Below are 72,089 nucleotides of genomic sequence, written 5' to 3' on the forward strand. Positions count from 1 at the left end.
TTAACGATAGCCTTAGATTTTCGCAACAGACGCTGATGAGCAGCGTCTGTTGCGAAAATCGCGTTTGTTTGTTTTTCAATTCATTAATTTGCATTTGAATTGGGATGTCAGCGCACGCATGACAGAGTGCCGACTAATATTTGGTTTTCTCGCGCATACAGGTGACGTGCAAGGGGTGTTTTCGGTATCGTACACGCTTGCTGGTGATATCAACTTCGAAGCAGAGGTCTAAAATCCTCGCTCGCTCAATGAGTGCTTTAAAGTCACCTTTCTGTGGTTTTTTCGGGACCTTTTTTCTATTCAGGTAACACGAGCTCATTTTACAGCATCGATGAGTTGGGTGACAAAGATCTAGCAGTCAGTTACGGCTATAATTTTTGCGCAATAATTCAGAGAAGTTCTGTACTAATGATGTTTAGCACTGCAGTGTGTTAGTAGTCACTTGTCATTTTGTAAACAATTATACATCGTGTCTGAGTGATCAGCTGCTTTCTATACGTTGTTGCTATATCCATTGAATACTAATCTGAGCCGCCTATTTTGAACGAATTGAAGAAATAAACTTGAAACCCGATGCAGTTGAACCATTATTTTTCCACCACCACAGGAAGCCCCCTCGATGGAGACATGAACATCGAGCTGATAGCAATGAGTGGTTGCTGCTACCTACTCCTTTTCGCGTCTGTAGCAGTTGCCACAAGCAAAACTATATATGAAGCGAACGTAAAGCATGTTATCATCTGAAAAAAAAAAACCTGCATCATTGAACTCTCCATGAATCTGCTTTTAAAATAGCACGCTTTCAAAAGAAACTAATCTTCTAATAAATGTTCATTGCAGTGTTCTCTACTTTGTGATCATCATTTTTCCGAATATGCTAAAGTACCGGGGTGTGCGCAAGTGCCACGAAATCACGCGCCTCCATTGAATTCGGCGGCACCTCCGTGGGAGCCCCAGCGAAAAATGGCGTCGGGTGCAGCACGCGCTGAAGGCTGGAGAAGAGAAGCGAGGAGGAAATGCGCACGCGGAGGAGAGTGTCGTTACTCTCCTATATGAAGGGGTTTTAAATTTGAAATTCACACGAGAGAGAGCTCTCCTGAGGAGATGCGAGGATGGCGCATCACATGACAACGACGATAGTTATAGCGCGAGAACAAAGCGACGACACAGAGACAAGAAGGACACGAAAGACATCGTCGTTTTATTCTCGCGCTATAACTATCGTCACGCCATACCACTAGCCCAAGCTGCCACACTTCTAATTGACAACGACGTCACGAGTTAGTGTGTCGACGCGACCTCACGGATCCTTGGGTACCGCGGAGGCGGGGATCGTTTCTACGACCGGTCAAACGATCTCCGTGCTGCGGGGTATGTAGTGGAATTTCCGGTGGGTCTCTGGCCACATTGTAGTGCCCCGCCGCGGTGGTATATGGCTAAGGTACTCGTCTGCTGACCCGCAGGTCACGGGATCGAATCACGGCTGCGGCGGCTGCATTTCTGATGGAGGAAATTAATCCAGACTTGCATGCACCATGATGGCGAAAATGAATCATGAAGTTACTTTTTTTTTTCTCTCGTGGAAGAATATCCTCGCTTGTGGGATATCTCTTCCGATGACTAGTAAAACTAACCTAAAGAATGGAGTGTGGAAGACGATAGCCAAGCAGATGATGGAGTGCTACCATCTTTATGGAGTGATGTTTAGTTTTGTTTTAAAGTGGTTATTCTTATGAGAATTATGACATCGCCTTCTTTTGTTGCCGCTGCGGTTGCTTATCTGCTTGTTCAGCCTGATAGAGATGTCTTACTTTCTAAACATTTTTTAATGGGCCTCTTTATTGAAGGTTAGACGCTTAAAATATAGATGGTTTTAAGGTTGCAAGCATTGTACCACAAAAAACTTCTGGTCACCTCAATTACCAGCTCCTAATGTTGAAACTAAAAGCACATTTTCAAGTTCTTTTCAAGGGTAAGAAAAGTCTCCCTTTCGTTTTTCACATAAAAGAAACATGCGTAAACTAAAATGGAATGTTTTATGATTTTATGTAGCTGAAAAGAACATTTGTTTTAATATATTTTGCTAAATAAGGGAAGAAAACTGGAAAAATCAGCGGGTTATTTTCTAAGGCTCTTGAGATGCACCGATGCTATTAAGGCACATCGGTGGACAAAACCGGATTTCTTCAAGAACCTGTGTTTGTAAACATTTAGAGGGTATGTAGGCAGTCGTAGCAGAGTGTGCTAGAACACTCTAATAGAATCCGAGAGCTGCTTTTTATTTTCAGAAACATGACATACTTCATATTTTACTTTCTCGGCTGCACTGATGCAGCAGAATCTTAGGCCGAGTTCGCGTAGTGAAGACAGAAGTGGTCTTCTATTACATTGTGTTTCGAAATTATTATTAAACACTTGTACATATAATTGTCAAATATTAATAGGCTAGATTACTTGCGTTCTTAGTTATTCTCATGATAAAAAATGCTACAATTGCATAATTCCTTCACACAGAGCCAATGTACATCCAAAGATACTTTATTGAAATTCCTATCTACCGACTCAATACTAGTATTTGACATCCCGGCTGTGGCGGCTGCATTTCCGATGGAGGCGGAAATGCTGTAGGCCCGTGTGCTCAGATTTTAGTGAACGTTAAAGAACCCCAGGTGGTCAAAATTTCTGGAGCCCTCCACTACGGCATATCTTATAATCATACGGTGGTTTTGGGACGTTAAACCACACATATCAATCATCATATGAGGGGAAAGTTTAAGAAATATCAAAAATGTTTTAATATTCATAATTTTCTATCGTGTGCTGTTTTCTAGAGTGATTTTATCTCTTTATTGAAGGTGTTATTATTATAAGCTTTGGCAGTTTGATAAATAAGTATGCTGAGAACGTAATGCAGAATTCTCGCCGCTCTGCCATATGCTATTTTTGATATAAAAACCTGCAAAGCAGACAAAAAATGTCTTTTTTATTTGGCCAATTTTGAAATTTTTCATAAAAATATGTACACTACCCAGAGGAGTGAAAAAATATCTGAGCGCAAGCCCAAACTTGCATATATTTATCTAAACAAATTTAAGAAACATAGCTATAATACATTTTGTATAATTCATAACCAAAGTAGAAGAAAACAGAAGACAAGGTAAGCGTGGCACTCCACCTTTTTATCATTAGTGATTTACTGTGCTTCGAAAAATTTTGCCCAGCAGAGCGATTTGCGGATCTCTTCTTTCCACGTAGTGGGCAACAATATATAAAATTGCTAAATAAATTTAAGAGGTCAACTGGCCCTGCTTTGTTTGATCTTATGTGTAATTACCCTGCTATAGACCTTTTTAATCTTTCTGGGCTGCTGCATGGGGGTGCAAAAGCTGAGATCACAGTCTCGGCCCGGCATTTTTGGGGGGGTCACGCATGTTAACAACAGCCAAGAGGGGCTCACTGTGGCACCCAGGGAGCCTTCATTGACAAAGTGCATAGAATAGAATCATTGCCAACAACATACAATACATTGCAACACCACTTGTAAGCCTTTACACACATGGCTACTATTCATGCATACTGTACATAGATGCTGCATCTTGATGAAGTATTTTCAGCTTTAACAATACAGCAACATCGCCCATTTACAATCCAGTAAGTGATGGCGTAAACTCGAAACAAGTCACTGCGGACGCTTGGCTAAGTGTGGGTTGTACTGGGAGTTGTAGCCACGTCGTCTATCATCCATGATGACGTCATGCGACTTGTCCTGAACTGGCAGCTCTCCCCGAGCTCTTCGAAGGAGTTCCTCGGCCTTTGCTCGCTCTGCCTTCTCACGAGCCAACCTCTCAGCACGCAGCTGTTCCAGTGGCTTATCCAGGCGCTTTACTTTCTTCGAATGTAATTCTGTTTTCTGTGCAATTTGCTAAAAATGATTGAGAGAGCAAAACTGTTAGTTTGATTCTACTTTCACGCACAGTGCATTTCTCATGCTAGAGTATAACAATCTGCTATTTCAGCGGCCAGTGTCAGCAAGAACATACGTTTTTCAATACACTTTGCAAGGCACACGAACCTGTTTTCAATGTTCATGTTCTTGCATTACACTCCACTATGAATACCTGCACTAAAGACATCAAAGATGTTTACAGATTACCATAGATAATACTGAATGGAGGTAAATTATAGTGCAGTCCATTAGGAGTTGCTAAATAAGAAACATTGTTAGAATTATAACAGCGGGATTTGTGTTCCAACAGTTCATGTCTCAAAAATACAGCAATCTTGCCGATACACCACCCCAGTAAATTTTCTTGTCGAAAAGTTGGCTAGAGTAACATTTTTTGTTCAATAGATTTCCTATCACTTCAAGGCTCCATGTACCCTTGAACATCAGTATTGCTTGAATACATAACATTTCACCTTTGTTGCGGAAATGTTGTAGGCCCGTGTGCTCAGATTTGGGTGCACGTTAAAGAATCCCAGGTGGTCTAAATTTCCGAAGCCCTCCACTACGGCGTCTCTCGTAATTATATAGTGGTTTTGGGACGTTAAAACCCCACATATCAATCAATTTCACCTTTGTTTTCTGACACTGTGCATCTATCACAAAAAACAACAAGGATACTGCACCACTATGCTTATATTTACGCCTTTCTGAAGCACATGAGAAAATCTCACTTCTAACATTTGAGAGCAAAGGTAAACACATTACCAAGACTGCAATACCGCAGATATCACACAACAACTGCGAACAGTGAACGCGGCTATTGTTGATTGTGGCAAAAGCCGATAAACTATACTTTATATGAACAGCCGCAAATGTCAAGTCGCCTTTAGGCTATAAGCCACTATAGTATTAGTATGTTTCTAAATTTTTCACTGTGCTATTTTAAACTACCGGGTGCTCATTACGACACGAAATAATATAAGCTCATTGATAACTAAAAAAGAGTGAAAATAGAAATTTTTTTGATATTGTTACAGCTGTTTCCATTAGGTCTGTATGGTAGCTAAAGTGGCATGAAAAAAGGAAGTGACAATCACATTTAGCTTCTTGATCTTCTGACCGTTTTCCTTCAAATCATACTTCAAGGAGACATAATGCTTCATGAGATGCAGTGGGTCTATGCGGTCTTTATTCTTGGCATCCCTTGTTTCTCTGGAAAGAAAATCAACAAAATTTTACAAAAAAGAACATCAATATCACAAGCACCACTTAATAAAAAGCAAACAAGCATGCAAAGCTTTACATGTGAGACTCCTGTTGTCTAGTTCTCTCCTTGTGCATCCATGATGCATGCTTTACTTTCCTTCATTATGAAACCTCAATAGCTAGGGTGCCTTGATGTTTTAGGGTGAGGATGTCTTCGGAGTCTACTGCGGTGCAACTTCCATATTTGAGCCAACGGTGTCTTACCGATATCTCAACGCTCCGCTGATAAACACGGGATGCAGGGCAAAACATGGCCCCGCTGCGACACCAGCCCCTTCAAATAATGGCAAGATCCTAAGGGTGTTGCCATTCTTGTGCACACATTAAGGCACACTACCAACAGCTACCTCAACTTTTTTTTTGCTCTTAGTAACTATGTTTGTTTGTTTCTTATTTTAGTTTGTTAAGGCTTAAGTTTGGTCAAATGTATACTCGTGTGAAGTATAGCAACCATAAATGAAAAGAGCTTTGTCCACGAGGACTTATAGATCAGGTGGATATTTCCAAGTTTACTGTTGAATGCTACAGTAATTGCATCCAAGTTCAAGCAGCAAAGTATCTAAAGGTTTTTTTTTTTTTTACATGCACTAGCCAGAAACATTCTGCCACATCTACAATTTATATCCAAGAAATTCTGCATTTTTAACCTGAAACTCATCATTTCAAACAGTGTACAGGTTCAACAACTTTATTTCTTCATTTTAGACTGTAGAGAAATGCTCATAAGGCACATGCTAATTAACCAAAAGTAAATAGGAGGAGGAAATAACTTTAATAAAGGAAAAAAACGACAAAATGTGGAAGAATTGTCTCCTTCCCCTAGGTGGCAGTCATGAGTCCTTGTGCTCTGGCAGCATCCTCGGCTTGCCGAAGGACTTTGAGTTGCACTTCTGGGTCTGCACTTAGCAGTGCGGTCTCTCACTGCTCTCCATTACTGTATATTTTATATTGTCCTGTCACTGAGGGGCAAGCCCACAGTATATGATTGAGATCCGCCCATTGATTACAGAATTTACACAAATCTGAGTATATCTCTGGGTAGATGCATTGATAAGTTACTAGGTTCAAGAAAGTGTTGGTTTGTATGAGGTGCCATGCAGTCGCCTGCTGCTTGTTGAGCGAGGTATGTGCTGGGGGGAATCCGCCCTTCCTAGCCTGTAGTGTTTTGTGATCTCTTCATAACTAACCATGCGGTCCCCCTCTCCGTCCCCGGACTTCATGCTGCACTTGTTCGGCCGGCCAATTCTCGAGCAAGGTCGTGCACAATTTCGTTCCTGGGGAGAGATGACTAAGCAAGTGCCCATATAATATGAACTACCCACTCGTCGCAAAGGTTTGCCAGAATTCTTAGCGCTTCCGGTGAGATCCTTCCTTTGGCATAATTTTTAGCAGCGGTTTTGGAATCGATGATCACGACTTCGGCTTTTGTGGAGGCTAGTGATAGTGCTATAGCTGCCTCCTCCGTCACTTCTGCCCTATCTGTACGTACACTGCCACTGACGTTGGAATCCTATTAAATATTCGTCGCTATGATTACTATGTTTTGGCCATACTCGTATTCTGCTGCACCTACATAGACCATGTCCCGTGCGTCGCTGAACTTTTTATGTAGGGTACTTTTAGGACTTCCACCCAGCTGTGATATTTGCGGCATGTTCATTAAGCCAAAATGTCCGTTTCTCCATTATACTCGCGACAAGTAATGTGGTATAAGATTCCATTGTATGCAATACTCTTCATTATTCACACATTGAAAAGGCACGCATAGTAATTTTGGTCAATCACTTAAGTGGATTCAAGACAAATGAAGGCAAAGACTTGATTTTGCACACAGACATGGTCTTAGGCACATGATGCCAGCAGTAAAAAAATATTTTGTAGACTGGTGAACTCCAATCCAAGCTCTAATAGTCATTGCAAGCTCACAACTCCCTGATGACATAACCAAAAACAGCTGGCTTCAAGCTTTCTACATTACCAAGGTACAAAAAAGATGACTAATTGGTATTGATTGACATGTGGGGTTTAACGACCCAAAACCACCATATGATTATGAGAGACACCGTAGTGAAGGGCTCCGGAAATTTCGACCACCTGGGGTTCTTTAGCGTGCACCCAAATCTGAGCACACCCCTACAACATTTCCGCCTCCATCGGAAATGCAGCCACCGCAGCCGGGATTTGAACCCGCGACATGCGGGTCAGCAGCCGAGTACCTTAGCCACTAGACCACCGCGGCAGGGCGCTTACTAATTGGTATACAAGCTGTGAGCTTGCAAAGGCTGAAATTATTTCTGAGCGCAGTGCAGAAAAGACAAGGGGCCCTTTCAACAGATTTATGGAACCGGTGGAAACCAGGAGTTCTGAGATAAAAAAGTTATTGTATTCAATAAAAAGGCCTAATTAACTTTTAATACCATTACTGAACTACTGCACAGTAAACTTAGGTGGCACAAATCTATAAACTCGCACTATATTCAAAATATACACTTTTAAATTTTTCGAAAAATAGGTTTTAAACAGAATTTCATGTGAAGAAAAACACAGACATGTGAAGCTGTTGCACAAAATAATACACAAAGTACCAATAGCACATCGCGAGGCACAATTTTAAAAGACATAAAACTGTTAGAACAAATGACTAGCTCACAAAAGTGTAGCACAAGCCCAAAAACTATAGTAAATATAGCAGAAAACCAACTTTTCTGACTTCTCATGAAGCTGCAAGCGGTCTTCATGTGACTCGGCAAACCATGGTTTGCTCCCTAAAAGAGAAAATCACAACCAAATGAGCATTAATAAATGCCGAAAACCATCTGTGGCAAAGCACAACTCGCACTCAAAAGCAGCTACACAGAAATGTTCGAACATGCTCATATGTGATGACGCAAAAGACGACAAAGTTTCATACTGAATAAAAGCATTTACTTCACTGCTTTTTGGGAAAGGGCACACACAAACAAATTTAAACAGCCATTATAGATGCTATAAACTAAAATGACAAAGATGTATGAAAGTAAAGAACAAAACACCTGTTTTAGATATCCCCTTATCAAAGTGCAAAGCCTGGATAATGACCAGCTAGGAGTGCATAACAATTATAGTTTTATCTTGAAAAGTCTAATTATATACTTTTTAATGAAAGCTCCAATGATATCCTAGAAAAAAAGATTATGTGGCCAAATTTCCATTTCAAGGTCAGTTATATTGAACTATCTTGGGACCAAGAATACTGGATGGCTTCCAACTGGAACAAACCACGTCCTGTTAAGTTCAAATGAGAGGCACTTGCACGAAAATCATTGCTGCCAAGCTAAGAAGAACTGAGTACTTTGACAAAGACAGTAACACACAATTGTGACGATGTAAAAGGAAGCAAATAGAGCTGGCATGAAGCAGTTAAGGATGACAGGAGCTGTGCATTTTAACAGAAACAGCAGCCCAACCCAGGTAGCCACTGAGCCATGGTTTCAACGACCAACAACAGCTGCGACGGGGCACCCACCTTATCCCTTGAAAAATATGAGAAAGAACAAAATAAAACAGGAGGAAATGGTTGTAGTGGTGTGCGTCTAGCTTTCTGGGAGACATAACCACCATGCGGCCATGAAATTGAAATAAGCTGACCGATGCATGCATCAGCCATTTGTGATACTAAGTAGCCAAGCTTTTTGTGAGACAGAGATGACTTAGTAAACAAGCTCACAGCAAGAAGCTTCACACCATTTGGTGTGCATATAACCAGCGATTTCTTGCACATTAAATGAATTCTGGCATCAACACGGTCAACCAGTGGGCAATGGCCACCTTCTGTAAAATACGATATCTATGTGCAGAGCAGACAAAAAAAATACATAAGAGCAGGACAGTATAGTGGAGGTGACACAGCTAGCATATATAATAAAGGAGGCATCAGAGGAGTTGGGTGGTTGGGCATCCTGGCCACGGCATCTGCATCAGCAATGCACAAAAAACCTCATATGCATTTTTCTGTTACTGCATTGGAATGGGAAAATAGCTTCCCTGCTCATTAAAAGATGCATGTTTTTTTCTTGATTTTTCTAACAGCATAGGTCAGTCACCTGTGCTTGACAAAAAATGCTTTCTTTTTGGATTCACACCACTTGTTTGTATCACCACTACTAAAATGAGGACAAAACAGGCATACACATACCAGAGGCTTCACTTGAGCTCTGTCCCAAATATGTGAGAAGGCCTATTTTTTTCTCATAGTCTTCCTGCTCAGCCTTCTTTTCTTTCTCACGATCTTCATTTTTAGAATGCAGGTTTCGCTGATGCACAAGGAAGAGGACAAACAGAATAGGTGAAGGGAACAGCACACTTTCCATGAAAAAAGCTTCTTGAAAAGTTACATAGTACATACAATGGTGCTCAGTATGACTTGCAACATGGAAGCGTATGGCCTCACGAGCTCTAATATTGCACATAGCTTCAACTTGTGCTCATTTACACAACTAAAGAATATGTTTGTATTCCGGAGAGTTAACCCCTTTTGCATTCTGCCAACAGAAGCTAGTCTATGTATAAGGCTGTCTGCCCAATTACTAGCCAAACCTGCTCAAGTCAGTTACTGGTAGCATTCAAACATGCAGTTTATCAGCCCAGTTTATACAAAACAACATGTATATTTTTATTTTATTTATTTGTAAATACTAAGTGCCACTGTTCATGTACGTTGACGTAGGTACAAATCACAAAGATAAAAATATATGCTGGTTTAGCTTCGTCAAGCTGAGCAAGCTAAGAGTTAACCCCTTTTGCATTCTGGCAACAGAAGCTAGTCTATGTATAAGGCTGTCTGCCCAATTAATAGCCAAACCTGCTCTAGTCAGTTACTGGTAGCATTAAAACATGCAGTTTATCAGCCCAGTTTATACAAAACAACATGTATATTTTTATTTTATTTATTTGTAGATACTGCGATCTTTCTTCAAGATATTGGCAGCGTGGTACATGACAGGTAAACTCAACAGAAAAATAACAATGGGTAACTAACATATGAATGTCTTTATACACGCGCTTTTGAGAAAGAAAAAAAAAAGGCAAGCGACGTTATTCTAACAAATTTCAAACCGAGCAGAAAATACGTTTAGCACAAGTAAAAAACAGAAAAAAAGCAAATGAAACATCTCAGCTAGACAAGGAAACTGATCACTATTAAAGCTGTGACTCAAATTGTGATAGTGAGTCTATGTAACGGTTTTATCAGGCAGTTTGTTCCAATCTACTATCGTACTTGGAAAGAAAGAGTACTTGTAACCAACGTTTTTAGATAAAAACGTTGCTTGTAACAATTGACACGTGTAGTGAATGGAGTAATGGCTAGTGAGTGTGTGTGCCTGGTACCGAAACCCTTCATATATGCACGATGTGACGTGTCTATCTTGTACTGACCATTTCACAATTGAAAAAAGAATTTTTAGACGACACACAATTTCGATTATTTATAACAAGTAGGCCATTTTTATATACAAGGTTAGTGACTGAAGTGCAGCCATACATATTGTAGATACAAGGTTAGTGACTGAAGTGCGGCCAACATATATAGCAGACTTACAGAACAAGGGCACAAAGACAAGAAAGAATACAACCCACTGTGCTGTCTTACAACACTGTTTACTACTGTAGCAGTTTGATGCACTCATATAGATGAGGGCACATACATGGAATAATGAGGGAAAAGAGGATAAAAGGAATAACAGAAGGCATTCTTACAGTACGCATGACCAAGGTATCTACTATCGAACCGTTTTTGCAAGAAATCAATTGCAGTTCACAGCTCACAAGCAATATCATTGAAGCAGATCACGTCATAAAACTGGGTAGTGCTTGCGTCAGCTCACCCTTTATACATCTCACTCCTTGAAAAATTATCTTTCTGAATTGGTCATGATAATTTGTGCCGTTCTATAGTACTCACTTTTGACATGCGTGCTGTATAAATGCCTGATTTCATTCCTTTTGCCTTTCTTCCCTCATTCTTCTGTGCACACATCCCCATGTATATCCTACTCAGAGCCCAGTCAATTTGTGGCCGCACAGGTTAAATAAAAAATGTATTTCGTTATGTACACACAAACAGTATTTCACAAGAAAAACATTTGCACCTTTACAGCAAACAGCTTTCACACACCAGTCTGCGCATTAAAATGCACATTGGGTCTTAATGTGCAGAAAAGGAGCCACACTCGCCTATAACAAAATTTTACATTTGGTCACAGAAAGCACCCTCGTTTGATGGGGAACTGTTTGCAGGAGTTTCATGCAGATGTGATGCCTAGGAAGATGCTGCACCGGAATTCTATTTGCTGAGAACATCCTGAGTTGTGGCAGTTCGAAAAATATACCTGCTTTACAAGCTCTGGCATGTGTCTTGCTCACGCAGTTTTTAGTTCAGGAGGCACCATGGCTTTCAGTAGCTTTCGGGATGGCTCAAGGTCAAATTTTACACCACACCCGTTTTTCGATACGAGGTAATATGCGAAACACAGCCTTGTCATCACACAATTCTCAGAGGTCATTGCAGGTTATCGGCTCGAAAAAATGGTGCACCTTTTTGTTAAAGATTCCGTGATTGAACAAACAACAAAATTTACTGCCAGAAAGCTTAATACCAACCCCATAACACTGGCTTACATGCGCACACAAAAGCACGTATTGAGACCCAGTGTGCATAATATGCACATTTTAAGAAAACGGCCTGTGGTAACAAAAATACTTGCTTCAAAGGTTACATGCTGTACAGAAATGATTCTTAAGCTTTCCCTATGTAAATTTAAACAACTATTAAAAATATGACTACATGATAACTTAGTAATTTGGGTCTTTGTTGGACACCATCACTAGAACGTTGAAGACTAGAATACCGGCATGTTTCAAAGCAGAAAAACATAGCATCTACTGTAGTGAGCAGCCTCAAATGCTCACGAGATGACACCCCATGATCGAGAATGTGATTGCGCCAAAATATTGGCTGTAATAGTTGTGCGAATTTCCAAAACGAGCAAAAAACAAGTGTTATAAGACAGTGCAGTGTGTAGTCTTCTTTTTTTGCCTTTGTGACCTCATTCTTAAACTTACTGTTACAGATATACAACAATCCCAAGCCTCCAACTTTGTGAACTTGTACATGGCTAATGATGCACAGGAATGATGACTATTTTGCACACTGCAAGTAAACATATATTAAATGTAAATATTAAACACCCTTTATAAATATAAAGCTAAATTTAAAGAAATAATGAAATCAACACACAATTAAGCCAAAGAAAGCATAGAGTCGTCTATGCTTTCCTTTGGCTTACTTGTCCGCCAGCTTTATTAGTTATGTATAATACAGAAAATGAGCCCCCCCCCCCCCCCCCCCCCAGATATTTCCCATACTTTCGTAGATTAAGAAAATAACAGCATGCAATAGATTAACAACGAGTTTGCAGAACCCAAAAAGGTACCTCAGCCTTTTCCACATCTTTGAAGAAATTGAAATGGCCACCTGACGTCAAATCTGTCACAACCTCCGCAGTTGCAACTTTCCCAAGGTCTAACTGTTCTTCGCTACCCCCCTTCACTTTTCCACGCAAGAAGTTGATCCGGGCTTCCGATTCCTGCATGAAAAAAGGCATGATGACATATAGAAGTGATTTAAATTTCAGCAAACAATGATTTGTAGCATGTAATTCAAATCTAATACTATCAATGAACAAAAACAAAAGTAAATGGCAAGATGTGCACTCCTTCCCAATACTAGCCTTGCTGCACAAACTTGGTGTTAGTTACATCAAGTTAAACAATCTAAAACTGTACAAAGGTAGCTTCTAATAAGCCAGTAACAACAAAAGTTTTCCAAAATAATGTGTCATCAAATAAGACCCCAAAACTTATTTTGAAATTCTTCGGAGTACCAACAACTTCCCTACTTAGATGCAGACAATAAAATTTACAAAAAGAAAGTCTGCACAGCTTAGAAGCAGAGTATAATACTCAATACTACAGCAAAAAAATGAAAGGCTCAATTAAAAAAAAGAGAAATGTTTTGTGGTAACATGTTTATAAACACACAAGTCCATTGAAAAATTAGCACTGCAGACAGTAAATAATTAAATTATTTGGAACAAGTTATTTCTTGTTCTTATGCCATGATTATGCCAGTAGTACACAGGCTAATTCAGTGAGAAATTACATTCTTCTTCCCTGTATGAATCCACACAATTCATCGTAACTTCATTTCTCAATGTTGGCATTCTGTTGCAGGCTAAGGTGATTTAAGAATTGTTACAAACTGGTCCCAACATTTCTTCTAAAGAAGCATGTCACTGCATGTAAAAAGCTACCAGTTATTTCCAGCCTGATCCACAAAGCTGCAGTTAGCCATTCTGTTTGAAGTATATCTTTTTCAGAGTTGACAGCAGTCTACAAGCATGATTCTGAAAACACTTGAACAAAAAAAAAAAAAAAAACTCCACTTCAGATATTCTATGGTTGTGAGTTTAGTACAAATCAGAGGCAAGTTTTTTTTTTCATCCTTTTTAATTCATTTCCTTTCTAATTCATGATCACTGCACTTGAATTAAAAACTACAAACAACACTTCCCATGCTTTCCCTGGCTTCATACGATCATGTCTAAGAAGAAACTGATATCTCAATTCATTTGCCTTCTTTTATTTAACAATTACTGACATTAAAGCTTCAGTGCACGGAGTTAATCAGACTATGTTTATGTACATTGCACATAAAGTGGCAACACTATCTCAAAAAAAAAAAAACCTCTTTGAAAGTAATGTGCTTGTCAAGCGCCTTTTCATCCATGTCTGGCTCAAATTTTCAAAAGTACCTTATTCACTCAATTGTAATGCGACCACAACTGTAACCTGAGGGGCCACTTTGATTAAGTTCAGGAAAAAAGAAAAAAAGTTATTTTCATATTCAATTGTAACACGAGGTTTGACTTTAAGTAGCAACAATCTGGAAAAACACTTGCATTACATTCGAGTAAATGTGGCGCAGTTAGAGAGGGAGATGTGAGACAATGTCGTGAGGGCAGCCGACGGGGTGCCAGTCTCGCCACCTTATTCATTGACTGAAGCAAATCTGCGGCGGCTGCCGGTGTCCGAGATGCCAGGCGCGTGAACCTGTTATATTCCTCACGCAGCTCCAGCTTGGCATGAGCTGCGCGAGACGCGCGGCGCGGTGGCTTAGAAAAATGATGAAGATGATGAATGGTGGTGATGATGATGCTACCGCCTCACCATCTGCCTTTCAAGATTATATTACTGATCATTTTCAGAACTAAAACTACGTTCACTGAGTTTGTTAACCTACACACAACCCCACCCCTTATATAATGCCCCTCCAAGAAAGAGGGGCCTTTAAGGTAATAAACTGAGCTGAACAGAAGAGAGTTGCCTTGGCTGCCACGAAGGATGGTGGATGTCAATCTCGCTGGCCAAATGTTGCTGCCCGGAAATTATGGCCGCCGGCCGATGTCTTGTCCCTGGGCGGACCTTGCCGTAGCCACATATAGTTAAATAAATTGTTGGTTGTTTTGACCTGAAGTTTCCCTTGCCTGCTTTCACTATGAACAGCACACAGGAAGTCCAATACCCACAGATTTAAAGGGCTCTTGTTTGGTCATACTATTTCCCTGTAGCATGAAGGCAAGCCTGGCACTCATTTTCTTTCTTGTCGAGGCAGAAACCAAAAGTAAACTTTCCATGATTTTGTGCACATGTTTATCATGTCTATGAAACCACACAAGGCACAACTTCCAACTGAATCCTGTGTTTTATTTGCACAGCATGCGTACTACTTCGCCTAACCACGCAGAACGAGAGGGTCGTCTTCTGGCGTGGCAATAAAGTGGTGCACCGTGGCAAGCTAGGGCGGTCGACATGCAAATGTGCGTGAGCCTTGCAGCGCCCCGGTGGCAGTGTACACATGGTTAACTACAAGCCGACAATTTGGCGACAGGACGGAGTAATCCTGCTCCGTATGTGTTCTCTCTCTCGCTTCATACTACAATGCAACACATTGGTTCCACACGCACCCACGGGATGCGGCCCATGTACCATCGCCCATACACTCCCGAGTGTCCTTTTTCAATCCGTGAGTACTGTACTGTATCAAAAGGTGCCAACATTACCGCGTACATGAAATATTAGTGTTAAAGAGAATTGACACCACGGTGGAAAAAGCTAATCCTAGGCTAACGAACTCATGAGTCGACTCCCTCGGACTCGGATCGAGCCTTGAGTCTGAGTGAATTCGGAAGAGTAATTACTTGTGTGAGTTTGAGTCTAAGTGAGTCCAGTTGAAGAAAAATTTCGTGAGAGTGAGTCCTAGTGAGTCCTAGTGAGTTTGGCTCAAGAAAGTTTTGGTGAGTCTCGAGTGAGTTCCACTTTTTCTGCCGACTTATGCTTGTAAGATATTTGTATTGTGCTTGTTAAATTCGCGCTTTCGCAGCCGACAAAAACAATATTTATGGCAATAAAGGAAAAAAAAAAGTTCGTGGCAGTGCTACTCACCGCAAGCTGAATCTTCCTCTGAAGTTCCTTTTCCTCTTGGGCTGCACGCGCTTCATCCTTGCGTACACGGTCAATATTTCGCTTGGTGCGAACATGCCAGCTGTAAACAAAAAAGCAGCACTTTTTAGCAGAATAACACTCTCACTTTTTGCCCCATTCAACCAGATCTTCGAAATCAACCTCTCCATCTATCGAATACGAGTATGAGCCGTCCAACCTAGCCAGGTAGGACCAGTGCCCCTTTCAAAGAAGCAGGTATTGGCAATACGTAAACATCGATTGGAGGCTACAGTTTTCAAAATGGACTACCTAAAAGACGAATTGACACTGAACGAAATTGATATTTTGTTAGTGTTGCAACAATTCACAACAAAAACAAAGCTTCTTTTACTACAATACTTTTATTTTTCTAGCAGCTTTAATTATATACACCTTATTTTTCTCGAACTAATGCTGCCTAGTAGCCCCTCACGTACAAATGAACTTACAGGTAATTTGAACGGCGTAATAGGCAATCTAACAAAGACTGCAAAGCAACTATTTTATCTGAATACGACGTACCTTTTTTTGGGCAAGATATTCATTTTGTCACACCGCTGTAAAACAATGCAGAGCTACAGGCGCTACAAGCTCATTCCTGTCATGTGTCAGCGCTCGTGTCTTTCGTGTCCTTCTTGTCTCTGTGTCGTCGTTTCGTTCTCGCGCTATAACTATCATCATGCCATACCAACTAGCCCAAGCTGCCACACTTCTATGATAATCAACGTCGTATTTGCACAAGCCTTTGGCTTGGCTTTGCCTTGACTCGATGTAAGTAATGTAAAGTACTTTCACGCAAATTATAGATAAAAATTAATATTTCTGAAAACTATGCTAACAAACTCCACTAATAACTAGGTCAACTATTGTTTAGTTATGTTTTATTTTTATTAGTTGTCTTTTAACGTTTACAGCTTTCTCTAAAGTTAGCGCAAATCGAACTGTGCAACGCGCCATTATGAAAGCAGACCGGCACTCGGGTAAAGCGTAAACAAAACGTTAGTCTTGGTAGCTTCGGTGGATTCGTAATCCATCGCAATCATGAAGTTAGTCAGGTAATGTGGGATTTCTATTGTGGATTACATAATGTGTGATTAACCATTGATAATTATGTTGTTAGTTTTATTTTTTACGCCATTAGTATCTCGGAAGATGTCATCGCAACTTTCGGTGTCACTATCGAAGATAGAACTATTCAGGTTTTGTTTATTGGTTTGCTTTTGGCAGATATTATTGCACATGGCAGCTTATGTAACTCGTGCAGTGTTTGACAGTTGGTGCTGATATCCTTTGGAATGACGCCTCTCACACTCTGCAGATTTTTGATGAAACTAAGTCACGAAACAGTGACGATAGAGCTGAAGAATGGTACTCAAGTCCACGGCACAATAATTGGTGTGTATGATCCTTTTTTTTTTATCCTTTTTTTATGATCGGCTGTGCAGTTGCCCGTATTATGCTTGTTGCTACTATTCTTTCGCCTGTTGAACTGTTCATCGTGTTCAAACTTTGCTGAAAGAGTCGTCGAATGCTTTGCTGATATAGGATTGCTTTTTTATTTTTTTATTTGAGTGATTCTTAGTTGGCGTTGTAGTAGTAGCTGCCGTTACTCTGTGTGGTTTTAGTGATCTTTATTCATATCCAGTAGTTTGGCAGCTTCAAATGAACTCCTTGAAATGTGTACTGAAAAAGATTTAGCTATTGCCCTGATGATTTACTAAATGTAGGTGTCAGCTAGCACTTAGTTTGGCTCTATATTCCTGCTTTCTTGATCGCTTTATGGAGAATGTATGGGTCTTCTTGCTTTTACTCCCGAACAGTTGTTTACATGTTAATTTGGTTGCTTCATGTAGCCAAATGGACATGTAATTGGGAAAGGTAATATAGCAAATGTTGTGCTCATTGTGGATGGGCAGAGCTTTATCATGGTTATGTGTAAGTAGTACCTGTGTGTGTGTGCGTGCGTGCGTGTGTGTGTGTGTGTGTGTTTTGGGGGGGGGGTGCACCTGTGTGTGAAAAATGATGACATATTTAATGCATCTGCTGATGACAGCATAGAGGTTTCATTAATAATTTCACTGGTATGTGGCCTTATTTCCACTGTTAGTGAAAACACGCGAGATCGTGGCTAACGGGCCGCTTAGCGCTAACTGGCGCGAAGATTTGTAAATTTGGCGCATGCGCATAGAATCGTAATGGTGGAGCCCGCTCAGTTTCGTCTGCTACTTCGCCTGTGTGCATGAAAGCGTTGGAAGGCACTTCGAGGTTTTTGAGATGCAACTTATCTAGCTGTCACTCTGCGTGCTGGTCTTTGGACTTCCAGCAAGCACAAAAATGTACGGTTTTATTTTTGCTGCAGTTTTTCTCAAGCTATCACCATTCAGTCCATCATATTTTTTCACGTACTGCTCGCTGCAACTAGTGGCTTTTGACAACTTATAAGGCTGTTGAAGTGTTATGCAGTGAACATTCTAAGCTCACATTTGTCATCATGAAATATCGGCTTATTTAAGAAGCCAAAAGCCAAGTTGGTGTCAGTTGATTTACAGTGTGAAAACGAAGGGTCATCGCTTGCTAGCACACGCCGAGTGCATAGGCGGAGAAGTAGCAGACGACATGGGACATGCACCACCTTGATGAACGAATGCGCATGCACCCCATTTCGAAATCTCGCCAGCAGTTGGCGCGATGCGGACCGCCAGCCACGCACTTGCGGGTTCCCTTTAACAGTGGGCTGTACTGTACATGGCGTTTGTGTGATCTCATGGTCCGTAGTGCATGTTCAAGAAGATGTGTTGGTTCAGTTAGTGCAGAGTCTAAAGGGACACTTAAACGCTTTAAAAAAAAAACAAGTTTATGGTGTCATGATACGTAATTTCGTGCGGGGAACTCTAAAATCAATGCAGAATGGTCTCTATTGCACCATCCTGCACCATCCACGTTAGTGATGTGAAACAAGCAGTCTCACCTCAAGGGCGAAGCAGGGACTGCTGTAGCGAAAAATTCTATGGTTATACAAAGTAAGGCTATCAACTAGCGCTTTCGGATCCAATCTCATAACTTTTCAAAATGCTTGGCGTGCATGGGAATACAGCGGCTTCATAGAGCGAAGCAGTTTTGGTACTCTGTAATGTCAACATGAAGTAAGCAGCCCGTTTGCTGATGTCTGCCAAGATTGCATGCGTGTTGGAGCCAAGGACTCTGCCCCTACGGTCAAAGTTAAGTTGCTGTTTTAATGACGCAGCCTCCCCCACGCTACGCTCAGTGATAGACGCACAGGCTGCGCCTTTCCTGTCTGCTTGAGGTGCCATCAGTAGTATGCCTCTCACACAAGGCGATGTTACCGCATGCACCTTTCACGCAACGGAAATGGCCGGCTCGTTTTATTTCTGCTTCAGCCGCATTTGTCACAAGTGCTTGCGCACACGTGCTTGAAAATTCGCACGCTTTCATGGGACTGCCACATGCCTTAAAGGGCCCGTAAACGACCCAGAGGTCGAAACCTTGTTTTGGTGTGCAAATTGTGCAGGAGTGTACGACAAACACGGAGCCATGGGAATTTTTCGAAACTGTGCAGTAATAGCAGAGTTAGACGCGTTTGGTTATCAAAATCGTGATGACCAGACCTTTCACTCTCTCCTGCGATTCCCTCTGCTGGTATCCTCTCTCACGCCGCTTTGCCCTCTCGCCAAGCGCCCCTGCCATGCCCCTCCCAATCTCGCGTGGCATTTGTCACCGCTGATGCGCTGTTTGAAATTCCATCTACTTCCGGTTTCCGCGACACTGGCCGTCGACTTCATCGCGTTGTAGCTGCGTGCCTGTTGGTGAACCGTGGCTGCCGTACTCATGCCGGTATGGACCCTGTATTGCGCGCACGCCTTCAAAGGATCGCCAAAGCGATAGACCCATAGGGGGACACGTCATGCCCTGCACGTGTTGCACACACCTGGGCAACACGACGAACAACAACAAGCAGCGTGGGCAGCTGCTTGCAGACTGACCGGAAGTCGTAGGCTCTTGCTCAACTAATCACAGCATATTTGGCATAGTTGGCTCGGCACGTCAGAAATGTGGCACGGCACATCGCGCGAAGGTCCGAAAGGCCCGGAAAAAAGAGGGGATTGTTTCGTGGAATTTGTGGAGCCCCGACGGCTCCTAGCGCTGCCACGTGTAGAATCGTTGATCGCGACAGCATTGTGCACACGATGCGCACGTTTACTTGATATGCTTAAACAAATATTGGAGGTGATTTAAAGGCCCTTTAAACAGCCAATGTAGGGCAAAGTCTGAAGTTTTGAAAGCTACAAGTATATTCAAATTGCATGTCCAGAAATGCATTAACAAAGTCACCGCCACCCCCGCACTCTGGCGTATTTCGAAAGCTCTTTGCCGCAATGCTACAAGCATACCGCCAATCTGAAAGGGCACTGAGGGGTGTTTGGGTTGTTGGCGGAGCTTCAGTAGCTTGATCTTTTTTTTTTTTTTTTTTCAAGGATTTCGATCACCTTTCGGGTAAGACACCCAACAGTCAGGATTCATTCTTGTAAGCGATATTGTGGCGTGCCGGCATAGCTCTAAGTGGGTAATTTCACCATATAAAACATACAGAACTTGATGGTGCAGTTGTTAAAATCTGTGTAAGTGGATTCGATGTGCGTGGGGGGGGGGGTGCTTCATTAGCATTAAATATTTACTAAAAACCATTGTAACCTCCCAGTTTCCAGAAGAAATAAAAGACGCCAGGCCTGCGCAGAGTGCACAGTCACAGCAAAAGCTGGAAGAGCGGCATTTCAGAGCCTTTTCTAAACACTCTTTGGCAAACTGGTACAAGCACACTTGCTGGGTACCCACAATGCCATAAATAATCATAATTTTTGTGTAGTATGCCAGCATTCACTGTGCTATCCTTCATCATTGTTCGGAGAAGTGTGGTACCTGCTACACTCTTGCTAGGAATTTTGTGCAAATTTTTATGCAGTGGCTGACGACGAAGAATTATGCCTGAAGTGGGTATACGTCTCGGATAATAGGTGACATGAAGCCTGCCTAAGGCCAGTTTAGAAATGGGTTCTGAGCACCAGCGTAGCTCAGTGGTAAAATTCTGGGCTGGCACTCAGCAGACCCGAGTTCGAATTCCATTGTGTCCTTGATGTTCTTTTATTTACTGAGTTTTTCGTCTTATTTCTTGCGATACTGGTTACGGACACCGGCGGCGGCAGACAACTACGGCACCGTGCGTGACCCGTGTGCTGATCTCGTAACAGCTTTCGCTGTAAAATTTGAATTAGCAATGACATGTGAACCCAGAATTATGCTCCAAAATTAACTTGCATTGCTCCCAAACATACCCTTTAGTGCTCCAAAGTTTTTCCAATACCACATCATTCCTGCCTCCCGAGTTGCTCCCACATATTTTGCTTTGGTTGCTAATGGTTGCTAATGCTGTCTAATCGAGAACAATCTTTTGTTTTATCTTTTTGCATGTGTATTTTAATAATGTTTAGTTTGTGCGCCGTGGTGGTGTAGTGGCAAAGGTACTCGGTTGATGACCCCCAGGTCGTGGGATCGAATCCCAGCTGCATTTTCGATTGAGGCGAAAATTCTGCAGGTCCTTATGCTTAGATTTGGGTGCATGTTAAAGAATGCCAAGTTGTTGAAATTTCCGGAGCCGTCCACTACGGCGTCTCTCATGATCATATGGTGGTTTTGGGACGTTGAACCTCACATATAAATCAATGTTGTTTAGCTTACTAAGCTGCTCCAAAGCACACCAGGTTGCTTCCATAGCTGTGTACAGTACACGGTGTGCTAGATTACTCTAATTGTGTTATTTTACGTTTACTGTGGATCATAGATGACTGGTCAATGAAGTTTTTCCTCATAACACATAATTTGATTCGCAGGTGTTGACGTGGCCATGAACACTCACCTTAAAGCTGTCAAGCTGACGATGAAACACCGTGAACCAGTGCAGCTTGATAGTTTGAGCGTCCGAGGCAACAACATTCGATATTACATCTTGCCAGACAGTCTGCCATTGGAAACACTCCTCATTGATGACACACCCAAAGCCAAAGCCAAGAAGAAGGAGGCTGGTAACGCTGTTTTGCAAGATAATTGGGAAAAAACTTTTTGTGGCAAATACTGTATTTACTCGGGTAATAGACCCACCTTTTTTTTTTTTTTTTTCAGCAAAGTTGACGTCAATTGGCGGGGGGGGGGGGGGGTAGTCACAGAAGTTAAAACAGCAAACATTTTGCATGACTGTTTTGCTTGTTTTGGCCCACGAAATGTGCAACGAATCTTTTTGTAGCTCGAAGGTCTTGTGTTCTCTTGCAATGAACACGCGCAGATCGATGCCGAAGTGCCGTCCAACCACTCGGTTTCCATGCTCCAGCGTATGCCTCAACCAATATTAAGTTTAAAACCAGCCGTGTAGCTAGTGTACCAGCCGAATGCCCCCTGCGCAGCAGGTGTCCTCAACCAAGTTTACTACTACAAACCTGACAACAAAAACGCATTGCCGAATGGCGGTGCACCGTTGTCGCGGGAGACATGTCGATAGAGTAGACGCTTTGCGTGGCCTCTCAGATGACGGGTGCGTGGCGTGTTTCAACGCTGAGCTTTTGCCATCTCGAAGACCATGCGTTTTTTTTTTTTTTTTTTTTGCTTTGTTCTTGTGCTGCTGTGCTTCCTTGACACTATAAGCAAAGAAACTTTTCCTGCATTCGACAGATGGCGCTCTGTCGCGAAAGGCGCGACTTTTAAATTTTGATTGACGTCGTCTGCGTTTGTGCTGTTTGCAACTGTTTAGCATGGTTGCGAAACTATATGTTCTGGCTTTTAGTTATTTTTGATACAATTGCTTGGTTTAACATTGTTTTGATCGTCAACTTCACTGGGTATCACACCAAAATAAAATGAACGAATGCATTAAAAAAACTTTTTCTTTTTTCAAGGACCGGGGGGTTATATGCGAGTGGGTTTATTACACGAGTAAATACGGTAGCTTAATCTTTTTCAGACCGAAATTCTACTTATGCTTTCAGTCTCAAAGGTTGACAAGTAGAGCAAGAAATATTCGTGAGCATTTGGGCATGCCAACTTAAAAGACTCCCGATACCAAATTTGGAAACTCGAGATGTTAGTGTTGTTTGATGGTCCTGCATGTGCGGCCACCTCTGACCGATTATTAGTGGCGAGCATGGCCTAGACGGTATTTTAATTTGGTTTTAAAGTAAGGGTGTGTGCTCTTCCGAGTATTCAGGTGCAATCAGGTGGGCTAGTTAGTAATTCATGATGGTTCAGCAAACTGGGAGCGCGGGGGTAAACACAGACACAAAGCAAAGAGGAGGCACACACCACAAGTGCTCAACTAACAACTTGCTTTGTGTCTGTGTTTACCCCCGCGCTCCCAGTTTGCTGAACCATCATGAATTACTAACTAGCCCACCTTTCCATCCTATTGCCATAGCAAGGATGCATAAACAAAGAACATAAACTCTGGCTGGAAGTTGCGTCGTTCCGGCTATATATATTCATCGCCGGGCCAAAGGGCACGCGCCGTTGTTACTTTACGGGTTGAACGTGCCTTGCAAGCGAGCAGAGAAGTTGTGCCCTAAACCTAACCCCCATGGGAAAAAAAAAAGAAAGGAGTGTGGGCGGGTGTAGCAGTTCGAAAATTGATTGGCCTTGTTCTAACCCGCACAGATCGCTGCCTAAGCCACCTTTGCCACATTGCGCCAGTGTCTCACGGAAAAGTGTGTTATAATTTAGAAGGGGCTGTAGCTCTAGTCGGAAACAGTCACGGGACACAGTACATTTTGTCAATTACTAATGCATGTATACTCCACATAATTTTGAATACTGTTATGATTGCTGATGTCTAAAAATGCTACTGGTAATCATTTGGAGCAGCAAATGACATGTCTACTGCCCTAAAAAAAAAACAACTTGTACGGCAGGTTTTGTTTTTTTTTTTTTTAGTTCCTATTTTTCGGTTTTTCGAATCATCCTAATTTCAAGCTTGGCAGAAACAAATTTTAATTTGCAAACAGTCTGTCGAAGAATTCGACAGATGGTGCATCAAATGTCAATACTACTTTTATTGAAATAGCAGTGCTCATATTCGCTCTGCACGAGTTGGTGGGTTGATTGTTTTTGCATTTAACACGTCGTCTTTTAGGACCATCCACACGGAAAAAACAACGCCATGATCGGTGCACACACGTAGCTATCTGAAATTTCTTGAGGCAAGGGAAAAAATTCTCTAAAGCAAAAAATAACCAAAACATCACGTATTTCATTGTGCGTTTCCCACTTTCTTACATATGTGGCGTTAGGTGCCCGCAACCTCTGCGAGCGCGCGAGAATTTAAACTTGAAAATGCATCGTTCAAATTGAACGATTTGAATAGGCGCGGTAGCAAAAGCGTTAAATTGTGTGTGCCTTGGCGGTACGTTTTGGTACGCTGATACGTCTGCCTTTGGAATCTGCCCAGCGATTGCCTCCCTATGAACGGAATAAGTGACCTTTTTCATTTTAGGCGAGTCAAACGAGCAGCATTCATGGAGAGTGTTAAGGCCTTTACTCTACTAACGATTGGCCCTCCTAGGGCAAAATGTTCACATGTGGTGTAACAGGTTCTTCTAATAACAATCCAGAATGGGAACATATGATGTACAGCAACGAAACGCGTTATTTACGGCCTACTGTCCCGCATAGAAATGTTTGTGAAAGCTTTTCTTCTGGGAACAGTGGTAGCGCCAGAGTGTGTGCAAGGTGAACTAGGCCCGTCTCTCTGCTTTGGCGGCACGCAACAGGCCACACCTTATTTTTTATTCAGCGGCTGTATCCGTACTTATGCGCTATTTCTGTGCAGCCACTATGGGCCGTGGTCGTGGAAGGGGCAGAGGTCGTGGTCGAGGACGAGGTGGTGCCAGGGGTCGAGGACGGCGGTAGAAGACATCATGGCAGCCACGAAGGTAGCTCTTTTTTTTTTTTTAAGCTACCGTACCACCTGCACGATCTGCAAGCTGTAATTATAAATTAAGCTGTTTGCTTGGAAGGAAGGATAGAACGCGGCAAGCACCGCATGCAGATTTAGGACATTGCGAGCGAGGTGGTTCACTTTCCAGGCGTTTCTTCACAGGCAGACCGGAACAAAGGGGGATAAAAGCTAAGAGAACAAAAAATAGGAGGCAGCATATAAAATTGCGGTCAGCTTTTGCACGGCGAACTTTCTGACGATGTTGTCAGCATCTACAACCGCCGATGATAAACGAACAATTCCTTTGAACGCAAGAAGCCATAAATGTGAGAAGCGATAACTTCTGTTGTATGGAAGTTCCTTCGAGGCTCAATTCTCCGACACAACCAGGTTGTTGGCTTTTCTCTACGGTGCGTTCTACAGACATCTCCATTTCTTGCCTTGCGCTTGGCGCATCTTCTTTAGACCAGCGTCACCGGTCATGCCGGCAAAAAGACGGAAGGTCGTTGCTTCGATTCCATAGCACGAGTGGGAAGCAGATGGACACACGTGCGAGACGGGAGCCAGCAGCCGACAAACAACAACCAAGAAAAAAAAACGCGGCCTCTTTGGCCGCATCAGCCAATGGGAAGAGAAAGACAGGGGGGCTCGCCTTGGGCGCATGTGCTCCGGCCAGTGAGTGATCGGGAAGGGGGGCTTCAGAAAAGGGGCGAGGGCAGTCGTTCCTTTCATGTGACACCATTTTGAGGGGTGGCAAAATGCGCACAAAGAAATCAGCTTCAAAATGAGCTCAAGAGGGCGGCGATGGCCAGACTGCTTTGCCAGCAGCACGCGCGCGAAGTTCGAACACATTGTACGGTAATTAAATTGACTTATGGGTTGCTGCACAATCGTGTTGCTTGCTTACACCTCTTGGCCTTGGTAGCGCTGAACAGTAGTGGTGTGATGGAGTTTAGTAAAATAGTCACACACTAAACAGCTGTGGCTTAGTTTGCAGCTGAGAACTTCAATTTAACTTAAGGAAAGATGTGGGTCTTAATTTCTTTTTTAAGTTGAGTGTCTGGCATGAAAGTTAATACACTTGTACAGTTTTATCCGCAGAATTGAAATCTCTGCCTGTTTTAATAGGTGTATTAGAACAAAAGGTATGCTATTTATAACACATAATTAAGGATACGTGTAATGGGCATTTCTGGCAACTTTGCTTTGTCAAACACAGCAACAGAGTATGTGGCATGATTGTCAGGAAGCTGGTTTGGTGGGCGAAGGTATTTAGTTTCTTGTATTGTTGTTCACCAAATCATAATTCTCGATTAGAAATAGTATGCAGCGAAATAATTTCACTAATATTTGTATCTTTATCTTTTGCATTCAAAATTCATTGAAAAATACTCAGATTAGCATCACCGACTAGACCAGCTCTCTGGCTGTCTTGCCAAGCATTTTGTTTTTGTGTTTGACAAAGCAGTTACCAAAAAATCCCTATAAGAAAGATGCTTTTAGAAATCGTGCATCTTTTGTTCTAACAAAGCTATGAAAAATCCAATTAGAGATTTGCAATCTACAGAAAAAAGTGATGAACTTGTTAAACTTGGTTCAGTTCACCCAACTAAAAAAAGGCTCTCGTCTCCTCTAACGAGTCTTGCCTGTGCTCATATTAGTGTGACTTTAAGGGGTTTTTTTTAAATATTTTTTTACTTTGTGTGAGTCGAGTTATTTGCAGGTGACAAATTTATTGATCGTGTGCTGATGCACTCTTCTGCATGTGCAGACACCATATTACTTTTATTTCCATTTTGTCATGAAGGATTTTTTTTTTCTTTTCAAATACCTGAAAACTTTTTAAAATTAGAATGTACACTTTTGCTTTGACACTTGAAGCAAGGCAACCTATCTTCTGAAAGTAAAAAAATATATATATTCTTAAGTCAGGAAAGAAAATCCTCAAACTTTTCCTCCACTTCAAAAGAATTCACTGTTTGGCAAGTATTTCTGCCACAGAAATATAATCATCATCTGGTTTGTTCGCTTTTTCTTTAAAAACCGGATCTCGCCACTTTCCTATCAAGAATATGCTACATCACATTTATAGCGCACACTGTTTGTGATGAAGAAGTGCCGGGATTGCTGTGGTACTGCATGTAGGTGAGGTAGATTCACTCTAAGAAAAAAGTTTAGTTTTTGGGCAGTATTTCTGCCGCACAACTATAATTGCCAGTTCACCGCATTTGCGGTGGTTACAGTGCTCGGCTGCGGACTCGAAAGGCACTGGTTAACATCTCGATAAAGGGGGAATGTTAGAAGTTGTGACATGTGTGCCACCAGGCATACACGTCACTTCTCTTCACCATCTTCTTCATAACAAGGCTGGCACGCACGTTACAAGGGGCGAGAGGAGATTTTTCAAGAAAGGAAATGCGTGCTAGCGAGGTGACGATCCCATTTGTGAGGCACAAATTCTCCCCTAGTACTCAATTTGTTCTTGAAGTGTAGAGTGTATGGAAAATATAAGTATTTGGGGAGTATTTCTAAATCGTGTGCTCTCGTGGTAAAAAAAAAAAGGAAACGATGAGAGGGGACATAAGCGATTAACGGCTCGAACTCTTTGTTGCGTGAAAGTTCCCTACGAGGCTCATCTCTTCGACACCACCACGGAGTCGGCTTTCTTCTACGGTGTGTTCCACGGACACCTTTGTTCTCGCTGAGCGCTTGGCGCATCTTCTTTAGACGAGCGCCACCAGTCATGCCGGCAAAAAGACGGAAATTCATTGCGTCGATCGTGTAGCATGAGCGGGAAGCAGATGGAGACACATGCGAGACGGGAGCTATTGACCAACAAACAACAACCAGGGAAAAAAAATTGCAGCCTCATTGGCCGCATCAGCCGATGGGAAGCGAGAGACGGGGAGGCTCGCCTAGTGCGCATGCGCTCCGGCCAATGAGTGATCGGGAAGGCGGCTTCAGAAAAGGGGCGAGGGCAGTTGTTCCTTTTATGTGACATCATTTTGATGGGTGGCGAAATGCGCACAAAGAAATCAGCTTCAAAACGAGCTCAAGATGGCGGTGATTGCCCGACTGCTTCGCCAGCTGCACACGCGCGAAGTTTGAACAAATTTTACATTTCGCAACTCCCGTAGTGACTTTATAACAAATTTTAACCCATTTATTGATCGAATTTTGCGTTTACAATTTCAGAACACGTGCGTATAGGATTAAAAATTCGAAACATCGACCTTTTGGTCATTTTTCACCATTCTAGGGCCCGTGTAACAACTTCCCCACGATCGTGGCGATGCCTTAACGACTAAGCATAAAAAAGAGCAATAGCGAGATGGCCGGTGGCAATGAACGTGCCATTTCGACTCACTGCCAGTGAGCTTATCACAGTCAGCAGCTCGTCGGGTGGCGGTGGGACAAGCACGTCATGGTGCCGTTCTCAAGTTCGCCGCATTGTGCAAGGCCGCTTGCGCACGTTGCTCGCAAGAACCTGACAGGCTACCCGCTGCACTCTAGCACGATCCTGAGTGAAACATCCGCGAAGAATGCAAAATCACGCATACATTGGACTGCAGGCGAACTGGCATGCGACAGTGAGAGTAGCTAGGGTAAGCGACATACTGCACGAAACTAGCCAGGGATGACTGGTTCGACGTCAGTGGATCCTAATTCAGTGGAACGGCGAGAGTTCATTGTGAACGGGCGTTAGTTAACACGGGAAAAGGCTTAACTTGTCAGCGAGGGGTGTTTACACTTTATTAATAAAAAATACACACATAAAAAACGTTTTGGCCACTATATGGCCGTTGATGGGCGACTCTATACACAACGAACTACTGGTATAACGACCATTTATCGCAGCACTTTCGAGTTCGTTATAAACGGGTTCGACTTTACCAGCAAAGCGTGGAATAAGTTGTGGATTTGTTGCATGGGGCGTTGCAAATGATGACGCAGGACATAAGGATGTGGCAGAATACAGGAATACTTGTCCGAACCTCCGCGATGTGTGTGTGCACTTTGAAGATGTGCACAAAAATCTCCGGCGACACGTAGCACTTGCTGCCACACGAGACCAATCGTTCCTAGTTGTGTGCAGCACATCGCCTACACAGCTGATGCCGTTACTACCGGGGCGCTTTCGTACGCACGTGTTTGTCATAAAAAGTGTTCTTGATGCCCACTAATTTCCTGATCGCACACGGGCGGGGCGATGGCGAGCTGCTTTCATTCATGAAGACAGTGCGTCTATTCGGTGCACTTAGCCGATTTGCATAAAAAGGCCTGCATGAGTGATTAAAAGTGCACAGTATGCGGACAACTGTGCCACATCCAGTAACAAGCAGTTAGCTACAAATGCTTATCATAAAGCTGATTAAGTCTCACTGGCGTGTTTGCTGCATTGCGGCTATCATGCCTCCGGGCATTTCCGGTGGTTATCTATTAGACATCACTTCAATGCGCGGCAGTGTTGCGGAGTTGCCACTCCGGAATCTGAATGATTCCAGAATCATTCTACATTTTCGCGACCCCGGAATGAAATGGGGTCATTGCTTGGAGGAATGGAATGGGAATGGAATTAAGCGCCTTTTGCCTGGAATGAAATTACGTCTTTTACCGAAAAATAGAGCACGTGTCCGTCTACGTGCTGTTTCTCAAACTTCAAACATTCGTAAATCAGAGCCGCAAATTTAATAAAGCATGTGGGGATCTGAGGCACACCCGCGGCCATTTCGCGGGCATTCCGCCACACGGCCACACCCTTTTGCTTTCCCGCTCTGTTAACACCACGTGGCGATAGATGGCGCCACGTGCGGGCACGGCACGCGGTGATCGTCCGCTGCAGTTAGTAGTGGTGGGGTCACCACAAGCAGCATTTTTGAAATTGCTTGGCTAATTAGAAGCACAATGCATTTATAAGCAACATGCCTACTGCAAGTTTGTCCTTATATTGACTGTGCTCTTCTGAAGCTTGCCTCTATTTTGCGATGCAATTTCATGTTGTGAGTGACCCGGTTAATTGCCTTAGCAGTGGCATTTAAAACATTTATTTTTGTCTTTAAGTTGCGTCGTCCCTGCCACGTTCCTCGCGATCACGATGTAGGAATATTTAGGTGTTGACACTGCACGGGGCGGCGCGGCCAGATCTTGTTCGGCAAACCATGCGCTTCGCTCGAACGCCGGAAGACGGCGCGGCGCCATAAGGGCCTTTCTGGTTGGAACGTTGCGGCTGCCGAAGTGCAGATGTTGCGGGATCGTTCGATGTTGCGCCATGTAAGTTAAGTTTTTTTTTTAATTGCAGCAAGGCACATAATGATTGAAACTGCTGTCAACACCAAATCATTTTCCATTACTGCCATTTTTACTTGCTGAAACTGGCGTTCCAGTTTCAGCAAGTAAAAAAAAAAAGTGCCGCCATATCCACGAAGTGAATGATGATGAGTGGGCGAAACTCCGGAGGTAAACCTGGTAAACCATGAGTCCTCTGTACATTTTGCCCACTCGATTTTATTACATCGCTCCCCCTAGCGTACGTCGCCGCACTAAATCGAACGATTGCCTTCAACCAATGACACGCGCCATATGTGACATCATTCCTATTTTATAAGATCTCGTGTCTTTCATCAACTACAAGTACCACTTTCTAGTTTATAACATCTTGCATCTTTTCATCATCAGCTACAAGTACCACCATCTAGTAAACACTACAAGAACTAAACGAGAGGTGGCTACATACAGGAGACGGTACCGCCATCTAGTGAACACTGCAAGAACTAAACTAGAGGTGGCTATATACAGGGGACGCACAGCCCACGCCCTAAGGAGCTTCGCCCCTAAAAAATGTCCCTGGCGTTCTTCCTGTCAAGCTCGTCGTTTGCACTGATATCGGCGCTGCTGACCGGTTGTCTATCTCGGATATGCCCGCGCAGATATCATATACTTGTGCGACTGTACATTGGGATTGGCAGATGTCAGTTGAGAATAATTGAAGTCGGCCTGGTAAAGCAGCTTGGTGGGCCACAAAATTCCCCACTGAACATTGTAGGGTGGGGCAAATTATACAATTTTACCAACATATTATGTGGAACGAAACGTACAGCAGGTGGAAACTTGTTCTGAGATGGCAGACTAAAACTTATTGCGCTGCTGCCTTGACATATGGCAAATAGTGTGTTTGTTAATTGCTTCTTTAGACCGCATCGGTCACCTAAATTATTTCTGAATAAATTTTGAACTTAGGCTAGTTGGTTCTTCTGCACATATTGAGGGAAAACCACGCGTAGACGAGGGCAATGGAAGGAAAACACTAGAAGTTGTTTTTGTGTTTTTCTTTCTTCGTCCTTGTCTATCAGCAGCTTTTCATCAAAATGTGCAGGGGCCTCAATTATTTCGTTTGTGGATTTTTTGACTATCAGACTCTTGATCCCAAGATGTTTTACTGATCAGGGAGCTGAACTGGGGCACACAAGGGTAACACCGACCGCACCATCAGCGAAAGAATGCAAAAGCTGCCCATGTCCCGTGTAATGTGCAGGATCTCATGTGATCCTTCAGGGTGTGAAACAAAATTTTCAGATAATGAAACAACAACATTCAGGACAAAAAACAAGAAATTGTATTTTTGTTCCACTGAAGCCAAAATAGCCAGTTTGTGTAACAGATACATTTATCAACATAAGTCACCATCCTCAGAGACTAGAGAAAACATAACACACAATGTAATGCAAGTTCAAGAGACAAGAGTACACACATTGCCCCGCAAGTCTTAACAAAATGTACAAGTCACCTTTCTGAGCGACAGTGGTTGGTGCGGGCCGCTTGCATGGCTGCTGGGCACACGTGTCTGCAGACTTTCGTTTTCTAGGCGGCTTTCTTGAAGTTGTCTGCTTTGTTAGATATTTGGGGCATCCCGGAAAAATGCTGGGTACAGCATTCGCCGATAGCACCGGTCTCTTCTTGGGTACATTTAAAAGCACGGGGCCATCGAACTCAGCGTAGTACGATTTTGATATCTCCTGCTCAGGAAAATGCTTCGCACAGATGCAGTGGCTCGGTTGCAATATTCTATCTGCTCTAGGTATGGCCCAGCGCCAAAGTTCAAGGCAAGCAGGCTCCGATGGAGCTTTGAAAAGCGGCACATGATCAACGCACCTTTGGTAGCCCGATCTGCAGTTGGGTACGAAACACTTCTTACCCATTACTGCGTCCTAGTCGACCTCTGAGCCAGGCTAGATTTCGCAAGCGTGCCACTTCAACACCGTGCACTGCAACAACAAACACATCACAGCCACCAAGCACACAAGCCGCGACATCCATGCACTGCGTCGGCCCGCTCCACCACGTGAGCTTGCATAACGATCATTGCGGCTGGTCCCAAACCACGACGCAAAAGGCTACGCACGCCCAGCTGAAACATAAACGTCTAGTCCTTGTTGTGCACCCTGCAGTAGAAAACACCGAAAAACAGCTTTAACGGCACGGAAAGGCAAGCACAGCTCGTAACCACCGTAGCAGCGCACGCCACTCCGCAAGTGATTGCCGCCCCTTATTCGCAGCGCCCCGCGCTGCTGCGGACAGCGCATGTACTAAAAAGGGCGAACAAGATCTGGCCGCGTTCTCCGCCGCGGCGCCCGGTCCGTGTCAACACCTAAATATTCCTACTCCGTGCTCACGATAGATATACGGTACAGTCGCCGGGCCAACGAGCACGCGCTGTTGTTACTTTACCTAGTCGAACGAGCCTTGCAAGAGAGCCGAAGGAGCACCTAACCCCATGGTGAAAAAAAAAGGGGGGGGGGGGGTTGAGTTGGGTGGTGGGTAGTGGTGAGAAAATTACTTGGCTTTGGTTCTAATGCTGCTTGAGGTATCTTTGCCGCAGTACACCGGTGCCCTGCGAAAAGCAAATTGAGATTTAGAAGTGGCTGTAAGGTATAGCGGGACACTGAACAGCTTGCTAAGTTACTGGTGCATTTGTATGCCGCACGATTCTGAGTGCCATTATAATTACTGATGTATAAATGAGCTACTGGCAATCATTTGAAGCAGTGTATGACATTAATGCTTTGCTATAAATACAATCTAAATTGTGGGCCAATTATTTTTTTCACCACCCCTGCTCCTCTGTTTTCTCCCAGATTTTAAAGTCGCGAGCTTGCCAGATTGATATTTATATTTGCAGAGTCTGTCAAATGATTTGACTGGTGCAGCAAAAGCTAATATGGACTTTATCATTGTTCGCTCAGCGGGGTGGTCCAAAATACTGATTTCATTGAAATGGCAGTGCTGGTGTTCACACTGCATTATTTAGATGATGTTGAGTGGTTTATACCAATTTTTTTAATGTAAGCCTTGTTTTTACACTGCCCCAAATTCAGTATTTAATGATAAAAAATGCATTTTTTTTTTTTTTCGTAACCTGCTCCCAATTTGGAATTTAGTGCTCCAAAAGTAACATTTTGCTGCTTCTAAAATTGCTCCAACTGGTATTTCGGCTGTTGCACCCCTGCATGCTTTGGCAGCATCGCGAAGGTGGTCAATGACCACGAGCCATCTCCGATGCTCTGGCCAGGCATGGAGGGCGCCGCGCGAGTCGATGGTTGAAACCCATTTGAAGGCATTGTCTTGAAAGCTGCAGAACACCAGCACTGCCCAAACAGCCAACGGAAGCAAAGCGGCAGGCAAGCACCCGAAGTTCGACGATGCCAAACAGTCGAGCTGCTGCGATAGTTGCGTGAGTACACACAAGTGTACCGCGCCGTTGTCGTTGACAGAAAGAGATGAGCACAAAACACTATGCACAAAAGTAAGGTGATGCGCCGGCACAAGATAGACGACTTGCAGCTTTTCATGAAAACACATGGGCATGCCGCGCTGCCTAATATTGTCACTCCCATGAGAAGGGTAGTTCCGGTCTGACGAAGTAAAATGGCCACGCTTTGCGCACACCTTGCATGATTAGTTTTGTTTTCGCCTGTCAATTTCGATCATAAATATATTTAACTACGTGAAACTTCAGCACATTTTAAAAATAGACACGCCCTCCCTAAACTGGCATGCACTACAACTTAGTAATATGAACACAAGTGAATTAGTATAAGGTTAACAAATTTCTGTTAATTAGTTGCAACAGTGTCATGCTAACTATAGCAAAGTATTTTTGCCTCAGCTCGTGTGCGAAAATGATAGGAGCATAAGATTTTTATTCAAAAGAATCTGTATACATCCTTTATATTTTGAGCAAACGTAACTTGACCCCTCACTTCCATACATTAGTACTTATTAGAAAAAGCTTTTTGTTGAATTTGAGTAAATGTAGTCATAGTCAATTTTAATTTAAGTGTAAGCTGCTTTTTCTCCTTCCAGGTGGCCAACCAGACGACATTGGAAGATTGCAGCATCAGTTATGGGGGCTTTTTGGGAAGTCATTACAATTTCCAAGAGCCAACAAAACTTTTTTCTCTCTCTCTCATTACACTAGCCTCATCAGTAGTGTTTTGTTACTTCAACCATTATTCATGTCAACTTTATCTCTCATTACACTAGCCTCATCAGTAGTGTTCTATTAGTTCAAGCATCATGTCAACTTTTGCCGTTACCCCCTACTATTAAATGTTGACATAGTGACTTTAGGAATCAATTGTACATTCACAGAAATCGAACCACAAAATAAACTGATTTCCTAAGTATGTATGTGTGTGTACAGACACACAAATACACACACACACACACACACACACACATATATATATATATATATATATATATATATATATATATATATATATATATATATATATATAATCTGTCCATTTTTGTTTAGTTTTTCTTTATTAGCTACAAAATGAAATAAACAGCATAGCGAGTTGCACTGCATTCAATTTATGAGTGAGTGGAAGACTGTCACCATGTTATAGTATTCCTGCCATTTTCCATAGAGGGGAAAATGCTGTAGGCCTGTGTGCTCTTATTTGGGTCACGTTAAAGAACCCCAGGTAGTCGAAATTTCCGAAGCCCTCCACTACGGCGTCTGTCATAATCATATGGTGATTTTGGGATGTTAAACCCCACAAATCAATCATGTTATGTTCTTACATATTTTAATGTACAAGCATTTTGTGCTACTAGTTGTGCCTGGGCATGGCACTTAATTGAATGATTTTGGTATAACCAGACCAATATCAATATAGTAGTTCATACTAATGATGTACTTGCAGTACAGATGTGTGGTTGAGTTTTGGCTTTAGCGTATCTCAGATTTGCACGTTTTGTACTGCTCTCTCACAACTAGATAATGTTGCAAAAAAAAATGGCAATAAAATCAATATTGTCACTTTGCAACAATGTTTAATGTCTTCATTCAACAACTACCTAATTGTGACACTTACGAAGACTGCTTGCTTGTGCAAACCATTTTACCTTTTTGTAAAGTTAGGTATATCCATAATTTCATGGCAAATATGTGCAAGTGACAAGACTGCACAATACATTCAGTGGCGACAGTCATTCTATACCTCACGAACACTTACTGCTGATCTTTGATTAAGTGAATATCATTTTGGAATACAGTCAAATAAAATACACTGTCTCAAACAGGGTTCGAACTTGCTACTCTTTGTTGTGCTATTTCAGGCAACCGTGGCAGTTCCTTTGAACAGGTGGCCAGTTATAGTATGTAGCTCAATGTGTGTCATGAGGTGGACTTGAGTAATATTCTTGATTGGGCTGGTTGGTGTATAGTTGATGGATAGAACAGGTCTTTAAAGTGGACCAGCTGATGACACAGTAGAATGAGAAAATGTTTTTTTTTTTTTTTTTTGCAAAAACCTTTGCAGTGCGCAGTGTTTTGAACACTAAAACAGGGAATTCATGTAACTGATACAAGTGGAAGCTCGGATACATCTTTCTGTTCGTGAAACATGTTGTTATCAAAAGAAAAATTTGCAACTATACTTGTCTCTCTGGCGTCTGCTTTCACGTGCAAGGCGAGTAAAGAGAACAGGCTGTGAAAAAAAATGGCTGCACCCGTCACAGCTGGTGTACTCTGCGTCGAATTTATCTAGTAGTCATCATGCACTGTGTGACCTGCAAGTTAAAAACTGGTGCTTTATTTGATTTAGATTAATGGGCTGACAGTAATGTATTTATGACTGTATTTCTCAAATTCTTGAATTCTCTGTGCGTTATGCTTAACAGGTGTGGCTGCACAAACAGCTGGCATTTTGAATCGTTTCAACTAACTTTAAACGTATGCATGAAGAAAAACACGAGGACAGTGCTGACACTAACAACTAGCATTTATTGAAACCATACGCTTATATAGGTGTGACAATCTACAGATACAACATGTGCACAAACATTGCAGAGACTAAACAGAATTTTTAAAAGAGTCGGACACTTGTTATGAAGGTACGTAGTCAATTTCTGACAGACAGCACAAATGATGGGGTGCTGATACATTCAGTGCCTTTCATTTTTAGGATGATAGCTTCTATTTTAACGCGAGCGTCCATGCCCTTCCTTTTAGCAATCACTTCTGTGCTGTCTTGTCAAAGCGTGCTTGGCACTCACATGTCCGACAGTAGGGTGAGAGGTGGCCTATGATGGCGCATGCCTTAACATTGTTCGTGTGTTCTCTGTCGTTCACGCAGGGTCCTGTCTTCCTTATGTACACCGATCCACATGACAGTAGTATGCTGTACCACCTTCTGGTCAGATGTCAGGTACATCTGCCTGTGCTGCACCTCTCATGATCTCTCGTCCTTGTTGAGGCATTCGCACATCATACATCCTTTCAGAGGGCCAGAACACACTACTTGGATGATGCCTTGCCGTTTTGCAATTTTCTCCAGGTTGTGGCTTAAGCCGTGAATGAACTTAGGTTCTTGAACCTCGTCTTGACATTAGAATCGGAGCACATATGTTGGAGGTACGAACCCAGGTCAAGCCAGGGCTTCCGCCAGTCACTCCAAGAATGTCACCAAAGGACTGGTGTTCTCAGCTCTCTTAGCAGCTTAGAAAAGACATGCCCACATCAAATCCAACAGTTTCCAGCATCAAGTCACAAATTTACAAGATGCTAGCGATTCAGTCCAGGTTGTCAGAGTCGTAGGCTTCTCAGTCCTCAGGAAAGTGAAAATGTGCAAAAGAAGGCAGCACGAAACCAAGGATCAGGGCTAGCAGCGTCAAGTACAAGTGGTTCCATATGTGCACAGTCTAAGCCACAACCTGAAGAAGATTGCAAAATGGCAAGGCATCCAAGTAGTGTGTTCTGCCCCACTGAAAGGACGTATGATGAGCGAGCGCGTCAACAACAGGGAGGAGAGACTATGCAAGGTAAAGCTGTGGCAGTAGTACGTGCCATTTCACCAGGAGGTGGTATACAGCATGCCACTGTCATGTGGATCGGTGTACATATAGGGTAGACGAGATGCTGTGTGAACGACAGAGAGAACACGCGAACATTGTTAAAGGGACACTAAAGTCAATTAATAATTTATGTCTGAGTGAAAGCTCAATGTATGACATCTAAAACGACAATATTATCAACAGTGTCCTACTTACCGAGAAAGTATGGTAAATGCACAAGAACACAAGCGCCGCAGTAGGACATTTTCAAAATGATCCCGATGACATCAGACGGACTGCCTACAATTAATCACTAGTAATCGATCTAACTGCACTAAATAAAGAACCTTTCGTGCATCAAGAGACGCAATAAAATGCTGCTTGTTTGTTTCTGTTTGATTTATGGAAAAAAGAACCGCCGGGTATTACTATAGAGAATGGCGCCAGTGGTTCAAAAATTCAATTTTCGCATGGTTACAAGAGAAACGTGGTGCCAGCTAGTGGGGCACAGTTGAAACAAAAACGTCTGCAATCTCGAAGCCAATGGCGGGAAATTGATCAATGGTCTTTGTTGCTGCAGTGGCTCCCGCTGCTTTCAGTCTCCTGCTACTAGCGCAGTAAAGCCGGGCAATGTTGTGCATGGCAACAGTGACATGAGACGGTCCGGTCGATTCGCTTTTTGAGGTTGGTAATTTGAAGTGCACTAACACAATGCGGAGGGAGTACTATAACGTGATTTTATTACAAAATAGGCCCTTCCTTGGCATGAAAGTAGCACTAGGAGGTTTCTGGACTGCCATTTCAACACTCAACGTCGACTTTATAGCTGGCTTTAGTGTTCCTTTAAAGCATGCACAGTCACAGGCCATCTCTCAGCCCATTGTCAGACATGTGTTCCAAGCATGCTTTAACAGCACGGAAGTGATTGCTAAAAGGAAGGACACCAGTGCTTGCATTATAATTGAAGCTATTGCCATAACAATGAAAGCACAGAATGTATCATTGCCCTCATCAGTTGCGCTATCTCGGACAGAAATTGGCTACGTACATAACGAGTTTTAAACCTCTTTGGTCTATGCAAGCTTTGTGCACATGTTTTCAACTGTAGATTGCCACACCTATATATTCAGTGGAGGGTTTCAATAAATGCTAGTTGTTAGTGTCAGCACTGTCCTTGTGTTTTTTTTCGCCTTGTATATGTTTAAGTTCATCTGCGAACATGCAAGATCACCAACTACCCCAGGTGCAAACCAATCTAAACAGCTTACCTTGCAAATAAAGATGAAATGTAACTTATACTTTGTGCTCAGCCTGAATTGATGCAAAATGATAGCTGATTTCACCATTCATTGGTTGCTGCCATTGTAGTGGCCAAATGCTGCCATTGCAGTGGCCAAAAGTAAACGCACGTTTGGATCAAAGCGATTAGTTGTGTCTGGATGAGCGCTGCCATGTTGATTGTAACTGCATTTACCGGTGGTTGCTGATACTGAAATTAAGTGCAATGACATCAATGTGATGAATCATCCATCAAAGTGATAAAACATGTAACTGATTGATTAATATATGGCGTCTAAGGTTCCAAAACCACCACATGATTATGGGAGATGCCATAGTGGAGGGCTCCGGACATTTCGACCACCTGTGGTTCTTTAACGTGCACCCAAATCTGAGCACACAGGCCTACAGCATTCTCACCTCCATCGAAAATGCAGCCGCTGCAGCCAGCTACCTTAGCCACTCGACCACCACGGCGGGGTGACAAAACACGTAGCAAACCACAAATGTCTCAATCCTGCCAATCATACAGTAATTATGGGTTGCTGCACAGTTATGTCGCTTGTATGCATCTTTTGGCCTTGGTAGGGCTGAATAGTAGTGGTGAGATGGAGTTTAGTAAAATAGTCGCACTCAAAACAGCTGTGGCTTAGTTTAGAGCTGAGAATTTCAATTTAATTTAAGGAAAGATGTGGGTCTTAATTTTTCTTTAAGTTGGGTGTCTGGCATGAAAGTTAATACACTTGTTCAGTTTTATCCACAAAATTGAAATCTCTGTCTGTTTTAATAGGTGTATTAGAACAAAAGGTATGCTATTTATAACACATAATTAAGGATACATGTAATGGGCATTTCTGGCAACTTTGATTTGTCAAACACAGCAACAGAGTATGTGGCATGATTGCCAGGAAGCTGGTTTGGTGGGTGAGGCTATTTAGTTTCTTGTATTGTTGTTCACCAAATCATAATTCTCGATTAGAAATAGTATGCAGCAAAATAATTTCACTAATATTTGTATCTTTATATTTTGCATTCAAAATGCATTGAAAAATAATCTGATTAGCATCACCGACTAGACCAGCTCTCTGGCTGTCTTGCCAAGCATTTTGTTTTTGTTTGACAAAGCAGTTACCAAAAAATCCCTATAAGAAAGATGCTTTTAGAAATCGTGCATTTTTTGTTCTAACAAAGCTATGAAAAATCCAATTAGAGGTTTGCAATCTACAGAAAAAAGTGATCAACTTGTTAAACTTAATTCAGTTCACCCAACTAAATAAAAGCTCTAGTCTCCTCTAACGAGTCTTGGCTGTGCTCATATTAGTGTGACTTGAAGGGTTTTTTTAATATATTTTTACTTTGTGTGAGCCGAGTTATTTGCAGATGACAAATTTATTGATCGTGTGCTGATGCACTCTTCTGCATGTGCAGACACCATTTTATTTTTATTTCCATTTTGTCATGCAGGATTTTTTTTTCTTTACAAATACCTGAAAACTTTTTAAAATTAGAATGTACACTTTTGCTTTGACACTTGAAGCAAGGCAACCTATCTTCTGAAAGTGAAAAATATATATATATTCTTAAGTCAGGAAAGAAAATCCTCAAATTTTTCCTCCACTTCAAAAGAATTTACTGTTTTTGCGAGTATTTCTGTCACAGAAGTATAATCGTCATCTGGTTTGTTCGCTTTTTCTTTAAAAGCCCGGATCTCGCCACTTTCCTATCAAGAATATGCTACATCACATTTATAGCGCACACTGTTTGTGATGAAGAAGTGCCGGGATTGCTGTGGTACTGCAAGTAGGTGAGGTAGATTCACTCTAAGAAAAAAGTTTAGTTTTTGGGCAGTATTTCTGCCGCACAACTATAATTGCCAGTTCACCGCATTTGCGGTGGTTACAGTGCTCGGCTGCGGACTCGAAAGGCACTGGTTAACATCTCGATAAAGGGGGAATGTTAGAAGTTGTGACATGTGTGCCACCAGGCATACACGTCACTTCTCTTCACCATCTTCTTCATAACAAGGCTGGCACGCACGTTACAAGTGGCGGGAGGTGATTTTTCAAGAAAGAAAATGCGTGCTAGCGAGGTGACGATCCCATTTGTGAGGCACAAATTCTCCCCTAGTACTCAATTTGTTCTTGAAGTGTAGAGTGTATGGAAAATATGAGTATTTGGGGAGTATTTCTAAATCGTGTGCTCTCGTGGTAGAAAAAAAAAAAGGAACAATGAGAGGGGACATAGAGCGATAAACTACTTGAACTCTCCCTATCACATCTTGCCAAATGCACTCTGTTACTTTTGCATAAAATTCACAGGCCGTGATCACGGAATGAGATAAAGCAGTCTGTAGGTATATGTTTGCTCTACAGGAGAATACTCACTAATTTCTTGTAGGCTCAGTACTGTATCACTTTTATACAGCATGTATTAAAATTCGTACATATTCATCCATGTCCACACTCTCATAACCTCACGATGAAAACTACTCATTCACATGCACTCAAACTACTCACTCATGTTGGTACTCACCTGTGCATACATACTCATACACACACTCCAAAGCTCTCACTTGCATGTTATCATAATCATCAGCCCGATTACACCCACTGCAGGGCCAACACCTCCTTTATTTTATCAATGCCAGCCAGATGCACTCAATCCAGCTGTTCACCACCCTTTTCTCTAGCCCTTTCCCACTCTCTCCCATCACCTAGCATTTGGGTGTGCTTTGCAGTCATAGGGGAGAGTAGTTCCTCACGCAGTGCCTCATGACGGAAATCATATGAAGTTAATTTTTTGTTAATTTGTGTACAGATCCATGGGGTGGCGTCTTGCATTCCTCGTGCTCACAATATTGGCAGTCACGCTGGCCTATTATTTTGACATAGCGTGTCGCCTTTGATGGCGCTACGCGAGCAACCAATGGGAAGCGTCACTTCAACGTTTTTGCATGCGCTGCTTTCTGATGTGGTGGTGGCATTGTCTTGAGTCAGAAAGAAGCAGCATAAAGAAGCGAATCTGACCGATATATGATATTGATGTGAGAAACACGTCCATTGCATCTTGGCTGAAAGTGCTCTTACGCACGTGTGACACGAGCAGTGTGACCTCTCGTATAGCGCTGCATCACGACCACTCCATGAATTACGGCGGACCGACGGTTCCTGTCGAAAATCGCACATTTGCACTGGCATTGAAATAAAGGAGACGTTGGCAGGGCAAAAGTCTCTCCCATGCTTCTCCAATCAACCCGGTCTTGTGCTTTCCGTTGCCACGTTATACTCTCAAACTTTTTAATCTCATCGGCCCACCTAACTTTCTGTCTCTCCTTCGTGCATTTACCTACTTTGGAAATCCAGTCAGTTACCCTTAATGACCAGCGGTTATCCTGCCTACATGCTACATGTCCACAGGCCCTTGTATTTCTTTTTCTTGCTTTCAACTATGATATCCTTAACCCCGGTTTGCTCCCTGACCCACTCTATGCTCTTCTTGTCTCTTAAGATTACAACACCTATCCTTTTCCTTTCCATCGCTCACTGCATTGTCCTTAAGCTGAACCCTCTTTGTAAGCCTCCAGGTTTCTGCTCCGTAGGTAAGTACTAGCAAGATGCAGCTGATATATACCTTCTTCTTGAGGGTTAGTGGCAGATTACCATTCATGAATTGAGAATGCTTGCCGAATGCGACCCACCCCATCTTTATTCTCCTAGTTATTTTACCCTCATAGTTTGGCTCCGCGGTTACTACTTGTTTTAAGTAGACTTTTTCCTTTACAACTTCCAGCATCTCTCTAACTATTGCAAAGTGCTGTTTTCTGCCAAGACTGTTGCACATTATTTAGTTTTGTGCATACTAATTTTCAGACCTACTTTTTTTTTTCATGAGCTGTGATTCATTCCCTGCCCCGCCATGGTGGTTTGGTGGCTAAGGTACTCAGCTGCGGCGTCTGCATTTTCAATGGAGGCAAAAATTCTGTAGGCCCGTGAGCTCAGATTTGGGCGCACGTTAAAGAACCCCACGTGGTTTGAATTTCCGGAGCCCTCCACTACGGCGTCTCTCATAATCAAATGGTGGTTTCGGGATGTTAAACCCCACATATCAATCAATCAGTCTAGGGTCCTGAATACCTCCTGTAAACATGCGGTGAATAGCATTGGAGAAATCGTGTCTCCTTGCCTTACACCCTTCTTTATTGGTATTCTGTCACTTTCTTTATGGAGATCTGTGGTGGCTGTGGATCCTCTGTAGATTGCTTCCAGTATGTTTACTAGGGTTTTTCGATGCCCTGATTCCGTAGTGCCTGCCTTACTGCTGATGTCTCGATTGAGTCAAAGGCGTTCTCGTAATCTATGAAAGCTATGTATAGGGGTTGGTTGTATTCAGCGCATTTCTCTATTACCTGACTGATAGTATAAATATGGTCTATTGTAGAGTAGCCAGGATTCATATTATGAATATGGTCTATTGTAGAGTAGCCCGTGTGAAATCCTACTTGGTCCTTTGGTTAATAGAGCTGTAACAACACCCTAATTCTATTAGCTATATTTTTGTAAATAGCTCATAGAGAATAGACAGTAAGCAGATCGGCCTGTAATTTTTCAAGTCCTTGACATCTCCTTTCTTATAGATTAAAATGATGTAGGCATTCTTCCAAGATTCTGGTACCCTTCCCATCAAGAAACATTTTGTATATAAGGTGGCTAATTTTTCTCACATAATTTCTCCGCCATCTTTTAGGAGGTCCGTTGTTACTTTATCCCCACCAGCGCCTTTGCCTCTTTTGCATTCCTTCTACGGCTTTCCTTACTTCCCCTGTCATTACTGGTAAGATGTCCAAGTCTGCTGGTCCATTATTGTTTCTGACAATATCATCGTGACAATATCATCGGATGTCCAAGTCTGCTGGTCCATTATTGTTTCTGACAATATCATCGTGATCATCGAGATAGCGTTGGTCACCAAGCAGCTAGGGGTCCAGGCACTTCGTTAACGGGGTTTACTTGCGGTCTAGGTTGTTGCCCCGCAGATCGACGGCCTCGACATTTGTGGACTCCTCTTCGTTTTTGACGACCATTGCTTTCCCGGGATTCTGAAAAGAAAAGAAGAAATGTTGAGTGACCCTAATGTACGCCCCAGAGAACTAATGACATTACCTTCAAGTGAAGTTGCTTTTCAGTCGGTCCGTCAGTTTTCTTGATCTGCTGCTCGCGTAACGCGCGCAATATATGTTGCTCCTCTATCTTCAGCCTGTTTATTTGTTGTTGAAAACGTTCGATTGCTTCCAAAATAAGTTTTTCTTCCTCCTTGAGATACTCAAGCAAACGATGTTCTTCCAAGCTGACTAATAAACGTGGAGCACGTATCCGTTCGATCACGTTAACTCTTCTGTCCCGCGGACTCCCGCCAACTGTCTGTCTGTCCCAATTAACCGTCTTTTGCTTTGGGTGCGTATTTTCCCAGTTTTTCGGTTTCCTTTAATAATTGCGGCGCCACCATACAATTCAATTAAATTTTAATATAAAAATGAACTCATAAAATTTGAACAATTCTTTTATTTTACTCTAACAATAGATTGTTTTTATTTTTAAAAATATATTGCAAACGCGGTAGTTAACGTCACATGGTCTTAGTGTCACGTTAGCCATGCTACAGGTTTTCCCGCTCAATTTAATCCAAGCGCCAGTCAAATTAATCTAGACGCCAGTCAATTTAATCCAGCTGCCACTCAAATTAACCCAGGTGCCATTCATTTTCATCCAAGCGCCAGCCAAATTAATCTAGACGCCAGTCAATTTAATCCAGCCGTCACTCAAATTAATCCAGGTGCCATTCATTTTCATCCAAGCGCCAGCCGATTTAATCCGGACGCCAGCGAATTTAATCCTGATGACATTGTGACTTCAAAACGACCCAGAATTTTTGGGAATGTGTGGAGTGAATAGCTTTGGAGTGAATTTAACAGGGAAAAACCATGAATGAGTCACTAGTGACACAATGTGACTCGCGCGACTTTATCACGCTTATCACCCGCGTAAGCACTATTCACACCTTCGACATGCATATCAAAGGAAACGCCGCCCACACAGTAATAACTTGATACTTATTAACCAGGCCAATGATCTCATCACGAGTGACTTAGGTGACGTCCTCACGCATATCACCCACACACGCACTGTCTAACCCTTCCGTCATGCATATAAAATGAAACGTCTTTGAAAGGGCGGGAGCTTGATACCTAAAACTCGGCCAAGCCACCGGATCACCAGTGACTCAGGGGACGTCATCACAAATATCACCCGCGCACGTAATTTACTCCCCTGCCGACGTGCATGCCAAAAGAAACGTCTTTGAAAGAGCAATAACGTGGTACCTATGACTCGGCCAACTGACTTGATCACTTGTGATTTAGGTGATGTCATCACGCCTATCACCCACGCACGCAATGTGTAACCTGCCATCATGTATACCAAACGAAACGTCTTTGAGAGGCTAATAAATAGAACGCTGTCAATCAGCCTAGTGACGTGATCACTAGTGACTCGTGTGACGTCATCGCGCCTGACACCCACGCACGCAGTGTCTAACCTAAGTTCATATATATCAAACGAAACGTCTTTTGAGAGAGTAATAATTTGAACGCTGTCACACGGCCCAGTGACGTCATCACTAGTGTCTAGCGTGACGTCATCTTGCCTAAGACTCACGCAAGCACTCTCTAATGTGCCTTCATGCATATCAAACAAAACGTCTTTGAAAGGGTAATAACTTGAACGCTGGCACTAGGCCTAGTGACGTCATCACTAGTGACTCACGTGACGTCATCATGCCTATCACACACACACGCAGTGTGCAAAGCTGTCTTCATACATATCAAACGAAACGTCTTTGAGAGAGTAATAACTTGAACTCTGTCACTAGGCTCAGTGACGTCATCACTAGTGACTTGCGTGGCGTCATCTCACGTAAAAATCAAGCAAACACTCTCTATTGTGCCTGCATGCATATCAAACAAAAGGTCTTTGAAAGGGAAATAACTTGAACGATGTTACTAGGCCTAGTGACCTCATCACTAGTGACTCACGTGACGTCATTATGCCTATCACACACACACGTGGTGTCCTAAGCTGTCTTCATGCATATCAAAGGAAACGTCTTTGAGAGAGTAATAACTTGAACGCTGTAGTTAGGCCTAGTGACGTCATTACTAGTGACTCACGTGACGTCATCACGCCTATCACACACGCACGTGGTGTCCTAACCTGTCTTCATGCATATCAAACGGAATGTCTTTGAGAGAGTAATAACTTGAACGCTGTCACTAGGCCTAGTGACTCAAGTGACGTAGTCACGCCTATCACACATGCACGTGGTGTCCTAACTTGTCTTCATGCATATCAAACAAAACGTCTTTGAGAGAGTAATAACTTGAACGTTGTCACAAGATCCAGTGATGTCATCACTAGTGACTGGCATGGCGTCATCTCACCTAGAAATCATGCAAGCACTCTCTAATGTGCCTTCATGCATATCAAACAAAACGTCTTTGAAAGAGTAATAACTTGAACGATGTTACTATGCCTAGTGACGTCATCACTAGTGACTCACGTGACGTCATTACGCCTATCACACACGCACGTGGAGTCTTAACCCGTCTTCATAAATATCAAACGAAACGTCTGTGAGAGTGTAATAACTCGAACGCTGGCCTTAGGCCTAGTGACGTCATCACTAGTGACTCACGTGACGCCATCACGCCTATCACACACGCACGCGGTGTCCTAACCTGTCTTCATAAATATCAAACGAAACGTCTTTGAGAGTGTAATATCTCGAACGCTGTCACTTGGCCTAGTGACAAGATCACTGGTGACTCGCGTGACGCCATCACGCCTGACACCCACTCAAGCACTCTGTAACCTGCCTTCATGTATATCAAACGAAACGTCTTTTAGAGCGTAATAACGTGAATGCTCTCACTAGGCCTAGCGACATGATTACTAGTGACCCATGTGACGTCATCACGTCTATCACACACGCACGCGCTGTCCTAACCTGTCTTCATGCATATCGAACGAAATGTCTGTGAGAGAGCAATAATGTTATACTTATGACTCGGCCAACTGACTTGATCATTAGTGACTTACGTGACGTGATCACGACTAACAGTCATGCAAGCACTATCTAACGTGCTTTCATGAATATCAAACGAAACGTCATTGAGAGAACATTAACTTGAAGGCCGTTGCAGGCAGCGTCTGCTAGTGAAAAACTGACTTTTCGCGCTGCACAGCCGTTCACCAGCTAACCGGTATACGGAGGCACCAGATCGCGCGTTTCGAATTCAGACGAAGGCGTCTTTACATGACTTTTGTTTGACTTGACGCATTTCTTGACTCGAGTAGATGCGATGGAAGCAACAGTACCTTCAAGCAGCAGTGGGGTACAACCGAACATCAGCGTCCCACCACTCGTTGAGGGCAACTCTTCTCCTTCATTCAATAAATATGAATAATAAAGGCGAAATGACAATTAAGCATTTTCCAAACCATACTCAATTACGCAACATTCAACCGATAACCTGACCTCTCCGCGACGCATTTACTCCAGCTCGTCGTGTGGGTAGATGTAGGCGTCTTTTTTGTTGCTTCTCGTGTTTTGTAGAATGCTTTGAAAATGCGGGCAGCCAGGCCGCAAAAATACGAGAACTCACGCTACGTGGTAAAAAAGTGCGATTTCACGCGTACATAGCTCTCCCGTACGGGGCACGGGCAGGGATCATCTACCGCGCTTGGAATGGTGAATCACCTCAGGACTTGCTTCAAGAATTACGTCGGGCGAATCCCCTTCTACCAATAATCCAAGCAAGGGACATGGGGCGTACCTCACGCTCAGTGCTCATTCACTTCATGGCTGAGGAGCTTCCTCCGTCAGTCAAAATGTTTGGCATCCTCTACGCCGTTTTCAACTTTCGACCGAAGGTGGAAGCGTGCCTTAACTGCAGACAAGTCGGCCACTGACGAGATGTATGTCCTTTGCCAAATCGCCTCACTTGCTCAAGCTGCGGACAGAAACACCCGGAGGACTATCCCTGCACCCCGCAGTGTGTCATCTGTGGGGACGCTCACAAGACGGGTGACAGGGCATGCAAGCAACGCTTTCAGCGTGGCTTCAGCCGTCTCTCTCGGCCACGACATAGGCCGCAACAAGAGCACCAGCAGGAGCAGCCCGAGTTTCAGCTCGAGAAGGAGTTTTTTTTTTTTTTCAAGCATCGACGATAGAAATCGTAGCAGCAGAAGCAAGAGTCCTGGACGAAACCGTGGCAGCAAAGGCAAAAGCCCTGGACGAAGTGCATCACGAAGCCGCGACTTCAGCACCAAACCCGAAAAGGTGAGCTGGGCAAAGCAAGCCTCCTGCTCCTGTTGTATGCTCTCTGACGCTAAAGAAAATTCTAGAACTCAGGAGACTATCGAACGTCTAATGCGAGAGAATCAAGAGTTAAAGCAACAGTTGGCTCTGGTGCTGGAACGTTTAAGTACACTTACAGCTGCCCCTCCCGCGTCTTCTCCACCCCTATCTATCTCCCCCTCTGTCATAAAGCCTGATATGGCAGCAAAATCAGAGATCGATATTATAGATTCCTCTCCACAGCCAGCAAAAAAGAAAAGGACAGAGCAACCCGAGTCATCGGAGGACGATTTTTTTTAAAAGCACCAGTCGAAAAATTCGGGAAGAACACCGCGAACTCAAACAAAAGGTTGATTTAGGCTTTACGCAAATTGCTGAACGCTTCAATAAGATAGAGAGTATTCTAGACGTTTTAGTTGCTCGGCTCGAATCTCTCCCACAATCTCAACCCTTTCCAGCGCCTTCGCAGCCATAACCCCCTCCTGCACCCTTGCCTCATCTTCACCCTCTTCACTCTGCATATGGCAATAGAATTGCCGTGGATTAAGAAACAAGAGAGACAACCTCTCACTTTATATACAGCGGTCTACACGGGCCCCTGATGTCATCTCCGTACAGGAGCCTTTAAAAGCTTGCAAACTCCTCGGCTATCAGGCTGTACATTCGCATCCTAGCTCCCCATGGGCTACCACATATATACAGAGGAATATATCATTTATAGCGCATGATCTTTCCGATCTTTACAGTGACTGCCTTCTTCTTGAACTTCTCCCACGTCGTACAGGACAAGGCACATATTTTATTTTGAATATTTATTCTCATCCTAGAGATGGCCTCACTGCTGTTTTTGAAGCAATCGATAGGGCCATTCAAATAGCAAACTCTGCTCCCATAGTTGTAGTGGGTGACTTTAATGCTCCGCACGTAGATTGGGGTTACAGGAGAAACACTCGGAAGGGCACCAGCCTTCTTCAATACATTCAGCGAAACAGGTGCACTCTAGTCACTGACTGCATGCTACCAACACGAATTGGCAACAGTGTGAGCAGAGATACCACTCCTGACCTTACGTTTACTAAAAATGTGCGACAAGCTAACTGGACACACAGTGGGGTCAACCTCGGCAGTGATCATTACATCCTAACAATTACACTGCCCCATGCCAGTTTTCGTCCACAGTTTCATTTAAAACATTTTTGACTGGGATAAATTTCGCGAAATCCGAGACCGAAACCCTAAAAAAGAAATTCAATACTAAAAAGACTGGGCGTCTCAGCTTAAACAGGATGTAGCTCTTAGCGAAAAAGTAGCCCCAGCAGCACACATCCGTGATCCAGTAGACAGCAGGCTACTCCACCTATGGGATGCCTATCAGAGCTTGGAGAAACGATGGCTCAAGCAAAAATATAATCGTAAACTAAAACGCAAAATGTCACAAACACTCCAGCTTGTAACTGAACACGCGGCCGAACTTTCATCGCAGCAATGGAACCAGATATGTAACCGGCTCGACGGTACTTTACATATGAAGAACTCTTGGTGCCTTCTTCGCCATATGTTAGATCCATGCTCCTCGCGATGTGAAAGTAATAAGCGAATAACGAAACTCTTGTTTGAGGTAGAAAAACAAGGGCAAGACGTTGAAACTGCTCTTAAAACTACGTATTTCCCTGGGCCCAAGGCGTGAATTGTTACCTACCTACAATGGAGCTCCCAATGCAGACTTGGATGCACCAATTGCAGAGGCGGAAGTTTGGGCTGCCCTAAGCAAACTTCGCACCACATCTGCTCCAGGACTAGATGGAATTACTAACAAAACACTCCGAAATTTAGACTCCAAGTCAGTGGCAGCTCTTACCGATTACATGAATCAACAATGGGAGCAGGGCACGCTGCCCCAGGAATGGAAGTCAGCTAAGGTGACTTTCATACCCAAACATAATAAGCCGTTAGATCTTAATAATTTGAGACCGATCTTTCTTACCTCATGTACAGAAAAACTGATGGAGCATGTAATTCTCAATCGTCTTAATCGCTACATGGAACAAGAAAAACTGTTTCCCTCCACCATGTATGGCTTCCGAGCGGGACTCTCCACTCAGGATGTCATGCTGCAGCTTAAGGAGGACGTGCTAAATCCTACTTTTCCACACATCACCAGAGCCATCCTTGCATTGGACCTGACTAAGGCTTTTGATAATGTTTCTCACTCCTCGATTTTACAATCTCTTAGTGAACTAAACGTAGGCTCTCGCACGCACAGGTATGTCTCTGCCTTTCTCAGCAATAGGTCCGTCTGCCTACAGTTGGGCACTTTCAAAACCGATCCCTTCATGCTAGGTAGCAAGGGAACGCCCCAGGGATCGGTTTTGTCCCCGTTCCTTTTTAACGTTACTCTCATACCGCTAGCGTGGGAACTTGCCAAACTTTTTTCCATCAATCACTCCTTGTACGCGGATGACATCACCATCTGGGTCAATACTGGCAACCATGGCGAAATCGAATCGAAGCTTCAGTTGGCCGCTGACATTGTTGTTAAACACGCCAACAATATTGGGCTCACCTGCTCGGCGGCTAAATCGGAACTCCTAGAAATACTTTAAAAAGCAAGATACATGTCACATTCAAGTCATGCTTGATGACACCCCTATTCGCAGGGTCAATAAAATCAATATTTTAGGCCTTAATATTTCCGAAAATGGCTCGAACGCTGACACAATAAAGTTAATCCGCACCTCAGTTCAAAATACAGCTTCCCTCATTAAGCGCATATTCAATCGTCATTGCGGCATGAGGGAAGCAGACACACGCCGCCTCATACAGGCCTTTTGCCTATGGAGAATTACGTATTCTATCCCCTACCTCTATCTCTCACTTACGGAGACCGAGCAACTTAACAGACTCATTCGTAATGCCTATAAAGCTGCGCTCCATCTCCCTAAATCAACAGCCACGGATAAACTACTTCAACTTGGGGTGCACAACACTCTGGGAGAGCTTGTAGAGGCGCATCTTTTCAGCCAATATTAAAGACTATCACTCTCAGAAACAGGACAGGTACTCCTGCGCCGACTTGGAATCAACGTTCCTGGTCACACCACGGCCACGCACGCAGTTCCCGTCACTGTTAGCAGCAACCTATTAATTCCGCCACTCCCCAAAAATACTCACTCAGAACATAATCGGGCGCGACGGGAAGCCAGAGCCAAGTCCCTTCAGAAGCGCTTCCCTCCTAATTCTCCCGCAGTCTATGTAGACGCGGCCGAATATGTAGATCATCAAGCTTTCGCGGTAGCCGTCGTAGACGGATTTCAAAAACTGGTCGCTAGTGCGTCCCTTCAAAATTCGACAGAATCCCTGGAAGCAGAAGAGGCGGCAATTGCTTTAGCCATTGTTCACTCCTCCGCTGAGTATATTTTTTCTGATTCAAAAACTGCAATTCGTAATTTCGCCACTTTCCGAATTCATTCTCCCGCTGCTAAAATTCTTGAATCATCTCTTCTGCCTGATCGCCTCATCACCCTCCTCTGGGTCCCTGCGCACTGTGGACACCCAGGCAACACGGCCGCTCACACCCAAGCCCGAGCACTCGCCAACCGGGCTCACAGCGACCTGCCTTCGCTTCGAAGGGCCAGGGATCGACTCCTCGGCTATCACGATATCACGCTATTTTACCGGAATTCCCGCCTAACGTATCCCCTGCCACATAAATCTCTCTCCAGAAGTGACCAGGCTTTGTGGCGCAGACTTCAAACGGCCACAGTAACGACTCCTTTTCTTCTCTCTCTTTTTACACATGGCGAAACCTCGCCTCATTGCAACTTATGTCCTAGCACCAGAGCTGACTTCCAGCACATATTTCTGAATTGTCCAAACAAACCCAAGCCTCCGTGGCAAGGGTCAGAACACCAGGAGCGATGGGAGGCTGCTCTGCGCAGCTCGCAACCGGGTTTACAGCTCCGGACAGTGAGCTGGGCCAGAAGGGTTGCCGAAGCACAGCAGTGTCCGGCCACCTAGAGCGGCCCGAAGGCTCGTCGTCATCCTGATTCCACTTCCCCAACCACACCCCCCCTCAAATGATTCCTTCGTGAATCAATAAAGTTGATTGCCTACCTACCTACCTGTCGTAGTGATCGTTTTTCAAAGTATAGTTATTGCATGAACATTTATTGCTTTAAAACGAACAACTTCAATCACAAAATAAAGAAAAGTTCACTACTGCGCAACAAAATAAATTAGCAAAAAGGTACTAATTAACATCACGTTGCCTATGCCAACTGCATTTTCTCATATACTGAGAGAAATAAGGGGAGGTTGACCAGTATACTAAACTTACAGGTCTGTGCAAGCGTCAGGAGGTCATGGAAGGTGAGTCATGTAGAGGCGTCACGATGAGTCCACCAGGATTCCAGTAGTTCTCTTTTCCCCGGTCCTGTGTGGTGGCACTTGCGGCCTAAATGTCCATCTAAACTGAGTGTCCAACGAGACGGAATGTCCAATAGTAGACATTCGGGCTCGTTGGCCATTCAGTCTCGTGGAACATTTCGTCTCGGTTTGACATTCAGACTCATAAAGAGAGAGAGAGAGAGAGGGAGAGAATTTATTTACAGAAAGGTAGAGAGGTTGGCCTGAGCTATAGTTTGCTCTGGCCTGCTACTCTACACTGGGGAAGGGTGACTGGGGAGTGAAAGAGTGATGAATGACGATGGTAAGGTAGAGAGATGATATGTTCTTATTAGGCTGGGTAACTCTACAGAAGTGCATCCAGTCCAGTAGCTTCTACGAAAGCGATGACGGCTCGTATAACCACATGTGTGCTGCTGGCGTCAGACCAAGGACCTAACACAACCTCATAGGTTAATGGTCGACTAATATATCGGCCAATCGAAGATGTCAGTTGCTGACGTTCGCTTGCATATGCTGGACAGTCGCAAAATATATGTTCGAGCGTTTCTGGCAACCGACAGTGACCACAATTGGGACCTGTGCCATTACAGCCAATCAAGTGGGTGTAACGTCTCGTGTAAGCCACACCGAGGCGAATGTGGTGGATAATGCATGAGATGCTTCGCTTTAACTTGTGAGGCATACGGAACTTCATTTCCGGGTCCCATTTGTGCAGCCGCTTGTTGTACACACGGTCCCTTTGGACATTCAGGCTCAGTTGAACATTCCGACTCCTTGGACATTTGGTATCGCTAGACATTCAGTCACTCCGAGGTCACGTGACCCAATAAACATTCCATCTCGGTCAAAAAACGAGTTTCTCCAGTCGCAGGAACCAAAATGTCCTGGCTCGTTCTGAATTGTTTCTGTGTGAAGTTCTGGCTTGTCAAACCCAAGGATTTTATTTAAAACAAAATTTACTCCGAAACCTTTTTGAACAACATTCTTTAGAAGGAATTGGGATGTGGATGTCGGTGGGATGGGAACCCACAACTTTCCAATTACGCGTCTGATATTCTATTGAAGGTTCGACCAAAGGCGATCTCGGGTCCACTTGATTGGTTATTTATGCGAGTTCGATCCCTGGGTGCGATGGCCAGCCGAACTCGTAGCCGTAATTATATAAGGCTGTGGGCTAGGAACCTACCGACGGAATGGGTGCTTTTTCGTCCACATGAATTTTTTTAAGATATATTACAATTATTAGGCCTCAGTGTAGTGGCAACGCCAACTGCGTTTGATGTTTCTGCTTTCCGCAATGTATCTGTGTCATAAATAATTGTTTTGGGGAAGTAGCATAGCACCCATTACGCCATTATTCGTCTATATGCGGATAAGCGACGTGCCCGCTACTCATCTGTAAGGTATATTATGTGCTCCTTGTTCACGCTGCCTTTAGGCGATTACGATCAAGAATTATGCCGGAGCATTTTGCAGTGGCTGTAAATCACGCACTCGTTGCGCACTTAGTATTGTGTGATGACTGGTTATTTTCGCCACGAAATATTGCGTAGGTTGACGCAATGCTTTGGCCGACATGACTCTGTAAAATATATATTTTTTGCATATAAGTTTGAACAACCATCGTTTATCTGTGGTAGAATACTGTACTGTCATGAAAAAAGCCCGGGTTCAATATCCATTCAGCAGCTGTTTTAAATGCGAAGCAAACTTTTTTTTTTGCGTACTGCAAGCACTTTTCACGTCTATCTGTGTATCTATCTATGTAGCCACTTACAAGCCTGCGTGCTTCCGTGGTCATCCTTTGAACCTAAATTTGTATAGAAGGGTAAGATGTTGAACGAATGACGCGCTGGTCAAGGCATGAATTCCATCACGTACGTTGTCAAACACGTCTCGCCGGACAGTGGCCCATACCCACGGGTGGGTATGTGCAATAGGTGACTGACACTTAGTATCTGCCCGCAACGACGGGAGCACACATGAGCGATTTTAACGTGTGAGAGTTAAGAAAAACCTGACAACCGGCGAATGCCAAGAATAAATGTCAGGGTCTCAGCAGGAATCGGACCCAAGCATTCTGCGTGGCAATAAAGCATTCTATACCACAGGGCCATGCCAGATCACGGAATCGCTTTTCAAATTGACCGTAATGTTCGTGAAACGTCAGTTGTGGTTGCAGCTAGTGCTGGCTATTTGGTTTTGTAAAGCTTACATATGTACTCGTTTGATAGAGCCGTCACGTCGGGTTCGCGTCATTTGAAGATATAGGTGCCATTCGCTGAAGTTGATTTATGCAGCAGTGTCCAGGGCTGCCATCCTCGCGAGCACCAGCGTTTCATATCAGCCTATCGCTTCTAGTGTTGCTAATACTCATGTTGCTGCTGACATCGTTGCGCAAGTGCAAATAACTGGTTATATACACATTTGCAACTCTTCAACGTATGTCTGTGCGTGCAACATTTATGCATATATTTAATGTCATTTCCTGACGTGTCGCACAATAAGTAAGTTACAACACAATCACCTTCCCTCCGCATGCTTCGTATAACGTCGATTCCCAAGGTACGTGGGATCTGCCGAATTTTTTTTATTCGTTTTCATTTTTTCATGTCCATCGATTACTTGTTCATGTATATCGGTGCGTCACCAACGGCTTTGACGATGGCCATTCCGCTTCGATGCAGGAACTGTTGCCTAACAGCTGCGCCGTAGGAAAAGCAACGAATGTAGTCCCGAACTATTTGGCCTAAGGGGCAATTGGTTTTTTAACAAATAAAAGGGTCTTTAGAAGAATTGTCCTCCTTTTGCACTTTCATAGCTTGGGCTTCTAGCCGGCATACGTGATGCTTTAGGTAGCATCGAAGGGTTCATTAGTAAGCTGCCACTTCGTGTTAAGACCATGCGCAGTGGCACTGGAAAGCAGTCACGGGGACTAACGCACATAAATATCGCGCAAAGTGGGCCAGAGAGCACCCTCTCTCGTAAATCTTTGGGGGGCGTGATGTTGAATTTGCGACAGAAATAAGCACAAACAGCAGAGTATGTAGAAACAAAAAATCTAAAGATCCTGCAAAGCTTGGGAATCAATTTTATGCGAAGCATGCGGATCGAAGGTGGCTGTGTTGTAATTTTTTTATTGAGTGACGCTAAAGATCTGTACAAATCTTGTACGCACACACATACGTTGAACACTCACATATGTTTTATATAAGCAGTTGTTTACGGTTGCGTAATGATGTCAACGGCAACAAGGGCATTAGCCACACCATATGTGGTAAGATATTATGTAGCGCTTGAGCTCGCGAGAATGGTAGCCCTGCAGACACAACTACATGAATAAAAAAGATTCAGCGGATGGCGTTCACTACAATTCACGTTAATCTGACGTGATGGCACTATCATAGCATTGCATATGCAATGCTTATGAAATTGAATAGCCAGCACTGCAACCACAATTGACGTTATCCTGAACGTTAAGGTTTATCTAAATGCAGTTCTGAGTCCTGGCGTGGCTCCGTGGCAGAATACATGTTTACCACGCAGAATGCTGCCGTTAGATTTCTGCTGCGACCCTCACACTTATTCTCTGCATTTGTCGTGTCAACGCTGCCGTTCTCAGCTTTTTCTTAACGCGAGATCGTTAAAATTACGATTGTCTGTTATCTCCGTCCCCGGGTAGATATAAACTGTCAATTGACTGTGGCACATACCCACCTACGTACCTGGGGCACATACCTATCCGTGGCATACGGGTGTGAACCACACGTGTCTGATGGAAAGTGTTTGACGACATACGCGACGGAGTTGTAGCGTCATTCAAGTCATGACCAACAAGTCATTTTCGTCAAATCATCTTACCCTCCCCCCTCCCCTTATACTTATATTAATTTACTACAGGTTAATGGGGTGATCACCACAGGACACAGACGTAGACGGCTAGATAGATAGCCAAATAGATGCTAGGAGTGCCTGCAGTACACAGATGAGGAAATGAAGGAAGTTATTCAATATCCACAAAAAATACAAAAAATGGAAACTAAAAGAAAACTGAAAAGTGAAATAATAGTGAATGCAAGAGAATCAATAAGGAAACAAGAATACGACACCCGCAGCTACAAAATATTTTCAAAACGCCCAGCAAATGTGTTCTTGCGTTGCGCTAGCTTCATCCAATGAATCAGTTGTCTTACAAATTTTGAACTAAGGTGAATTCTTTGCTTCTAAATTGGATATTCCTTCTCGGTTGGATTTTCCATCTCTTTGGACACACAGTCTCGGTTGGACATTGTCTCGTAGGACGTTGCGTCTCTGTTAGACGATGGTGCGATACTTGGGAGAGCAATCGTCCTATCATAGTTTATTATGGAGCCGCCCAATGAGCGTCGCTGTTTATTGTTTGCGTGCAAACACTTATTGCTGCTTCTTGTTCAGTGAAAGCGTCTTGTGAAGTTGCAATATCCAGATTTGTTTCATTGGTCTCCGCTTTTTGCTTCCTTGATGTTTGACGTAGGGGCCAAACCCGTGAAGCAGGATCTTTGTGAGGCTTGAAATCATGTAGGAAAGATAGTTCTCGAAAAGAGTAGGCGCGCGCGCAGTCAGGAATAAGGTTTCTTATGCAGAACGCAGACACATAGTCTTCTTCGCGCAAGTGTCTGCTGCATACGACTGTCGATGCAGACTTGTCGTTGATGATAAGGTTGTCTCTCGCAATATTCTTTTGTCACTTACCGCACAGCTCAGTATTGTTTGGGAGTAGGTGAGAAAGAACACTTGGTATTTTCCCCGAACGGTACTTGGAATACGAACCACGGAGATCGAGAGGCCGTGACGGAACACAGCAATACAGCTTCACGCAGCTAATATATATCCATGTGCGTAATGCGTGCCTGAAGGTTGTGCGACTGCCTTCTCGACTAAAAAAATTACCGTAGATTGAACACTGACAAAGCACCGAATGAAATGCATCCATGGTGGGTAAATACCAGAATAAAGGAAGTCACACTAGAGATAAAAGGCAATTCACAACAACCTTCTTGTAGCAATAAGCCACAAAAGAATATATACAGAATTTCAAAAAAAAAACAGCTGCTTGCCGAAAAGTAGTAATGTTGTCAATTTCTATTTCTAAACATGTTGTTCTACGAACTACAAAGATAGCGCAGAACTCATTTGCACTACAGTTTTAGTTCCTGGACAAGCGGCTTGCGAGCGTAAGTAGTTGCGTACTTCGTTCGCATTCTCCATGGACGTGGCTTGCAGTACAAAGGAATGCAAAAGGGTTTGCGGTCTCCAGAATTAATATTTCCAGGTGGTGTTAACACCTTCACGATGCACACCACCACTCTCTGTGCGTGCCATCCGAAGACGTTATTTAGCAGCAAGGGTCCTCTCTTTCTTTTTTTTACTTTCTTTCTTCTTATACGCAGTTTTTTAGCCATTAGATATACAACACACGTACGTCTTTAAAAGAGTTGTAAGGCTGCAGACAGCAGCTATTAGCTTTGAGAACACTTCAAATGTATTTGGTAAAATAAATAAAAACAGAAAATAGCTAGAAAAGGGAAGGCGCACTGGTAATTCCGTGAGCGACCTCTCTAAATTGCGACGTCGTTGTCGGACGAGACCAAGGGCCAAAGGTGTTTAGTGCTCTCTGATTGCAAAACAGATGCAGCATTGTTCTTTTATCTCTCTGATTGTTGCCAGTGCTTTATGCCTTCTGAAATATACCTCTCATTAGTGGATTGTTCCGCATTTTCACCTAGCTTCAGCTTGTATTATCCACGAGCACATACATACCTACATTAATCGGCAAGCTGTTTGGTAAATTAGTTTTTTTTTTTTGAGTAGACAATCCTCTGTCTATCCTCGATTTTTTTAATAATCCCCTCTCCCTCTTCATCGAAAACCCTTATTCCACAGTTTCACATCGACAAACTCCCTTGTGCCGTGTGCGAGGCGCAGTAGATGCAATGCCAGGGTCGCTGCGCCCCTATAGGGGAACCGCCGCCACCCGTCAGCAGTATACCGCTATGGTACCGCCAACGGGTGGCGAAACAGACTCAGAAACTCTCCCATTACAATCGCCACGGGTGAAAAGACCATAAGAAAAGAAGCGCGCGCAGGTGCAGTCTAGCCCGGCCGTGTTTCTGTCTTCAAGTTGCGTCTACTCGCCGATAGGTAAGGCCGCCGGCAACGGTCCGACGAATGCGCGTCGCTGTTGCTTAATCTGGTTGATCGCGTCTCACGAGTGTCCCTTCCTAAATTATATCTTACACCCTGTTCATGACCAAGCGTGAGGTCTAACATTCCGCGATGTTCTCGATACGTTAGACAATTCGAGTTGTGAACATACCCCCGACCCATTACCCTCTTTTCATGAAATAGTTAAACGTAACCTATCAGCTTGGGCGCAGGAAATTACCGCTCCCGCACCCAAAGCTCACTAGAGTCAATATTCCACATTGAAAATGTTACAAACGGGATCTTTCCCGTCCAGATGAAAGATTAGCCACTTTGTTCACGACATCGACCCACACTGTGCTTAGTTGCATAAAAAGTATTGCTCGTTAGCGCACATGCTCTGGCAGTGTTCTGCGTTGCAACATGCCTCTTTTAAGGAGGCGTTTTCTAGTAGCCGTAGAATGGATTCACTAAAAGAGGTTACTGCTTGACGAATTGATCACCGCAAAATTTCGCAAAATCTGCCCAAGATTAGTGGAGTTAAAATTTTGTCGCATGCTGCAAATGTAATCTATTCTCTCGTCCCGACAAAAGCGCTAGCTGGAAGCTAAGGGAAGGATGGCATGGGGAAGAAAATACGTCACGAGAGCCTAGTTCTCTCAAGCACTTTTTCCTTTTTAGTTTTTTTTCTTCGGATGCGTGGCTTTTCAGCGCGATCTCGCGCGAACAAGTAGCAGCCTTCAGCGGTGGCCCCAGTAGACCGAGCGCCCCGTGCTCAAATCGTCCTGTGATTTATGAGCCTTTATCGTAATTTGTCGAGAGAAAAGAAAGCAATCTTTCGCTGAGTGCGATTTTTTCGCAAATTTCAGGACGCGTGATAATTGTCACGTGTGTTCTTGGGAACCTCGACTACCAATCGGCAGCATTTTCTGACTATATCCCTAAATAGTGTTGCAGGGCCTTGGTAAGCGAGAGGACTGAGAGAAAGCCCTGGAAAGCGACGATCTCCTGGAGCAACCAAGCGTTGTCCAAAGGGCCTGCGAACGGGTGGAGGGCCATGGTCTTGAAGTCCCAGCGTGGGCACGGCCCGCAACTACAACTCTGTAGTTCCGTAAGACCTGAATAAAGTTTGTTGACTGACTGACTCTGCATGTACAAAGCTGTTCCTTTGAAAATTCCTTAACTGCGACTAACAAAAGTGTATTCCCTGCTCACACTATATATGCACCCGGTAGTGCAGTTTACGAGATCCGATGGTAGGGTGGTGGTGGTAGTGGTTAGAAAATGAGAAAAGGCACCTACTTTCTGCAACCCGGTCGGGAGCACGGCGCAGTGCCTGATGGTAGGGCCAGAACACACAGCCTAGATCAAATCGGCCTGCGAGGGTATATATGTATTTTCTTTAAGCGGGCCGGCAAGGGGGTCACAGGTGATTAAGGACGCACCCAGGAAGCGATCGTTGAAAACGCGCCCAAAGGATGCACTTGAGCTCGTCGATGTGTTTAGCGAGCGTTTCATTTTCTTGGCATCCCCAAGCCCGGTGCGCGACCCAGTCGTGTTACTCAAGACCCAGTGAAGTTATTGTCCTTCCTTCCTTCCTGGCGAATGATGGCGTCAATGCTGAGGCGTCTGACGGGAGCTACATCGCGCGGTCAGTGTCGGGTGCCTATATTTCATTCCGAAACAACCTAATGGTGTTATTTTAGCTGCTTCCCGACTTGTATACTCTTTGCAGAAAAGTGGCCACTTACAATTCCTTTAAAATGTAATTGATTACAGTGCTCAATTACAGCGTCAGAAAAGTAATTGAGCATTTATATATTCGTCATCGATTACCTTTGCGTTACTTTCGTTTGAAATTTTATTGCTGTAACATGATAACACAAGCTCACTCAATCTACAACGAACTACTTCGGCTTGTGGTTTGAGGGATGGCTGGAGGCTTTCGGAAAAGCTGGGGGTTTCGTGTGAAAGCTGAGAGGCTTGCTGTGGCTTCTGTGATAGTGTTACACATTGTTAACGTTCAACGGGAGTTCTTTTTCAAAGCTGTCGTTGTCGCATAAAAACAGTCGTGGAACGTCTTCAATAGTGAAAATGTTTATTAAGGTAAACAGACACAATATAAAACACAAGACGCACTAAAAATGCTTTGTTAGGGGATACAAAAAGGCTAGACAGTGCTTAAGAGAAAACCCCAGCCGTTCGTTTTGGTCCTCTGATTGCAACTGTCCTGAAGGTGGTGGTAGTGGTTAGACGATGAGAAAAGGGAACTAATTTCTGCAGCCCGGTCGGGAGCACGGCGCAGTGCCTAGGGAGGTCCTTCGCGCTCCTGTTCGCGGGGCGCCCGCTATCTCTCCCTCTCCCCCTAGTCGCTACCCACGGTGCCTCAAATCTGGCCGTAATAACGCAGTTGTCGGCTACAGAGCACTGTTCCTGTGTTGCTGCTGACGTAGCCTCTCCTGACCTTGAAATATGAATGAAAGGAAAGAGGGGGGTGCAAGGGAACGCAAAGTTTTAACACTGTCCCGCCGAATGGGCTTGCTCATTCTACAGCCGACAAGAGCTCTCGCCAGTGGTGCCCCGTCCACGGACTTCTCCAACCATGTCCTTCTTTCCTGTCTTCTCCTTATACTTCCGTTGCTCTCTCCTTCCTCCCTCTCTATCTCTCTACGTTTTATTTCCTTCTCTACCCCCATCCCTCTTGAGCTACTGTTGAGGTGTCCTCCCCCTGAAAGACAGTTACGTGGCTCAATTTTCTCTTCTTTTCTTTTAAAATCACTCCCCCCCTACAGTTCAGACATTCCCAGCAGGTACTGTCGCTGAACAGGGGTGCCTTACGTCCTTGCCCTGCAGCGTCCTGATTTTGCAAGATTGTATTGCGCTGTCTCGGCCGGGAAACAGCGAAACAATTACGCCGACTTTCTACATTAGTCGCGGGATATTCTCTTGTACGAGCACCACGTCTCCGATTCTAGGCTCCCTTGCCTTGGCCTTCTTCGTTGGATATACGCCGAGTGCAGCTGTTTCAGATATTCGTTGTGCCAGACCTGCCAGAATGCGTTGAGCATTTGCTTTCTGTTCTTCCACAGTGTTCGTAAAGAATTCGCGTCTGGTTCGAGCGCTCGGTTACCAGACGCTGGCAAACTAGTTAGCCGCTTTTCAGTCAGGAAGCTGGCGAATGTCAGGGATGGTGGTAGTGCTTAGAAGAGGAAGAAGGCACCTAATTTCTGCAGCCCGGTAGGGAGCACGGCGCAGTACATAAGGTGTAAAGGGGGAGCCGTCATTGGGGAGCCGTCATGGGGTCGTCGTGCACGTGGGTGAGGGGCCTAGAATTTATTATCGATTCTACTTCTGTTAGGATGATTGACAGCTCAACGAAACCGAGACATCGGCGTCCAATTACTTTGTTGAGCGCCGTTTTTCTACTGCGGACCAGCTGCTCGTAGAAGCCTGCTCGGCAATGAATCTCCACTCTTTGTTCAAATGGGAAAAATAAACCAATGTGTCGGGGTGCCGCAGGGTCTTCCAAAGAACGGTGAGTTCTTTGGACGCACGTTTGAAAGCTAAGTCATTATCCGAGTCAACGACTTTAATAGCCCCCTGCGCGCTACAAACCGACAGAAAGCCTGCAAGCAACTCTACGTAGTCATGTCCGGGTCGAGCTCAAGATGAATTGCTCGTCACCGCGCACGTTGTTGTTAGTGGTTCATGAGGAAAAGGAAGAAGGCACCTAATTTCTGTCTGCCTACAGGCGACACGGCGCAGTGCCTTTGGGGTGGGGTGGAGGAGGATGAAAGAGGATAGGAGAAATAGTGCGTGGTGTGTAAGGAGAGATGTCCGGTCCGCTTCAGCGCTAGCAGCAGGCCGTCGGCAAGGGCAGCATGGCTCCTGGGATCAGCGGTAGGCAGCAATTCCTGACTCCTCCACGAACTCCGCCAGGCTGAGGAGTGCTGCTGGATATGGACGAGACAGGAACAGCAGGTGTTCCAGGGTGGAGATGGGCAGACCATGTCACCTGTAGGCCGTGTAGGCCCTCAAGCGTTCCTGTGCTAAGCCAGGGCAGGCACAGAGGAGGTGTTCGAGGGTCTCTGAGTCTCCGCAACGGCTGCAGGCCGGGGAGAAACAGAGACCCTTGGCGTGGCGGCGGGCCGCTGTCCACACGCAGCCGGTCCGCAGTCGCCACAGGGAGGCCCGTTCTCTCCTGGTGAGGCCCGTCTCTGGGAGAGGCTTTGGTCCTCGCCCGCTGGCCACCCACTGGTCTGGGTGGACTGTGACGAGGAGCCTCTTGAGACGGGCCTGTGAATAGTCCCTGGCCGCCACGGCACAGGAGTAGGGAGTACCAGGCTGGTGGGCAGCCTTGGCGAGTGTGTCCGCCTTCTCGTTTCCAGCGATGCCCACGTAGGAGGGCAGCCAGTGGAAGGAGATGGACACCCCGGTGTCGGTGAGGGCCCGAACCTTGGCTGTCAGGAGGCAGGCTGTCAGTCCGGCACGGCGGGAGTTGGCGAGGGTCTGCAGGGCCGCCTTGCTGTCGCACAGGACCGCGGCCGGCTCAAGGGGGATGTCCTCGGCCAACAGGTCTACCACGAGATGAAGTCCAGCCAGTTCCGCAGCCGTGGAGCTCGCCGGGAAGGGTAGCCTGCACTACCTGCTGTAGACTCTGGACGGGATTACGCATGCGGCCGCTGCGGTCCCGTCCCCCATCACAGATCCGTCCGTGAACACCTGCAGCCGTCCCTCCAGTGTTTCCTGGAGCTTGCAGGAGGCCGCCTGTTGCAGTGCGGCCGCAGGTGTCCGTCGCTTGGTTGCCCCTTCCAAGCAGAGGTGGACCTCTGGTGGCTGGTGGTGAGGCGGTGGAGAGGTAACCGGGACTGGCGGATCTGGGACCATCTGGTGGTACAGGAGGCAGAGGCCTCCCATCCGTGATCCTGGCTGACTGCGGAGACGCTCCAGGAGGGCCCTGCCGTCGGTGTCGCGGTGACCGCACACGTGAAAAGTACAATGCACGCCTTCATCTGCATTGCCCTCTCCTTCCCTCCCTGGAGCGGCCGTATTCTTTTACACTGGTTTCGTAGTAACGTGAGAACCTATCTAAAAGAGCCACCTGCGCGTTTTACTTCGTATATTACAATTAAATGCGAAACATTTCTTAGCGTACTGCAGGCATTTTTGGCATCTATCTATCTATCTATCTATCTATCTATCTATCTATCTATCTATCTATCTATCTATCTATCTATCTATCTATCTATCTATCTATCTATCTATCTATCTATCTATCTATCTATCTATCTATCTATCTATATCTATCTATCTATCTATCTATCTATCTATCTATCTATCTATCTATCTATCTATCTATCTATCTATCTATCTATCTATCTAATCTGCCAGGCCACCTATGTCTGAGTGCTCTCGTGATCATCCCTTTGGGGTGAACTAAAATTCGCATGAAAGGGTAAGATGGTTTGATTAATGTGACCCGCTGGTCGTGGCATGAAGAATGTCACAATCCTGTCACGTACGTCGTCAAACACTTTCCGCCGGACAGTGGCACATACCCGCGGGCGAGTATGTGCCACTGGTATGTGGCTAAGCGCCACAGGTGATTGACAGTTTTATGTACCCAGGGACGGCGAGAACAGAAATTGGTAATTTAAATACGAGAGTGTTAAGAAAAAGCGTTAACAAAAACTGACATCGGCAGCGTTGACCCGGCGAACATCAGGGTCACGGCAGGAATAAAACCCAAGAATTCTGTGTGCCAATTAAGTGTTCTACCACAGAGGCACGCCACGTCTCGGCACTACTTTGGAAAAATGCAATGGGGGGAAAGACATCGATTGTGATTGCAATGCATCCATGTTTATAAGCACTCTATGTGTATTTCAGGGATACAACCGTGTCGTCTGGTCAACGTCAGTTTTAGTCAAGTGCCATCCGGTGAAGTTAGTTTATGTAGCAGTGTCCAGGGCTACCACCCTCACAAGCATTCCATGTAAGCTTACCGCTTCTCGTGTTGCTAATACTCATGTATCGTTGCACAAGTGTAAACAACTAGCTGGTTATATAAAATATGCGCGACTGTCCGCTTGCTTCGTATAACGTCGATTTCCAAGTCGGTCAAATCTTTAGCTATCGTGCATGAGCGGCAGTTTTTTTCTTTGTGTCTTTGCCATACTACTGACATAAGTTCCAAAAATGGCGAGGAAAGGTGCATGTCAACAAAGCACATGCTCAGAAACAATTTCTCGCAACTTCGTTCCATCATATGGCACCGAGAGACAAAAAAAGTGACTGCTGCGTACAATAGTTAAAAGGTATGGCCAGCTGTACTTGGAATCTGCCGAATTTTGTTCTTATTGCATTCATTGATTTCCGTTTGTGGTAAAACTGAGATTTTTTAAAACTTAACTTCCACTTTGCCATCTCCTAACCCGAAACATTACTCTGCACTTCTCTTTCCCACCCCTTGATATGCTATCTACAGTGTTCACGGCTATGCTACGGTTTGCCATCTCCCTCACCCTTCACCATTGTCCAGCGGATATGGGACTCGAGCTCGCCTACTGACCCGACCACTTCTCCACAAACCCGATATGTTTCCAATCTTATCTCGCCCCTTGGAGAGCGATGGAAGGTGCTGTTTTTCATTGTTTATTAGGGCAAGTTAGATGTTTTAAGTGCGTCGTTACTTTAAATCACGTGCTTCAACGTAAACTTATGAAAGGTTCCTGAAGCTTTTCATAGGCCATTGCAACTACTTCTCTTTTGGAACTGAATTTATCAGTTGACAATAATTCGTTGAAGACTAATGAACTAGCTGTAAAGCGCAACGAGTGTTAAGAGCGCTGAAGTAGCTCGCGTTTCAAAAAAGGTCTGGCAAAAGATAACTTGCAGACGCATGAAAACAAGAACCGTGTGCCTCGAAATCTCTCGCTTCTGCATGGTGAAAGAAAGTAGGAACTAGCAGTTCCGATATTCGGATTACGTGTTGGTACGACTTAAAGGGGATTAAACTTAAATTGAGGATGGTGCAGCGAGTGATGGAAAGCAAAATGATAGGTGCAATTTCAAAGGGGCCCTGCAACACTTTTCTAAGTAGCCATGGAGTAAATTCAGTAAAGGAGCTTATTGCCTCACAAATTGACCACCGCAATTTTTTTAAAGACCAATCTAGTACGAGCGGAGTTACAAAGATGTGTCGCTTTTTCTCATCTCTCGTCCTGACGAAAGCATCATCATCATCATCATCATCATCATCAGCCTGACTACGTCCACTGCAGGACAAAGGCCTCTCCCACGCTCCACCAGTTAACCCGGTCCTGTGCTTGCTGCTGCCAATTTATACCCGCAAACTTCTTAATCTCGTCTGCCCACCTAACCTTCTGTCTCCTCTTAACCAGCCTGCCTTCTCTGGGAATCCAGTTAGTTACCCTTAACGACCAGCGCTTATCCTGTCTACGCGCTACATGCCCGGCCCATGTCCATTTCTTCTTCTTAATTTCAGCAATTATATCTTTAACCGCCGTTTGTTCCCTAATCCACTCTGCTCTCTTCTTGTCTCTTAAGGTTACACCTACCATTTTTCTGACGAAAGCGCTGGAAGCTAAATAGGGAAGGATGGCACGGGGGAAGATATTATTCCACGTGCGCCTCTTGGCCTTGCGCATTTTTTCCGTCTTTAAACGCGCAGCTTTTCAGTGCGATCGCGCGTGCACGCACGGACAGGTCGTGACCTCCCGCGGCGGCCCCAGTAACTCTCAAGCGTGCCATGCTCAAATCAGCCATTGACGATGCGTTGGCCCGTGACGCAGTATTTTTTAGCCTGTAGCGTCATTTCTCAAGAGAAGAGAAAGTGGCTTTTACCAAACTTTGAGAATTCATTGTAAATTACGGGCCACGTGCTGCGCTATAATATTTTGCGCGCGTCTTCTCGAAAGCCTCGACTAGCGATTGGCAGTGTTTTTTGACCATGCTCAAAAAGTGTTGCAGGGCTCCTTAAAGAGACAGGAAGAGAGCGTAGTGGGCCAGGGGACAAACGGGGGTTTAGAATATTATAGTTTAAATTAAGAAGACATGGACATCGGTTGGGCACGTGGCGCGAAACCAGAATAACCACTGAACTGACTGAATTGCAAGAGAATGCAAACTTGTGAGAGGGAGACAAAGTTAGGTGGGCATATTAGATTAAAAAGTTTGCAAATGTAGCTTACGGGTTGCGTGCTTAGAAGAAGAAATAATATCGCGAAGTTTTTTTTATCGTCTCTAAATGGCCCTCCATGGCTGTGGTTCTAGAGATAATTTTTTTTAGGCTTTCGCTTTGTGTTACTTTGGGGCTGACTCTGCGTAGGTGATCCCGAGATTATCCCCTGGCATGTGCTTGAAGCCCTTGGATTGGCGTTAATCATTTGAGGCCTCTCGCCGTACGGTATCAGCTGACATGCACCAAAGGGTTTTCGCGGTACATACGGCACTGCCTGTATATGTTTAAAACGCGAGGCTCTTTCTTGGCATGTGTTGCCACATCACGGAATACCTGGAATTTCTTCCATGTATCGATGTCTCCCCATTTGTTTTAGCGCAAGTTACACAAATGACGCCGCCTTGGTCAGCTCCATGTCGTTGTTGATAAGGTGACGGATTATTATAACTTTTTTACTCGTTTTGCTTTTCGGACGAACTAGGGTGCAAAATTTTAAATAAGCCTATAAATGAAGGTCATCGCATTATATGGTCTCCTGCTGATGAAGGTCTGGAGGGGAACGTCATGGTAGACCGTATAGCTCGAGGCTTCACCAACCGAGCGACGGCAGGCACAGACGTTGAATCCCTTTCTACTCCACGTGACATCCTTATCCAGCAAAGGGGTCAACGAAGAGAGTATGGCCTTCCACATAAAGACTTGTATAGCCAACAAAGCAGGCATTGGAGACGCATACAAACCAATAGCTTTCCCACTTTGTACCACCTAAGTAGAATATATCCCGCACAATTTGGAGAAACATGTCCATAGTGATCAGACCCACCGACACTCAGACACATAACTATTAGTGCGTGGATCCCGAATAACGCACGCATATTGTAGAGTAGGTCTAATGATGGTATTATAGGCTAACAGCTTCACAGATGGCGGGGCAAGACAAAGTTTGTACTTGGGAAAGCATAGCTTATAGAAGGTGGATGCGCGAACAGGGCTCACGGTGGTAAGCTGTTGGCGTCATGTGAAACAAGCATGAACTTAGCCTTGAAGGCTTCGTACACGACAGGAGAAAAATTCGTGAACACACAGTCTGGGAACCAGCAAACGTTTAATGAAACAACACGGCTCGAAAGTAAAACCAAGACGAAAGCGCTGCGCGTGAGACAATCCAATTACAGTTGCCCACGCACACTATACAGATAAAAAAATGCAGCACAATTGTGCTTTTAATTACCTCTGAGAAAGGTTGAACGTATACCTTTTAGTTCCCCTCACATATCGTAGCTGGGGATCATTAAAAGCAGGCACGTAAGCAACTTCGTGCACACTCTGCGATGAGGAGGCAAATTTTCTCCCCCTGACGTGATAGGCGTTTCATGTTCTTCTAGCGCACCCACTGCGCGAATAACAGGTAATTTTATTTATTTTTACTATCACTGCAATGCTTTAATAGGTATTACTCCTAATAACTTACTCTTTGTATAGTTTTTGCTTCGATGTAACTGTTAATCTCTTTTTTGTTATCAAATGCATTACGTAAATGCACCACCCTGCGTAATTCCCTCGGTCCTTCAGAATTACTATTAAATTAATGAATAATGGAGGACCCTCTTTTCAACTTGTGAGTAGGGGCTAGCGGAGCACGCAGTCTTGGTGCGTAATGTACTGTTTTTTTCTAGTAACAGACAGGTGTGCAATTTATGTAGGTCACAATGGCATAGAGTGTTCATGAAAGCCCCGCGGTGGTCTAGTGGCTAAGGTACTCGGCTGCTGACCCGCAGGTCGCGGGATCAAATCCCGGCTGCGGCGGCTGCATTTCCGATGGAGGCGGAAATGTTGTAGGCCCGTGTGCCCAGATTTGGGTGCACGTTAAAGAAGCCCAGGTGATCGAAATTTCCGGAGCCCTCCACTACGGCGTCCCTCATTATCATATGGTGGTTTTGGGACGTTAAACCCCACGAATCATTGAATCAGTGATTCATGAAACACACGAGAAAGGCGCTTATTCGTCTCCCATGAGGGGACACTGCTCCGTGACTTATGATGCAAGTCCTATAACGAATACAGAAGGAGCGAAATGAACATAGGGCATGCGTTTTTTTTTCAAAAACTGCATTCTTGAAAGACGCAAGGAGGTGCGGGTGGGGGGGGGGGGGGGTGCAGAGCAGTTCTCGAGTCTCGTCTGTTTGCAGACCATTATTTATCTTCATACCAGCCTATACTCCCCTCCCCCCTTTCTTTCCCTTTAAAGGAGTACTGAAAGAAAATTTTCAAAGCGAGATAACCTGTCAGATAGATTTGTGCAGGCACCCACACATCATCTACGAAACATCAACAAATGGTATCGCCCAGAACGTATTTAAAATCAATTTTGAATATCGTGTCGCTCTACGGCACGCTAAACACGCCTTCGTTTTTCGGGTAAACAAGCAAGCGCCCCCCCCTGCGTAACAAGCTTTGTGTTGGCTGCCACAATTCTTACGAGCACTCTTTCCTGGCTGATCATTTCAACGGAAATAGTAGGCAGACTTGCATGGGAATACGAAGATGTCGGAGCTTCAGCCGGTCTTTTTTTTTGGGGGGGGGGGGGGGGGGGGGATCCCGCATATATTTACAACGCCTGAGAGGAGATCATAGCAGCACCCACGACAAAATCTTCGTTGAAAATCCCTGTCAACGATTCATGTGCACGCGGCTTTGAGCACTCCGAAAACCCAGCATTCCTTTCCTTCATGCGAAAGCCCCTCTGGGTTCTGCCTCAGGGAGTTGCTCGGAGGATTTCAAGCTGACCGGTTGTGCCGCCCGCGATCTCCGATGGCAGCGTATACCTCTCGCTAACTGGTTCGCCCTTTTCGGCCTCCTGATGCCGTGAAGCTCTCGCCGTGTGGTGCCCCGTTCTCGGACTTCTTCGACCGGCTCCCCACTTTCCCATCTCCTTCTTTTTCTGTCGCTTGCCTTTCTTATTTCTTTATCTAACTATATATTTCCTATATTCTTTTATATTCCCCTCCTCCCATCCCCTACAACGCATTGAGCCGTGCTCCCGCAAGGGCTTCAGAAAATAGTGCCTTCTTCTTTTCCAAGCAACCACGCATTCATTTTTTTTACTTCAGAAAACATTTTTTTTACTTCAGAGCTCCTTTACCGTCCCCCCACCCCCGGTAAACGGTGCTGTGAGCGTCCAAGAAGAGGGGTTGTTTATGGCGCGTACCCGTAACATCCCCTCACAATGTCTCAAGGGGGGGGGGGGGCAAACGGACGGGTGGAGCTAGAGCATAATGTGTGCCAATAAGTCAGGATGGTGGTAAATATAAATGGAAATGGTTGCCCCGAAAAGGCTTTAGCAACACACCATTGCGCAAAGGATCCTCTCTTTTCATATTGCTGTGCTATCTCCTCGCTTTCTGATGACCCTCAGCTATAAGCTTTGTTTTGTGCTTACCAGCTGTGGGTGAGCTGGGTTTTAGCAAATACCACCAGTCTCCCAGAAAAGTAGGCTGCAAGCTTCCCCTGAAAAGCAACCTCGTACATATTAATATGGTCATTGCCATGAACAAAAATGTTTGAAATCACCTTTTTCGGGCAGCGCCCTGTCGTCTGTTCCTCAGTCAGTGTCTCGATTTTTGTGCTGTTTTTACTTCCTAAACATTTCTCGGGCAAGAATAAACAAACCTGAACAAAAGAGAAAAATTCAAGAAAAATGACCAATTGTCCAGCCACCACTCGTCACCGTAGCGGTAGAAGGAAGAAAGGAAGATAATAATCCGGGACATTATTTGCGGAGCCCTCCGTAAGAGATGAGGCAAATGTGACACCCACGGCGCAAGGTGTCAGCATGTCCCACAAGCCATCCACCACCATGGCATCGACAGTTTCATCCCTCGGCCCAAATATCATGCATCTGCGCAGGCCAAATCCCACACGAAGACTGCCCCGCTTCGTACGTTGGGGAAACCAACAACTTCCATGAAAGAATGCGGCAGCTAACGAGTGACCTCCGTCAATGGAACAGCGAACGGAGCTCAATGGCAGAACACTGTTAGCAGTTTATACCCCCATAAGAGTCGCGGTGGCGTGGTGTCGAGCTTGTTGCTTTTATACTGTTCCTGCATTGCTTAGGACGCACAAAGAGCGCGAAAGCTCATGTACGAGAAGACCCTGGGAAACGCCAGTGCTGTCAAGCTTCTTGCAGTGTGAACTGGACGAACTAAATGACGGGTGAGGGACCACTGAAAGCGCTTCCGCGCTTCTGCTTGAATAAAAAAAAATATACAAAAATATCGACGTTGCTATGTCGTGTCAGCAGACGGAACTGCAGATGTGTTGGGATTTTCTATACAGAGACTTCACAACTCAAAGATGCCATTGGAGCTTAATGGCCCTTGAAACTTCTGAGAGGTAATCGAATTCCTTGACCACATTACAGCTTGAACTGATTTGTTTTTGCGAGTGATAAAGCGTCACGTACGTGCGGAGCGTGTTTACCCCCTTCTTTTTTGAAAACTTACCGCTACAACTTTCAAGGTGACCATAAATAACGCTGCCGCTGTTTAATTGGTAGCGAATGACACGACAAAAGCTGATGGTCTGTTTCGTCGCTACAGCCCCGCCGCGGTGGTCTAGTGGCTAAGGTACTCGGCTGCTGACCCGCAGGGCGCGGGTTCGAATCCCGGCTGCGGCGGCTGCATTTCCGATGGAGGCGGAAATGTTGTAGGCCCGTGTACTCAGATTTGGGTGCACGTTAAAGAACCCCAGGTGGTCTAAATTTCCGGAGCCCTCCACTACGGCGTCTCTCATAATCATATAGTGGTTTTGGGACGTTAAACCCGACATATCAATCAATCAATGTGTCATCGCTACATATTAACAGAACATAAAATTCGTCGAGATGGTGCATATATATAGCTACAGAGAAAATTTGAGCGCAAAACAATGTCTTCACAAGCACCCGTCCGGTCTCTCTCGTTGAATACCTTGTTTGGCAGTCGTAGCTTTCCCAATCACCACAGTTATTTATGGAAAAACGAAAGCGGCATTTGAAGACACAAGTGGTTCAGTGTAACAGAGAGAGAAGGGGCACTCGATGCTCGCGAATCGTGCTGCTTTGTCGTCTTTGAAGCTACATGAATGATTAAGCCGCTGTATTATACTCATTCTTCATTGATTAGATACATAACTGTAGATGAAACCAAATGTGGATCACCGTGTCAAGTAATGAAGGTGGTCCGGAGTTGCACTTGTGTGAGAACATGCTGTGCAGCCCACTCCCATGCCCTCGTCCAGCCTTGTTCATTTATTTCAAACATCTGCTAATTACACTAGAGAAACAATATTTCAACATCGATAATTATTTAGTTTTTCCGGTCTTTGGTATCTCGCTTCGCTATGCGTTCTTCTCTCCTCTAAAAAAAGATCACTCAAGTTTCTTAGCATGCATTAAAATGCATGCATTAACACTTGCATTGCCATAAATTACGGGTTTCACG

The 72,089-nt window shown here is 44.3% G+C and overlaps 2 protein-coding genes across 2 annotated transcripts; one reads left to right on the forward strand and one right to left on the reverse strand.

The window, feature by feature from the left end:
• Window positions 1-2,963: 2,963 nt before the first annotated feature.
• On the reverse strand, window positions 2,964-16,499 carry LOC142775792 (leukocyte receptor cluster member 1 homolog). Its single transcript, XM_075877865.1, has 7 exons — window positions 16,316-16,499; window positions 15,755-15,854; window positions 12,685-12,837; window positions 9,387-9,504; window positions 7,914-7,977; window positions 5,044-5,158; window positions 2,964-3,922 (listed from the first exon to the last, which is right to left on the reverse strand). The coding sequence occupies exons 1-7, from the start codon at window positions 16,336-16,338 to the stop codon at window positions 3,680-3,682; spliced, it is 816 nt and encodes a 271-aa protein (XP_075733980.1). The 5' UTR covers window positions 16,339-16,499; the 3' UTR covers window positions 2,964-3,679.
• A 224-nt stretch (window positions 16,500-16,723) lies between these two features.
• LOC119170186 (small ribonucleoprotein particle protein SmD1) lies at window positions 16,724-34,465 on the forward strand. The gene is made up of 5 exons (XM_075877866.1): window positions 16,724-16,848; window positions 17,112-17,188; window positions 21,697-21,888; window positions 24,675-24,777; window positions 34,143-34,465. The coding sequence occupies exons 1-4, from the start codon at window positions 16,835-16,837 to the stop codon at window positions 24,752-24,754; spliced, it is 363 nt and encodes a 120-aa protein (XP_075733981.1). The 5' UTR covers window positions 16,724-16,834; the 3' UTR covers window positions 24,755-24,777; window positions 34,143-34,465.
• The last annotated feature ends 37,624 nt before the right edge of the window (window positions 34,466-72,089 follow it).

Source organism: Rhipicephalus microplus, chromosome X (genome assembly GCF_043290135.1).
Source record: "Rhipicephalus microplus isolate Deutch F79 chromosome X, USDA_Rmic, whole genome shotgun sequence".
Classification (NCBI taxonomy): Eukaryota; Metazoa; Arthropoda; class Arachnida; order Ixodida; family Ixodidae; genus Rhipicephalus; species Rhipicephalus microplus.

Bases quoted from the DNA above. Each gene is read 5' to 3' on its own strand.
- LOC119170186 (XM_075877866.1), top strand. The intron at 17,189-21,696 runs GTGTGTATGATC...TTTGATTCGCAG, and splicing joins AGTCCACGGCACAATAATTG to GTGTTGACGTGGCCATGAAC. The intron at 21,889-24,674 runs GTAACGCTGTTT...ATTTCTGTGCAG, and splicing joins AGCCAAGAAGAAGGAGGCTG to CCACTATGGGCCGTGGTCGT.
- LOC142775792 (XM_075877865.1), bottom strand. From the start codon at position 16,338: ATGAATATCTTGCCCAAAAAAAG. The intron at 5,159-7,913 runs GTTGGTTTTCTG...TTTTCTTTCCAG, and splicing joins CTTCATGAGAAGTCAGAAAA to AGAAACAAGGGATGCCAAGA. The intron at 3,923-5,043 runs GTGATTGTCACT...AATCATTTTTAG, and splicing joins AGAAGATCAAGAAGCTAAAT to CAAATTGCACAGAAAACAGA.